Here is a 72,089-nt window from a genome sequence, read left to right on the forward strand (position 1 = left end):
AATGCGATGTTAAAGAGAGTTGGGGCTAAAACTGAGTCCTGCGGTACTCCACGATTAGAAATGAAGCGGCCTCTGTTTAATTTGGTTTGGATTATGGGGGTTTAACGTCCTAAAGCAACTCACGCTATGAGGGACACCGTAGTGAAGGGCTCCGTAATTTTAGACCACCTGGGGTTCATTAACGTGCACTGACATCGTACAGTACACGGGCCTCTAGAATTTCGCCTCCATCGAAATTCAACCGCCGCGGCCGGGATTGAACCCGCGTCTCTCGGGTCAGCCGCCGAGCGCCATGACCACTGAGCCACCGCGGCGGCTGAAGCGGCCTGTGGATTTGCCATTAACGCGAATAGGAAATGTCCGGTGTGAAAAAAAAGCTTGAATTGCTCGACATAGCTGCAAGGGCATGCCAAGAGATGACATATAGTGTTGAGAGTGGCTTCGTGGAGAATGTTTTCGTCGTAAGCCTTGATGATATTGGTTGCTAAGACTGCGCGAACGAGATGGCTGTGAAGTGGGTGACGTATCACGTCGTTGGAATAGCGCCCAAGACCATCCTCAGCTCCGTATCTTGGTCGGAAAGCAATATGGGCAGACGAATATTTTTGATGAAGGTCGAGACATCAGGACAGTCGAGTAGCAAGCAGTTTTTCATGCAGATTACAAATTGGTGAATAAGAGAAATCGGTCGTGGGGCCCCAAGAGTTGTGGGTGATTTTCCGGGCTTTGGTATCGGAACTACCACTGAATGTTTCCAATCGGGTGGCATTTCACTGGATGTCCCAGTTTTGTAGAAAATTATGAGAAGTGAAGGCAATGCTTTACCGTCCAGATTTCGGAATAGGGCACAATGTACACCGTCATGAGTAGGTGCAGTGTTAGGACGGATGTCTTCAATGGCAGCTATAAGCTCAGGATATGGTGAACGGGCATGTGATCTTATCCTCTGCCTCTTGTTTGGGACTGACTGGTACAGGGGTAGGTGAGCAGTCGCAATTCGAAAGGAACTGGAGGGCAGATTGCGAAGCGAATTCATCTGGAGAAAAACGAAGGGCAAGGCGAATACTCTCGCATAGTCTTTGACGGATGGCTTGCGTTCCATGGAATAAAATACACGCCACAAGTGGAGATTGCCGACAGGAGCGTTGAGTTGGGAACGCCACTCTGTCCAGCGCTTGTGCAGAAGGCGTTTAGAATACCGACGGGCTTTAGCGGCGACTCTATGAAGTTCCGTTCGTGCATTCTGATCTGGAGGATGCTGAGTGACGTATACGCCCAGCTGCTTGCGCCTCGCCCAGAGATTAAGCAGGTGAAAGTAGGGATTTGGTTGGTCTTCGTTGACAGTGGAAGAAATTGTGTTCTGAGTCAAGACAAGCATGAATGTAGAAAAAGCTGAGGCAGGAGTTATTGAAACAAGGCCACCATGCTTAAGTGACTCGCCGTAATCGACGCGGATCTTGAGGCGAATTTTACGTAATTTACTTAAAGCAAAGTCCATTAGAATGGGGGAGTGGTCACTGCCCCAGATGTCTGCTTCGCAAGACTAGTGAGGATTGCCTGGACCCAGCCACCACGTGAGGTCCGGAGTAGATGGAGGAGCACGCGGGCGGGTATAATTAAAGGGCTTCTTCTGAAATGTAAACGACTGGCCAAAAAACGTGTCGTAAATCTGATCTCCACATTCAGAGTTATGAGTCTATCCCCAGACTGTATGTGGCCCATTAAAATCTCCACGAACTAGTATCGGTACACCTGGATAAGTGGTGTGCAGATGTGTAAGCCATCCAAAGTTGACTAAAGAGGTTTGGGTCCGACCATAAAAAGAGACCAATAATACCGGAGTGCGCTGCGGCTTAATGATAGTGGCAATTACTTCTTGATGGGTAGCGCACCAACGCGATAGTTCCACGGGAGAACGTGGTGTAGAACAATGAAAATATAAAGCTGCTTTACCAGGAGCAAGACGACTATGGCGGTCGGGTATTGATAGTGATATGCACAAAAACCAGAGAGAGGAAGGATGGCATTATGCTCCAGCAGGAGGAAAGACAAGGCATTGAGTTCACCTTCTTCAATAAGCAGTTTCAATTAAGAGAGCTTATTAGAATGACCCCGACAGGTTCATTCTGTCATTGGAAGTAGCGTTAGTAGCAGTTCGTTTGCAAAACGGATGCAGTCATCTAAGGGAGTTGCTGCAGCAGGATTACCAGGAATCACGTTGAAGCTGTAGTTACAGATTCCTCGGATTGTTCAAATTTTCAGCCTGAGCGATTATGCACACTAAATAAAGGAGGCATTTGGTGAAAAGGTTGAACTGGTGGTATATGCGAACATTGTAGTAAGAGAGAGCGACGTCGGCAAAGCTGACCAAATTCTTGGCGAACGTTGGCGATCGCGTCATCGATGACAGAGATCTCATCAGGAAGAGAGAAGGTTATCGGAGGAAATTCATCTTTTTTTCGCTGGGCACGGGAACCTGGCTTCAAAACAGAGGCATAGGAAGGGCGGATACTAGAGGGTGAAGGCAAAGATGCTGGCGGTTTTTCAGAATAATCCGCATCTGTGTCTGTCGACCGAGCAACAAAACGGTTGGAGATCTTGACACCAGCCTGAGTAGGCGCAGCCACCGAATGACGTTTCTTTCGTGGGCACTTTGAATAAGTGATGTCATGGTCGTTCGCCTTAAAAAAGGACATGTTTTCTCCTTTCCGGGCGTTAACGATTGACGGAAGAGCTGTATACTCAAATTAAAGTAATCAAATATCACTCAGCAGTTCATGTGTATTGTAAATCAGGTAGCATTGAGTGCACCAAAGCTTGACTTGTACATTAGGAGAGGGAAGGAATTTTACGGACCTCGTGAACTTACTGAGTAAAGAACATTCTAATCCTTTTTTTTGTAAGGTACCAGGTGTTGACCGCACAAGGCTAGGCACTTCTACTGCAGCTAGAAATGCTATCGCATCCATTCCATGTGCATGTTCCAAAAGTGTAATAATGTATCATCAGCACGGTTCCGGCCAAGAGCAATAGCTTTTATAAAAAAGCGAGCTTTATACCTCAGCGACGTCTGCTTTTCATTTTTTTAGGGCTATAATTTCTCGTCTTGCTTTGTCTTGAGAGGTGGCTTTGTGGTATCCGTGCTGTATTTCCTGTGTAAATGTCGTGAGTGGGAGTCCCGGTGTTATATCCCCGTTTGTTTATTTCTCTTTCCTGCTGTGACGTTACTTAGTTAACCATCTTCAGCATTTTACAGATACCAATACCTTGTTTTACGGGCTATTATTAGTTTAGGATAAGACAAAGGTATTTCTCATATAACTGTCAGTAGGTCAACGATATTCAAGGAGCTGTTCTTGAAAATTTGAAAGAAATTGTACAATCTTACAATTTTGTAAACTTTTTTTCAGTAATTATCTTCGTCGCCTGACTCCAAAAAAGAACGTTAAAAACGTCCTCGTCATTCACCGTCTTCCTAAATTCTACAGGAGCCACGTACACTCCAGATTCAGAAAGGATGTTTTAAAAAGCGTTAACACAATGCTGATGTTTTCTGCAAGCAAAACGTTTGCTTTGAATCAGGTGTTCATAAGAAAAGGAGTTAGTCGCGCCGCGTGCAGTCAACTTTTTTCTGTGCAAAAGGATGAAATGATTCAATAAGTCTGCTTGACTTCTGGAAAGCAGTTTCATTCATTTGTGAGGAGGGGGAGGGGACGTTCTCCCAAGAAATATTAAAAATTGTCTGTTTGACACACATCGTCTTTTTGAACTGTTTTAGACTTCCCTAGCATATGAAGGAGCGGATAGCAGCGCTTCGCAATCATTCTCAATCACCTCAGTTAGAATACCCTAAAGAGGCAACCGGAAGATATTTTAAATAATCAAACCTGAGGATCTTGCACCTCACTGGTTTTCTTACATTGAATTTTTGAAGACAAAGCGTTTTATCTAGTCCACTTTCATCATAGTGCGACAGACAGTTTCATGACACATATTGTATGACATTGACAGTATTAAGAAAACAACTAAAGTGGCTCAGTGATGTCCACACTCGGTATCAAGTCGAAAGCACGTCAGTTCTAACCTTGGTGCATTTACATTTTGTCACCTCGCTTTCCAATCTTGTCATATATATCATTAAAGATGGCCGTACGTATTTCGCCCCAAATTACCCCTTAAATCAGGTTCCGATGTAATATTTCTAACGGCTTGTTCTGGCAAGGAGTTGTATTCCCTTCTGTGGAACTAAAAGTTAATTTCTGTGTATGTTGCCCTGAAAAGAACGAATGGCTGTGATCCCAAAATGACTAACCTCTCGCACGCCTTAAGTGCTTTTTTTAAGTACGTAGCAAATGTTGGTAAAAGCACTTAATGTTCCTACTTTATATAGGTAGTAGATGTTGCTTAACTTCGCACCTGTGACTGCACTAAGGAGGCGGTAAATGTGACGGCTTTTTTTTTATTCAGACAGCGTGCCCTTTCCGAAAGCTTACAAAACTTTGGCCGTCAGAAAGAATAAAAATGGTATCTGCAGGTTTAACGTCTCAAACCGACTCATGATATTAGGGACGCAGTAGTGATGGTATCCGGAAATTTCGACCACCTGGAGTTCTTTAACTTGCACTGATATCGCACCGTACACGTTCCTCTACATTTTCGCCTCCATCGAAATTCGACCGCCGCGGTTGGGATTGAAACCGCGCCTTTCGGGTCAGCAGCCGAGCGCCATAACCAGTGAGCCACCACGGCGGCCAGACAAAAAAATGGCTGTGATTGCATTTCGGAATATTACATTCACCTCGAAGCGGCCACCAGTTGGGATTACGATACGAAGCCGACTGGTAAATGCGTCATATACTATCCAGATTCAAAATTTTTTAATATGCGCGAACGAATAAATATAAGCACGAAGGTGAAGAAAAACTCAGCAAAGATAATGGACGGTAACCACTGCAATGTGTCGATTAATCCCTTACCAGTGGTTCAATTGTATTGATGGCGGTCATTTATTGTTTTTTCACAAGTAGTAGACATTTGTCTTTATAATCTGGAGGTGCCGCACAGGCTTATTACTAAATAAATATCGACATTCGTTACATTAAGTAAACCAGTACCGTCCGTGATTAAGGTGGGCAGTGATATAAATTCCTAGTGACGGTCAAGAGCCAGGTTTATTTGCTTTTATGCATCTGGCAGCCAACTAACAGAGCTGAGGTCGCCTTGAATGATGCAAGAGCGGCCAGAAGGGCTTGCCTCGGCAGTTCGAAAGCCGTGCAAAGAATAAAGAAGTTACATGTCAAGAACATGTCACGATGACAACAGCAACAAGATGGATGCCTCCAGAAGCGCCCATACGCCTGCTGACATTCCTGCAAGATCGTATTATCGATGATTAATGCAGGCAATTGCACTTGACACGAAATAAGCGCAAATTTATTCTTCTTCGGAGGTCGTAAGAGAGAGAGAAAAGGCGGAAATGAAAAAAAAAACTGCGCATAGATCGTCCGGAGGCGTATCAACTGCCGCGAACAACTTTCTTATATAGTTGCATACATGCGGTGTGAGCCAACTTGTGCCAAGTTATTTGAAAGGACAACGCACTCAACGAACAATGCAAAAAATTCATCATGTTAAACTCAGAACCAGCGTAGAAGACGAAGACAACGACACGTGTGCCTGTTTGTGACGTTCCATAAGCAGGTGTAAGTGACACGACATCATAAGCAACAGCTTCCTTGTCAGCTTCAGGTGCATCCCATGTTCTATATCCTCGTTTTCCATACTAGTGCAATTTTTAATGTGATCATTCTACGACGATTCGACTACTCGAGAATTGTAGGCAGTCATATAGACTACAACAAATTTTTAAATTGCATATTGGGCTAATTAAGGAAGCAAGATTAGCGTTTTTTCTATCACATAGTTTACCGCAAAAGTTTCATTTTAAATGCCATAGAGTTTTGTTGAGAACACCTCTCTAAGATGTTTTCCTGAAAATAACTTTGCCTTGTTCTGTTATCTAGCTTAGAACAAAGCCCACAAGATTTGCACCTAAACGCATCTCAAAAGCTTCCACGCTGGGATGCTAGCATCCTCTATGCTCCCCCAGCTAGAGCAATTAGGTTTCACAATGCTAAGTAATAAGCAGGCCAGCGGCGAAAGCGATGCTTCCGCGATGAGAGTGGCCGCTCCGTTTTGCTAGACTCACAATGCTTCAGTAGTACATGGGGCACCGTCACTGTTGTTTCACACCTAAGCGGAGAATTCCTATCATCCCAACGTGGTATTTCGTCAGCTGCAACCGTAGGGATCGCACGAGCAGGCATAGCAATAGCACGAGGGTAGAGTAGTCAGCTCTCATTTTGTGCGTCGAAGGTCTGACGGCAGTTCGAGCTTTAAGGGTTTCTATTTAAGCTAATGCAGGAAAGTTTTTCTGTTTTACTGAAGACAAATGCCCGGCTTTGAAAAGCCGCTTGTCCACATGAAGATGCACCATGTGTGCGCATAGTCGTAGATCCATTCGTGCGCTAAAAGTAACTGACAATTTCTAGTTTCACTGTTGCACCAAGGGCTAGCGCCACTAAACAAGATCTGCCTTCGTTCGAAGCAGCGCTATGTTTGTTGCCGAACAATGCAGGTGCTGATCGCACGTCTGTATCCTGTTCTGGAAGCGCATCTTGAAGAACAGTTTTGAAAACAATTTCCTCTCAGTTGTCCAGGTAACAAACTGTCCGATTGCGGCAAGCTTGCTTGCAAGTCTTGCGTACGCGGTAATGTCGCTGCTGGCGGCGCAGTTCCAACGCAGCTACAGAGCATGCGAAGCAATTCGTCGCAGTTATCGCGGTGAATCCGATGCCAAATGCTGTCGCTCCTGGGTGGAGGGTCCCGAGCCGCAAAGGTACTCCCGGTTGCTCATAATTGCCGCAGACCGTGTCTAGGACCCAGAAACACTGTCGATGTGCAAAATGGGCAGTTCCAGTTGCAGAGTGGCAAGCATTTGGGCAGGCATAAAGCCCTCCTTACGCTGGGTCGATTGCAAGCGGCTGCCGAGTGAAGATGCCACCGAGCTGGAGGAGCGGGTGTACCAAGTACGCCACGATCCATTGAGCACGGCTCCCTTTAGTAGTCGCACTTGCTGCTGGGCTTGTAGGTGCATAGTTATACGTACAAACCTTAGCGCAAAATAAGAGGAATTCACAAGAAAGGTGTGCAGGACAACGCGCTTTCCTGTCCACCTTTCTTGTAAATGCCTCTTGTTTTGCGCTAACGTTTGTACGTAGAAAGGCTCACTTTGCTCTCCTCGCTCGGGGTGACAGCAAGACTTGGATGACGGCCATCGAGAGTATCAAATCCACTGACGTCATCACAACACCTGCAACATTGTACATACGCCAGTTCAACCAAACGATGATTACGCGCCACCGCTGCTGTGTGCTGCTCCAGTGCCCATCCCAGTTGTCCAGCCATTCCGCACGTTCCATTGCATCAGTAAGCGAAACAGAACCAAATTGTTTTGGTTTTCCAGGTAACACAATGAACAAATGGGCCACGGAGGTAATTAATTAGAAAGCCTCTGCGGAGTTTTATAGAAAGAAAGGCGCTATCAAGACCCAGGAAATCTGTGTAGATAACAGTTGATAGCATTTTTCAGTAAATATGCTTGGATGTAATTTCACCGCTGTATGTCTGTTTATTGCACGTGCGCTTATCGTGCCACCTATCTGTTATCAGAGCCTCTCGTAGTGATGTTTCAAAATACTCACACTAAAATTCCAGGGCAACGCTTTGCAGATAGTGCTACCAAGTCTGTTTCATTGGGACCGGTTGAGAGAGAAGCGAGCAATGCGTGCATTGTGTGTAGAATAATGTGAAGTGTAATTAATTCAGGGCGTCACTGTGTCAGCCCTCCCAACCCCACATGTTGCAGCTTGATCCATCGAGTTTCTGTGGACGGTAACGATACTTTCACCACCAAAAGCCGGACCAAGTGAGTGTGCGAAGACAGTTGCCACTCTCGGTGACGTCTATCTTCCAAGCGGCGTCAAGAACATCTTGCAAGAAGGTCCCAAGTACTCCTTTGAGCCTCAGACGAACCGCCCAGCACTGGTAGCGATGGCACGAAATATCGGCTGCAAAGTCAATGACAAATATAGGGACCGGACCACTGGGGAAGGTCTCCCATGCCTCAACAAATTGCTCCATAGCAAGAAGCCTCCGCTCAGTAGCCTTGCCAAATACATGAAGTCGTCTGACCTCGCAGTTCTTGAGGCTGAAAAGGATGCAAGTTAGCAAACCTTAAATGTCTAGAACACTGCAAGGAGGTAGAAAGGCCCAGGCGCCTTTAGCGTCAATGCCCCACAGTGCATGCTTCTCAAGACGAGGAAATTAGGCCTCGGAGGCAAGAAAAAGTCCAAAGAACCACGAAGGTGTTTCAGAAGCAATTCGGAGCAGTACAATCCTTTTGGTGGCAGCTGCTCTGTGGTACCGCCGCGAACTCATGCCATTACTATTCGCTCCCCACTTCGCGCTGCATCAAGCGCCTACGACTGGCCATGTGACTATATTGAAGTGTTTCATCAGCTTACGCTGACTTTCGCATTGCGTTGCCGTAACTTTCGAGCGCTTTTTTTTTATTTTTTACACCATGCATCTTGCGTATACCTTCAGGTGGCGCTGTCTTTGTTTCTGATATTTAAATAACAGCCAGCCTCTAAACGAGTTTGATGAGACCATATCAGCAGCTGAGTTGGACACCGGGAGCACAGTGACCAGCTACAGGCTCAGACAGTCCAGTTATTCCAACCTGCTCTGAGATGTATATAGGGCAAGCGAATCATGAAACACCAACACGACGCCCATGACGTCACGTATGCGATTTTATAGTAGTCTCCGACAGAAATACGCCAGCACGCACCTGAAAGAATGGCCCAAATTTAAAGCAGCTGAGGAGAACCGACTTCGACACGTGGCGCAAATTTTGTGCCCTGTGCTCCACCTTAAACCTTTAGACATAATTTTTGTCTGCGATAACGGTGTACCACTCTGTTGTGACCGTAGTTCAGCAAGGGGTTCCGAGGCCGAGAAGCTGTACCCGCGAGACCCAGAGCTGAGGCTGGATCTCACCGTTATTCTCTTCACTAAAATGAATACATCGCAGAGCTTGCTCTGCTATGTCGACGCAAGACAGGCAGTTTCATATATGTACAAAGTAGTCAACAGACCATAAAGAATGCACAGGTAAATAATATGCAAGAATAAATAGCCAAATATTCCACTCCTCGTCAATGTTTAACGCCAGAACCTTATCCTGTGAGGCTAGTCTAGCGGTGCTGTTCGAAGAACAGCAGGGCATTAAATGGGATGTCATAGGGCTTAGGGAGGTGGGACAGATGAAGTGTATAAAGTTAACATGCGGGGGCCCGTACTTTGCTATCATGGATTTGCGGACAGACGATAACTAGGTGCCGGATTCCTCATCAATCAGGATACAGCTAGCAATATAGAGGAATGCTATAGAATTAACACGAGGGTCGCAGATATGGTAATTAAGTTTATTAAGAGTTACAAACTGAACGTGGTACAGCTCCACGAGCCTACATCTAGCTATGACGTAACAAGGGAGTAATTACTCAGTGGCATCCGCCCAAGCGCAGCCATACAGCTAAAACGTAATGCTACACAGGTTTCTCGGAAAATTCTTTGTTAAAGAAAAATTCGTCCTTGTCCGAGGTTCGAGCCCGGAACCACCGCTTCACCGGAGCATTCGCTCTACCAACTGAGCTAACCGGGAGAGCAAGCTTATGGTAGGGCGAGAGGGAATTGATCAATAACTCGGAGTGGTAACAGTGTTGTTCAAATATTTAGGGGAATCCCCCAAGGTGCAGTAGATTTCTAATAAGGGAGTAATTGCTCATAGCGCCGCCATACGGCTACAAATGAAAGCTATACAGCTTTCTCAGAAACTTCGTAGTTGACGAAAAATTCGTCCTGGTACGGGGTTCACGGGGTTCACGGGTTCAGGCAAAGCTATGACGACCAGATCGTATCAAGCTTCTACGAGGACGTGGAATCGGCAATCAGCAAAGTAAAAATACAGTTCATTATAATGACATGCGACTTCAATGCCAAGGTAGGGAAAAAGCAGGCTGGAGACCAGGCAGTAGACGACTACGGCGTAGGCTCTAAGAATAGCAGGGGGTAGTTAGTAGTAGAGTTGGCAGGAAGAAATAAATTACGGATCATCAATACCTTCTTCCGCAAGCGAGAAAACAGAAAATCGACGTGGAAGAGACGCGATGGAGAGACTAAAACTGACATAGACTTCATACCATGTGGTCACCCGCGCATCGTGCAGTTTGTGGAGGCCCACGAAAAGGTGCGTTGTAGCTACCACAGGATGGTAAGGTCTCGACTTAGCCTAGACTTGAAGAGGAACTGAAGAACTAGAGAACTATTGAAGCGGAAGCCCATTAACGAGTACGCGGTTAGAGGGAAAGTAGATGAGTTCTGGATATCATTGCTGAACTGGTATTAGGCTTTAACCGAGGACAACAACCTTTATGTTCAAGTGGTGAACGATGATCTCACAACTATCATTACGGAATGCGCAGTAGAAGTAGGCGGTAGGTTGGTTCGACAGCATATCGTCAAGCTATGTCAGGGGACGAAAGATGTGATTATGAAACGCATAACGGCATGAAGGCGTCTAACCATGCAGACAGATTAAAACAGAACAGACTGGCAGAGCTATCAGAGTTAATCAATAAGCGAATGAGCACAAGGTAGCCGACATAAGAAAGTTTAATATAAAGACAATCGAGCACACTCTTAAGAGCGGAGGTAGTCTAAAAACGGCGAACAGAAAAGTAGGCATAGGCAAAATCTAGATGTACTGGTTAAGAGACTAAGAGAACAATGTGCTAGCAATATGGATAAGCTATTTAAAGTGGTTGAAGAGTTATACGCAAATCTACATAGTGGCGAATGTAATCAGAACATTAATGAGAGAGGCAGTACTTCGCAGCAATGGCACATCCCGCCAGTAACGAAAAATAAAGTGAAGAATAACTTAGGAACAATTCAAAGAGGGAAAGCAGATGGTGAGGATCAGGTAACAGCAGATCTGTTGAAGGACGGAGGCGAGTCTGTGGTAGAAAAACTAGCCACCCTGTACACACATTGCCTTAAGGCCTCGACCATACAAGAAGCTTCGAAGAACACTAACATTAACTTAATCCATACGAAAGGCTACATCAAGGACGTGAAAAATTGCATACCGATCCGCTTACTGTCCGTTGCCCATAAGGTATTTACTAAGATAATCGCTAATAGACTCAGGATAACCTTATATTTCTATCAACCAAATGATCAGGCAGGCTTTCATAAAGAGTACTCGACAATAGATTTTATTCACACTGTCAATCAGGTCATAGAGAAATGCGCTCAGCATAACCAACTCCTATATATAGAGTGAAATAACAAGAAGAATAACAGCAGGGTGGATCGCATTTGGCAGGTTCTCTCAGATCATGAATGGCGGTTTACCGATATCCCTCAATCGAAACGTATATAACGGCTCTATCTTACCGGTAATCACCTATGGGGAGTAACAAAGTCTAACGAGAAGAGTTAAACTTAAGGACAGCGCATCCAACTATGGAATCAAAATGATACGTACATCGTTAAAAGACAGGAAGACGGCAGAGTGGGTCAGGGATCAAACACGGGTGAATGACATCCTACTAGAAATCAAGATGAAGAAATGGGGTTGGGCAGTGCATGTCTTGCGAAGGCAAGAAAACCGATGGTCCTTAAAGGGCAACTGCGTAGGCTTTAGAAATCAACGAGCTTAAAGATGTCATATCTGTGAAACATGCAGGTAAAGCATGTAAAGTTATTTAGGGCAAGCATTTAAAATGGTGAAACAATAGTCGATTAATATCTCGACGGCTTTCAAGCTTCTGCGCAGCGCACTGCACTAAGCAGGGTCCTCATGATGACGTCATCGTGAGTACCGGTACATCGTGGGTACTGGAAGAAACTCAGGTGGACGGATGAGATTAAGAAGCTTGCGGGGATAGGGAGGTCCCAGCGGGCGCAGGGCAGGGTTAACTGGATAGATATGGGAGAGGCCTTGGTCCTGAAGTGGGCGCAGTCAGGCTTGTGATGATGGTGATGATACGCTTCTGGTTAATTTTGCGCACAGTTGCTACGATACTCGAACCGTAGGCGACCGCATTCGGAACACGCAGTGCCGATGTAGGCATGTCTCGGTTTCGACTCGGGCAAGGCGCACAGAGTTCCGCCACCGATGAGCTTCGCTTCGGGCGAACGGCCAGCGCGTTTACAGCGCGCGCTACTCTTGCGCAATCTCTGACGAACGACGCATACCTTACCGATGATGTCATCCTCCTCCGCTCTTCTCCTCGCGCTCTCTTCGCAATCGCTGTCTCTCTTCCTTCGCTGCGCTCTAAGAGAAAATACACACAATATGTATAACGTCTTTGCAATCATAACCACGCAACGGGGTTTGCTTCCCATGCGTGCAGTGGAGCCCTTACGGCACCCCTCATCTTAAAGACAAAACATCTCGAAAGGTGTGCAGAAGGGTTAAACTTACCGCGCACAGACTTAGTGCTAAATGGGTGCCATAAACGCTCCACAAAACTGCTGCGAAAGAAACCAGGTTGACTGGTCGCTTTAAGCAAATACTGTGCATTATGTAGCAAAACCGCGCACTGCACACCGCCTGTGCATCAAATAAGTCAGTTCGCACGTAGCTGAAGATTGGCATTTAGTCTAACGTAGAGCTTGGGCTTCGCTGCATGCACAAAGTCAGTACCAGTCCCGCCGCCGAATTCAGTCTGATAGTTCACAAGAAAATATCTGCTTACAGTCCTGTGTGGACCACCTGTAAAACATCGAGCGACTTCAGAACTAATGACAAAGACTTGAGAATCCCCATCTGATCCTTCTCGAGCACGATGACTTTCTGCCGCTTGTCAAAATAGTAGTTTTTCAGAGCTACCTTGACAGGAGCGGCGGCCGCCTCTGGCTTCCTGAAGGTGCTTTCGGGCTGCAACACAGTAGGCGGAGTCTACCCTTAGTTATTTGATCTCACGGCAGTTATAGACGACGTCGGGTTGAAGCACATGGTCTCTACCATGTACCAATGAAAACCTTGTTGTCGAACGCATCATGATACCCCGTGTTTTAACAGAATATCACGTGGAGTAATACGTCAGCCCATTTTTCCCAGTAGTAGTACTTGCTATAATCTGCTTAATTGTTTTTGCGTTGAGCTTCCGCGAGGTGATAGGCAGCTGTAAGGGCGTGCTAGATCCAAAGATGCTCCATGTTGGGTGACGTTGAGCGAGCTACAAATTTGGCACCTCGGTCTGTCAACACAAAAACTTGGTGCCCATATCAGATAATGGGATAGCAGCTCCTTTCCCCGCTCTTCGCGAATCGTTTCCCCACTACCGCAGGCCATAAAATATGAAGCTTTTCCACCGAGAAAAAATTCCGCAGTCAGTGGCTTATCGGCAATGCTTAACAAAACGTCCTTTCCTCATCGAGTTGGCTCACACAATGCGTACCTGCCATTGTCTGCCATTGCCTCTTGTCTCTACCGTTGACTTCCTGATAAAAGACAAGAAACGATGTCGCTATGCTGTCTAGAAGTGCGAAGTTTCGGCCGAAAAAATGCTTTCTCTTTTTAGACGAAAGCGTCGTCAAGGTGGTTCCGTATTTTACGGCATCTATCCATGAATTGTAACTTATGATAGACAAATTCAATGGAGGTTTCCCCTGCTCGCTGGGCAGCGCTGAACAGCCTTTGTTTAGAAGCCTCCTTGGAGTCCAAGCCATACAGAAATACACTCTTGCCTTAAGCCCACGTAGTTATGTTCAGCAGCAAAATAATAATAATAACTTTATTCGCATCTCTCATACATGATGCAGGAGGCCTGTAGAAAAAGCTGTCATAATGGCTGTTCTCCTAGCCCACAGGCCCCCGCACTGGCAACAGCTACGCAGAGGTCAGCACAATATAAAACTAAAAAAGGAAATCGCACTCGTTAATTTCATCACGCGTTAATTCCACGTTCAAAAATCCGTGTTACAATCCACACCATACAAAAAAACGTTTGCATTCAAAATCAGCAAACAAAATTTATTGCATCAACGAATATAACCCCCACAAAGCCCAAAGAGCGAGCGTAAAATTCAGACAAGACTTTACTGCAGGAAACGAAAGTACAACAAAAAAGAACTAGCGATATTGTTGCGTTGTGCTTTTGGTCTGAAGTCCCATTCAGACAAATTCTTTTGGAGCAAAACATGCAGTCTCCAAGCTGCAACTTTCAAGGTGAAGAATTTCACTTTGAACTTGAGCCAAAGTTCACATGCTTGACACCATACCACGTGACTAGCCACAGCTGGAGCCAAGCTCCGCCTGCGCCGCGCTTCGCTCCTCGCCACTGCGCCGAGACTTTGTCTTACCACGTGACATGACCACGTGATTAGCCCTATTAGGACGCGTATTGCCGCGCTCGGTTCAGTCGCAGCCGTTGGCAGAAGCTTTCGCTCGTCTCATCAGGATGACTGAGTTAAGCCGCGGACATTTTTGTAGTGAAAGCTACAGTGGCCACGAATCAGTCTCGCCGTGCTCGAATTACCACCGTGGTCGCACCGCACCACGTGATCAACCGGGTGACAAACCACGTGACAACAACTAGCCAGACTATATTAACCTGGGCTTGCAATCTAGATTAACCAAGGATATGCCTTTGCTTTCGCTACGTATATCCTGGCATAGCCGAGCTAAGCCACTGCCAATTTTTGCATGGAGCCGGGACACAGTGAACGGGATAGCCGTCACTTTAGAAATTCTGAACACCTCTAATTGGAAGTCGACTTCATGACACCCCGCTGTAACAGCCTTTCCTAACAGCGGAACAGAACTCGCTGCGATTCTCGAAAGCTATTGAGTGGCCCTCGCAGAACAAATGGGAATGTCTGCAACGCTGCTCTTGAACGGTTGCTTCTTCTTGGGCTTGACAGGCACAGCCCAGGCAGCACAACAGCATTGGACGAACACTGGGCGATCATTGGCCAAAATTGGCATGAACAGTGGTCCTACATTGGCATTTAGGCAAAGCACTACCACTTTGACACATTGGCCCCACTTTCAGGCCAGTTTTGAGCCAACGTTCAGCCGATCGAGGGGCCAACGCAGGCCTGGCGCTTGTTCTGCGACATGGGCCTCCGATTGGCTTTCCAGCTTTCAAACACTGGCATCCAGCTTTCGAAAATTGGCACATGCAACAGAACCCACTGCCCAGTGACTGGAACTGTGGATGTACCATTCAACCTAGCAAATATTCATGAATGAGGATGCCTAAGAATTCAGAAAAAAGATCGGTTTATTGCATCGAATTACAAGGATCACGCTTCTAGCGCACGCAGAATGGCTTGCGCTGCTACCTGTCATCTTGGGAATTATAAGAAAGCAGGACCCAAGAGCATGGTGGTAGAAGCTGTGGGAAAATCATTTATGTTCGAGTTTGCTGCGTGCCGATGATTCAGGTTGGACAACACAGCTCGGCAAGCGGCTGTAGCATGGCTAAGACATCCATAAAGTGTTTAACGGAGCTGTCCGCCTGTGAACTCGTCAGTCATATCTGAAGTAATCGTTGCACTCTTGTTGCAAGAGGACTCTTCCACTGCACTGAAATTCCTCGTCCAGCTCTTGCACGATGGCCTCACAATATACGTTGCGTGTGCGGCACCCCCGAAGCATGGGGCCAGCGACGGTCAGAAGAGAAAAGGCTGGAGAAAAGGCTGTTAGCGCTCACCTTTACCTGTCTTGAGTGTTTTGTTTTATTTTGCCGTTCTTGTTTCTTGTTGGTTCCTTTCCTCTGAAGACAAATTATTGTTCCTTTACTCTACATGCCGCCTCGTTTATTTATTTTACCTTTTGACGCGTGGTAAATTTAGCCGCAGTCTTTCCCCTCACAAGACCACAGAAAGAAATTACGCGCGGCGATTGATGGTCGCTACGACTGGAATGCGGGAGCATGAGTGGTGGTGGTGAAAACTTTATTTAATAGACACAGGGGAGTGTAGGACAATAACAATAATAATTAGTTTTTGGGGAAAGAAAATGGCGCAGTATCTGTCTCATATATCATTGGACACCTTAACCACGCCGTAAAGGAAGAGGTAAAGGAGGAATTGAAAGAAGAAATGAAGAAAGAGGTACCGTAGTGGAGGGCTCCGGAATAATTTCGACTACCTGGAGGTCTTTAACGTGCACTGATGTCGCACAGCACACTAGCACCTTAGCGTTTTGCCTTCATAAAAACGCAGCCGCCGGGGTCGGGTTCGAGTGTAGGACACGCAGGATTCGTTTCCAGATTATGCGGAGGAATGCGTTCGCATGACCTTGCAGGTTCCTTGTTTTTCTATGTGACTGGATGTAGCTGCCACGTAGGTGCGTGCACGTGTCCGCGAGCTGAGAAATGAAACTAAGACGAACATAAAGCCTTATTGTGCGTCCATATCGCCCATGCATGTTTGGTCACGGTTTGACAGCCGATCGATGGCTGGCGCAAGTTCCGACTAGAAGTTCTGAGATAGGTCTCACGCCTACTCGAATACAACTGGTCCCGCCCTTTCGCGGCATTTTACACCTAGTGCAACGGAATCTTTTCGCAATGCACTTAGTTGCTTAAGCATCCCTTGTAGGTCGATGCAATCGAACGAAGCTTCCGCAGAGCTGCGTATCTCCCGAATCTGTTCTCTCTCCGCACTTCGGTTCTCCGACTTGCGCCTCTTATTGGCTGCTTCTGGAGAGCACCCAAGCCCTATCATTGGCCGCTTCCTCCTTTCCGCTTTTCGTCTTCGATCATTTTGTCCTTCTTGCGCTTTAATCCGTTCATGCATCCTGCCTGTACCGCGTATTCTAATCATGGACCCTCTAATGCTCTTCGCATTAAACGCCTCATCGCAATGCCCGGAGAATGTATATAAGCCACAGCAGCTGATTTTTTACGGCGAAAACTAGTTTACAGCCCCCCCCCCCTCCCTCAAGCCTGGCTTCAGTGTAATCCGACTACACAGCTTGCACGGCGTCGGAGCCATAGCTTAAGCTAAGGTAAGAGAGAAGTGAGGAAAAGCAGATGGCGGGAGCCATACATGGCCCGACGCCAATATTCGCGTCCGGCCCGATGCCACAGCCAACGCACAGCTGAAGACCAGAAAAACGAGATGACAGGCCTTAGATGGGCCCTAGGACCTCTGCAACACGGCGGCGAGGCAAATGTCGAGCCGCGACACGTGGTGGCTCTTCCAAGCCCTCATCAACACAACATAGACCCGCAAAAAACGCAGAAGAAACTACACAAAGCCATGCACTCATTCCAAAGAAATACAACGCAGTTGGCACAGGCGCTCTATGATTGCTACTTGTGCACAACTCAGGACGCTCGCAGATCGGCCTACTCCTACGCAGGCAGGGAAAACTCGGAGTTGGACAAGCCTTTCAGGCTTCACGATATGCGGGCCAGTCTGGCCAAAATGAAGAGGGGTACCGCGCCGGGCCGGGACAAGGTCACCGCGAAGCTTTTGGCGAACCTTCCTGATTCAGCGTACCATTGCCTTCTAGAATACATCAATGCGATCCGGACAGGGAAAGCTCCATCCCTATTGACTGGAAGACGGCCCTTGCCCCCTTCATCCTGAAGGCCGGGAAACCGATCGACACGGACAACCTCCGCCCCATCTCTCTCACCTCTTGTGTGGGCAAATTGATGGATACGATGGTGCGGGATCGGCGGTCCGAATACCTCGAACAATACACCACCTTCGCGGACACCATATTCGGATTTCGCCCAAACAGATCCGCACAGAATGTCCTGCTCTAACTCGACCGTGAAGTCTTGAACCCCATCACACACCCCCAAAACGACAAAATTGCCCTCGCGCTCAACCTGAAAGGAGCGTTTGACAACGTAACCCACGAGGTTATACTCTCACACTTGAGTCATATCCACCGCGGCACCAATACCTTCAATTACATGAAAACATTTCTCACGGACAAACTGTCCTACATCCATAGAGAATACCAAGAGCATGGACCTTTCCTGCTCGGCACGGGTGGGACTCCACAAGGCGCGGTGCTATCCCCTCCGCTATTCAATATAGCCATGATGAGCGTACCTGCACTGCCAGGTGAGGTCGAAGGGGTCCAGCACGCGCCGTACGCGCAAGGACGCGCAAGGACGCCTAGGGATATGAAGACGCCCGCAGCATAGTAGATCGCTATGCCCGAGACTGTGGTCTGTAGTGCTCCCGCAGAAATAAAAATTCGTGCATCTGCGCCCCTCGTGCACATGCTGGACACAAATGCATCTCTCCTTGGAAAGCGGTCTCATTCACGAATAAAAAAATCAGAGTCCTCGGCCTCTTCATACACAACCAGCGACGCTGCGACACAACACTCGTCAAGCTCTGGCAGGTGGGGGGTCAGGTGGGCTGCATGGTCCGGCGGGTTTCCAACAAGCGCGGTGTGTTACGATGCAAAGACGCCTTGCGGCTGGCGCACGAAATCGTGACCAGTCGAATCTTGTATTCGACTCCCTACCTCCACCTGCGGAAACAGGAAGGGACAGTCCTTGAGGTCATCCTCAAAATCGTGAAACGAGTGCGGGACCTCGCGGTCTCTACCTTTACCAGCCACATCATGCCAATGGGGATGGTGAACGCTTTCAGGAGCTTCTGGAGGCCCACCTCAACAACCAATACACTCGTCTCACAAAGACAGGGCCGGGTCGCCGCCTTCTAGCCCGTCTTCACATCCAGCACACCAATACACAGAGGAGAGATGCCGCCTTCCCGTACACTGAAGGCGAGCCCTCCAAGCAGGGCCTCTCCTCACCAACATGTCCAAAGAGGACCATAAAGCCAGGCGCCTGGCGCGGGCGGAAGCCTTGCACCGCCATTTTTGGAGCAAACCAGGAGTCTTCTACGTGGACGCCTCAGGCGCGGACCCCAGGGGATGGTACACGGCCGCGGTCGTCCACGAGGACAAAACAGTAGACGGCCTTACTTTCAAGGCCCAGTCAGCAATTCACGCAGAAGAGGTTGCCATCGCCCTGGCAGCATCCGACTCCTCCTCCAAATACGTAATCACCGACTCGCGAGGGGCTTGTCGAAACGTCGAGCAAGGATGGGTACTCCTCTGGCTTATCGCATCTACCAAAATTGTAGCCGAGACTCGGATCCTGCGCACCGATCTCTCGTTTGGGCTCCAGGTCACCAAGGTCTCCGCGGAAACGAAGCAGCCGACGCCGCCGCCCACGTCCTTTCTCTCCACGCATTTCCGACAGAGTCCGACGCTGACCATGACTCCGATTTCAATTCGCTTTAAGCTTTTGAAGAAATATGCCATGGTTATAAATCCAGGCACCAAACTCTTCCCATCCCGTGCAAAGGGCTGGGGAAGGCCAAAGAGCGGGTACTCCTGCGCCTGCTCAATAACACGATGCTGTGCCCGGCAACTCTGAAGCATTTCGATCCTGAATTCGACGGGCGGTGCTCACACTGTGGGGAGGTGGCTGACACCTTCCACATGGTGTGAGCTGTCAGCAGAACCCCATCCCTACTCTCTACCCCCTATCCCAAACCTCACCCGAGAGGACTGGGAGGCGACCTTGTCCGGCTGCTGCATCATTGAGGCCCAAAGGGCCTTAACGCAGAGCGCCCGGGCTGCGGCAACCTGCCTGACTAGGCATCCCACCTAGTGGTTGTAAGGGCGTGACCCTTCAGGTCACGACGCCCAACACCTCTCTCTATGAATAATAAATGTTTTCACCACCACCACTCCTGAGTTTGTAAGCTCAGTTTACACAGGTCTCCAAGGCAGAGCTTGAATGCGGCGCAGGAACAAGCTCCAGTGACATCAGTTGGGGTTGAGGAACTGAAACGCCAGAATGAAATGAGTGTACGCCAAAATTAAAAGGAAAATATCTGGCAATATATTTACGACGAAAGCCAGCAGTTACCGAACCCAAGGAGGACCAGAAATCTTTCCGTTTCTTTTTTAAATTGCGCCGGTGATGAACGGAACTAATAGTGTAGCGATATGATCGCTTAAAGATAATTGATTGGACAGCAGACGAAAAAACAACCACATGTCGCCTCTGGGATCCGAATTCGCGATCTCCGAACTTCGCGTCCCTTGCTGTGTCAACTCAGCTGTGGCGACGGCGGTCCAGTATTCTAGCTTCCGCCCTCCCCTTTTGATTGCGTCTTACGTGACACTTGCGGTAATTCAGGACACACTACGTTCGTCGCTATGGACGAGGTTGGGGCTAGTGAACACTCTAAAGCTTAGGTTACACGCAAACATTAATACCCCCGAAAGAAGATTGGACACCTGTCACAATAGTCTCAAACTTCAGAGCACCAAAAATTCAGAGGATGTTTCAGCATTTACTTACCTTCCATGAACAATAACATTTAAAAAAAATAGCGTAACATACCTTTGTTCTCCTTGGTTTCAGCGAAATTTTGCTTAGTTCTTATGTATGCCAAATCAATCCTCTCATTTCTCTCCCCTTGTCAGGTTACATATTTTTTTATTTAAAACAATTTAAAACGCAATTTTAAATATTGCTTTCAAAAAAGTTTAGCTGTGTACGTTTGACTGCAAAGCTCTAAACTTTTAATAAAAAATATCTATGTTCGCGTTCTCTCACAGCAGCGGGAGCGGCTTTTAGTACATTCACTTGACTATTCTGCGGCTTGCTTGCTGCTAGCATGAAATGAATGCTGCCTTGAGCTTTTGCTCTACTTAAATGTGACTGAGAACTAAGAATACCGACTGAAATGTGTTTTGTACACATTTAGTATTTTATTTAGTATTATGACGTAATACTGCTCTCTTATTATGATAGATAAGAGAAGGTACTGCTGTAGAAGCATGCGATGGTCTCTACGAATTTTCGCATGAGGAGTTGAAAAAATGAAGATCGGTTTTGGCGAAAGGAAATGGCGCAGTATTTGTCACATCTCGGCGGACATCTGAACCGCGCCGTAACGGAAGCGATAAAGGAGGGAATGGAAGAAGAAAGGAAGAAAGAGGTGCCGTAGTGGAGGGCTCCGGAATAATGTCGAGCTCCTGGGGATTTAACGAACACTGACAGCACAGCACACGGGCGCCTTTTGCGTTTTACCTCCATCGAAACGCGGCCGCCGCGGTTGGGTTCGAACCCGGGAACTCCGGATCAGTAGTCGAGCGCCCTAACCATTGTAGCGAGAGCTACACGGGGCTACCAGCCGAGCATTTCGAGGTGGCTGGGAGAGACCAGTTGTGCGCATGCGCCATTACCATGGCAACCGGATAGGAGCAGTGGTTGCGCCGTGCGCTTCGTTGCCGCCTCGCCGCACGGTGCTCTATCACCCGAACTGCGCGTCGCATGCGCAGCATTGCGTGTAAAAGGCGGAGATGTAATGGCCGGGGGGAAGGAAGACGAAGTGTCCTTGTTAAGGTGCCTTCACATCGCTCTTGTGAAAATCTCGCCTGCCGCGTAACCACGTTCCCAATAGCAAACGAACGGAATTCACGCAATCTGACTAGGCTTCTGACGCCCAATCGTCGCCTGGTTGCGTCTCACACAGCAAATGTCACGTAGTCTTTCCTGGACCTGGACTGCGCACCGAGGCTAGGCCTAGCGCCTCCGGTAACGTGCTGGCGGGCGTAGCGTACCTGCGGCGCTTGCCTCGGTGGCATTCCCGCCAGTACAAGAGCCCACTTAGCATGGGCCGGACCTCCAAAACCGTGCCTTTCTTTCATCACATACGGCGCCTGCCCTGCCTTCTCCAGGTGTACAACAGCTCGTGAGTGCTTTACCCTCTGGACGGAAAACAGATACGGCTGCTCAGCCTGTACTTCTGGATCGACCTCTACCAATACCACACGATACGTTGAGCACTCCAAGGGACCTGTCATCAGCCCCGCCATTCGGGCCGCCGGCCCTCCGTTCTCCTCAAAAGCGCCCTTTGGGAGACGCTACAACGGGTTGCTCTCGGCCAGCGGCGGCTCACAAGGCAAACGTTCCTGCCTAACCACAGACCGCCCAGTTGTGTCTACCCACGGCTCAGTGAGTTACAGAGCCACTATCAAATTTCTGGCAACGAAAAGCCTTACAGATATACCGACCAGAATTCTGCAGGCAAACCTGGATGCATGTCTTGAAACGAAAGGTTTTCGCTGCCTCACGGCCAAAAAGAAGCCCAATACCATTGCTTTGTGGCTCCCGACCTTACCTGCCGTGGAACGTGTGCAAATGCTACAGTGCAGTACCGTTAGCAGCGAGGTCTCGGTACCGGTACAGGTGTACCTGGTTGATTGATCCGACTTGCAACGTTGTGTTGTCTACAACGTCGATGTCAATTAGGACCAGGCCGCCCTTCACCGTGAGCTTTATTGTCGTACTCACCGAGTGATCCAAGCAGGTTACATTGGAAAAGGGCGCTCATGCATCGTCACCCTGCAAGGCCCACCAACACCGTCGGCCTACTTGTACTGTTATGACTGCATTTTATGGCCTCGGCCACACAAACCAATCGCCGTCTGCTGCTACAGTGGCCTCAGACCTGGCCATATGCGTAGATCCTGCGCTTTCACAACTCAAGTGGAACCTGCGTCAGAAAACGCAGCGGTGTACAGATGTGGCCTCTGCAAAACTGACGACCACGACATCACATCACCCACTTGCCCCACAAGCAGAAGGCAACAGAAAAGATTCGTAGTGGGTATTCTAAGCAAATGACTCAGAATGGGAATACGCCCCTTGTGCAGACTCCCAACCGGTTTGCACCTCTCCAGTCGGATTATGACGAGTGGCCCGAACTTCCCATTCTGCACACGAATGAAACTGCTATCAAGCAGACTTATAGCGATAAAGTGCGTAAGGGCTGCCGACATCAGCAGCCTACAAAACAGGGTAGCATCCCGGAATATCTCAACGATGACATGGTAGCAGCTGATGACCAAATTTGACGCCTTTTGGCAGAGGTCTCAAGGCTCCGACAACACCGTGAACTACTTGCCCGCCGTAGACATACAGCGCGATCTGGCACCGCCACAATAAATGATGAATCAGCACCGAGCATCTCCCGCCCACCAGCTTCTATCACCGCTCCTCCCAGAGTACCTGCTACAATGCCAGATGACTCTTCAGCGTCCCTGCTCCGCTTCATAGTTACCCAGTTATCCAACCTGACATATGTTTTCTTGCAACGCTTGGACTACTAATCGAAGATGGCGTGTCCCGGCTTTTCTGGTGTGCTCTAGTGGAACAGCAGAGGCCTTTCCACTAAAATGGGAGAGCTCAAAACCTGTCCTCACTTGCACAAGCTCCAGGTGTGGGCCATATTACTGCGGGAGACCAATGCCTTGCCAGCAATTCCGGGCTTCAGTGGTTACGCGTCGCCTTCGATGAACGACCATCGTGTACACACTGCTTCCCTCTGGGAGAGGCGGCGGTGTACTTTAACACGCGTTTCCCTCACGTATGCCTCTCCCTGGAAACTTGGTGCACTTCGTATCAGGAGGTAGTTGCAGTTGCTGTAAAACTGTCGAAGGCAACTGTTGTGGTGGTATCCTTCTACTTAAGAGCAGCGGGTGGCGCTCCCTCCCGTATTAATCTAGACTGGTTATTGACTGTGCGTAGGAGATACCCCGGTATTCGATTTTAACCGGAGGTGACAACAACGCCTCACACCCAGACTAGGGGTACCCTACTTCGAGCCCTCGCGACAGGCGTGTGCGGGATACCTTCGCGGATGCGTTGTTTATTCTTCTAAATCACCCCAGTTCAGCAACGCAGGCTATGCGTCACAGTCACAGTGCCACCTATGCTCCTGATATGACGTGATGGTCTGGCCCAGGCACTCCCTCGTGGCACCTTGAGCCTGACTGTTGGGGCAGTGACCACCGCCCTATAATCATCGGTGTCCATCCATCACGTGCTCGCCGGTTACGCCACAAGTGCACGGTGGTCAACTGGGATTGCTTCCGTGCTATTCTCCAGGATCTCTCTGCAGAGTCGTTACCATCGCTTGTTAACCGCATACAATGCGCGTTAAACAGGGCTACCACCTGCCCCTGGGTAGACATCGATCGACCGGTTCCGGATATCGGTCTGCTAAACTTGTGGGCTGCTCGCCGATAGGCCGAGCTGGCAGCGTCACGTGATCCCAAATCTGCACATGCACGTATAAGACTGAACTATATTGCTGCCAAGGCTCGCAAATACGAACGCGATCTAACACGAATGCTGTGGCATGCGTGGAGCGAGCAGTTTTCTGCGAAGTCGTTGAGTCCATCTCTCTGGCGAACTTTCCATGCAATGGAACATGGTCACCGTCGTCCCGACGCAGCTAGCAGCGCATGCTTCGCAGCTAACTTGTCTCCGGATGATTTTTCCAGAGAAGCGGCACAGAAACTCTTTCCAAAATATGATGTGTTGCCCCCCTCAGCTAACCAGTCTAACTTGCAGGGATTCCAGCTCACGTAGATACACTGCCATCAGCACCAGATGCCGAGGGTATTGTGTCTCCTTTTATCATGCCTGAGTTGCTTGCAGCAATAGATGAGGCTAAACGAAAGACATCGCCCGGTCCGGATGCCATTCCATATGAGGTGTACAAGAACATGAGGTGTGCTGTCCTCCCACAACTTCTCGGCACCATTAACACAATATGGCTAAACGGCTATGTGCCTGAGATCTTTAAATTGGCCACTGTGATCCCAATTCCAAAAGCCGGGAAGCCACCGACGGATCTTGGCAACTTCAGTCCTATTTCTCTAACATCAACGCTGTGCAAGCAGACAGAGAAAATGTTAGCCACACGACTGTCGTGGTCGCTGGAGCACCTGGGTTTCTACCACCCCGCCCAAATTGGCTTCCGTCCATTCTTTGGCACTGAAGATGGTTTGGCTGGCTTGGCGTCGCAAGTTCTCTCGTCAAATCGCAGCCACAGTGTACGTACCGTCCTCGCCATGGATATCGAAAAGGCTTACGATAATATAAGTCATGCTGCCATTTTGCATTCTATAGACATGCTGCATTTCCCTCTTCGAGTATGCAATTTTATAAAATCCTTCCTTGAAGGCAGACGATTTATCATACGCCTCAGTGGTGACTCCATAGGATCATTTCAATCTGTTCGCAGTGTACCCCAAGGCTCGGTGCTGTCCACAACACTGTTCAATATTTGCTTCCTTCCTCTTGCATGGCGCTTACATAATGTCCCTGACGTTAAGTTCTTACTGTACGCTAATGATATCGCGGTATGGAGCACTCATCATGACATGGTAACTAAAGCGGCCGCCCTACAGTCAGCCTTAGATATTACCGCCAATTACTCTATGTCTGTCAGCCTACAGCTTTCAGTCAGCAAAACTAGGTTCATGTCAGTGGCCAACTGCTGGGGACGCCGTACACTCGCTGCCACACCAATCCGTCTCCAACTCTCTGGAACGCCAGTTCAAGAATCTTCGACATTGAAAATTCTGGGTTTGTCGATACATCAGTCCGGAACGGGTACTGCCTGGCTTTCTCAGGCTAAAAAGCAGGCGTTGCAGATTTTGGGCATAATCAGACGTATTGCTCCCAAAACTGCCAGCGCTCGCTCCCATGTCGCAAGACATTTGGTGAAAGCGGTTTTGCAACTGCGCCTATTTTACCAAGCACAGTTCCAACACTTAACCAGAGCTCAGTGGGATCGTCTGGAAGCCGTCAATCGAGAGGCAATGAGAGTTGTCACTTGCCTTCCACGCATCACACCGATCGTGGCACTTCAAGAAAATGCTCAGTTGAATACCCCTGACGAGCTTGTGCAGAAGCGCCATGATGCTCGTAGCCTTAAGACCACCCTTTCGCATTCACCGCGAGCACTCCGGACCTTTGCTTCATCACACATACTGTCGCCGCCACCGTCTGTTCTTTCTTCATGGGACTTTGTGCAGTTGAGCGACAACAAACCTACCGATCTACGTTGCCCAACCTCACCTTATGCGGCATCGTCCCTTCGCGAGCTAATCGCGGAACAATATAGTCTCCTACCCCCCCGGCTCAATTATTATATATGTTGATGCCAGTATCCAGGACTGTGTAACGACGACTGCACTTTACTGTCCCTGCCAGCCTGCACTTAACAAGACGGTCTGGTTTCGATTCTCGGAACCCCCTACTTCCTTCTGTGCTGAGCTGCTTGCTATACAAGATGTGCTTCGCTCTGTAGCCGCAGTTACTTTGCTCCCTACAGCTCACATTATCATCCGTACTGAAGCCCTTAAAGCAACTCGTCTACTCCGACGTGTCATCCGCAGCCCAGAAATTGCCAGAATATGCATCGCCTGGCAGCTCGCATCCTGCAAGCCATTCGAATTGAGTGGGTCCCACGTGACCTACTCAATTCACAAAGTTCTGCAGATTCTGCAACCCGCTTGCAACTCTACCAACATCAATGCCTCAATTCTTGTGTATGGATGATACTACCATCCTACTCACAAGAAAGGAACACCTCCGGCGCCGCACACGTGCTCTCGTCCCTCCGTGTGCGATAACCTTCCCCCGCGGTCTTACCCATGCTGAGGAGGTTGTGCTCCGGAGGATCCTTTTCGGAGTTGCCCTCACGCCTGCCGGAACTCGGACGTGGCCTCAATTTCGCCACTTATATCCCCACCTAGGATGTCTAGTCTGCAACTCACAAGACACTGAGGCTGTCATTCATCACCTGTTGTGGGATTGCCCGGCACTGAAGCCAACTTGAATTCGTCACCTGGCAGCAGCGGGTGTCCACCCAGACAACCCGTCCTCATATATTTATTGGACGCAGGGGCCGCATCACCGCTCCCTCCTCACCTTGATTAGATCGACCCATCTTTCCTGCTTTATTTAACACCCACCCTCTCTTTTCTTTACTTTCTTTTCCCTTTTATTCCTAACCCCCCTTATGCCCAGAGACAATAAACAACGGTACAAAAAATCGGTGGTGGTGTAGCAACGTTCGACATAGATACAGAGAAGGAGAGTCCAGCCGCTGGTAAACGGCGGTATAGAGAAAAAAAATTCTGTCTTCCGATCCTGACGTTGTCTCCTGGCACTTGCCTACTCATGAAATAGAGAATGAGCGTCAGAAGGCGAAGAGAGCAGCGGAGACGCCCGAGCAGTGCGAGAAACGGCTTGCAAGACGGAGACGCCAGGCTGCCGAGCGTAATAGACGGAGCATAGCCGCCGAGATGGAGCCCAATGTTTCTCATTGCTCAACATACAGTGACAACAAGCTCAGCCAGGGAAACATACCTCTCGCTACGTATATCCTGGCATAGCCGAGCTAAGCCACCGCCATTTTTTTCAATTTCTTTGTTTTCACGGAGCATCTGTAATGAACTCTTTTATTGAAATCCTCCTAGGTAATCTCCTGGATCAAGCGCTTTGCTATGAATACAAGCTCACTCTTTGTATTCATTATCCCGCGCTGGTTTCTCATTTCGTGAGCGCTTGATTTTCTGTTTCGTTTGGTCTGCCTAGATTCTCATTGTATTGACAAAAATTTCTTTCCCATTTGTCTAAAATGGCAGCCCCAATTTCTCTGGGGTTGTGCAGAGGGATCTAGAGCACTCTTCCACCATTTATGCACAGCCGACAATCACCTTGTTCTCAGCGCATGTAAAGTTTAAAATTCTCTCCTGGATTACTTCGGTAACTTCTTGTTTTATCACTTTTCTGACTTATGTTCGTTGTGGTTTTCAACTAATAAATTATGAGTTTTTTGAAAATTTGCGAATTCTCTTTTTTTCTGAGCTCTCGATCGACTCAACTCTGTCACAACGGTTTGCTAGCACACTCCGGAGCGCAAGAGCACCTTCCAAACATGGAACTGTAACTACAGCTATAACTGAGCGGCATTGTGAAAAATAATTTGGGCTACTGGCACGATAACATTTTTGAAATTCAGCGCCGCACACAAGGGGAAGATGAAGGAATAAGATACAACAAGCGCTGACTGTCTAAAAATAGCGTCGGTAATCAGTAGTCGTCATGTGTTTTTTTTCTTCGTCCTGATCTAGTGCGTTACACCGAATCTCAAGGCGTTCGAAGATTTATTTTCCTGTCAGAAATAACGTGGTTATGACGTTACGCTTTAAATTTATGATTATGACGTCACTGTTCAGATGTCCACTCATTTCGAAGAGGGCGATGGCTCTGCACCACAAGTCGCAATGTTTTTAACGTGGGGCGCCTATGCTACCACTCTTTATCTGCCTTGAGGTTGGCGCGACTCCAGAACCTTCAAACGGTCCAGCTAAAAGGCACACGTGGTAGCACCGCGCGCGCGCCCCAGCTGTTGTTCTTCCAGTGCTATGACCGAAGGAGCTGTCACCCGCTGGCGCTCTCAACTTCGTTACAATGTAATTTAACAAGGTGATGGTTCGGGCTAGTGGGCATACGTTATGATCCATAGCGCAGCAACAAAACAGGGGACAATCTTACAATCGTTACAATCTTTGTCACCGCAGTGAAATTTCTCTCATGCGCAAAGAGAGTAAAGACAAGAAGTCGCAAAATCTCTCAAGTCTTGACTGCACGTACTTAGAACAGCAATATGGCGCATATGTTTACTCGGGTTGGTCTGCGCTTTGCAAAAAAAATGAAAGGAGCACAGCACAACGCTCATTAAGCCGGCTTTCTCTAGGAATTTATCGGGTGAGCAGCGAAGCTTAGCACTTTTTGTTTTTCTTTGCTATTATCTTTCTTCCACGCTGCTGCACGTCATAATTTTTTTTTCAGTAAATACGTGTCTTTTGATGATTGATGTCTGTGGATTATTTTAAATGCATTGTGGCAGGTGCCATTCATCAGAGGCGCCCATACTGACCTTTCGAAATCTTGACTGCGGCCTTCTGTGGCAACGTTTCTTTAATTCCCTGCCAAATTCATTGCACTGCGCAGCATAACATGCACTATATATAGTGCAGCCTAGCGTTGCACAAAAAACGCTAACGCCTTGCTCTTCATATTTACACGTGTGCAGTCTCAGTTGCAGCTGTAAGATGTTCTGGTCGATGCCGCAGTTACATGCTCTGGTTGCCATCCTGGTTCATATATTTTGTGAACTAAACAAAGCTGCAGCTCATAACAAGTGTTCAGGATCCTCTACCGACATTGTAAAGGTAATATCACTACCTTTGCCGTAGTTTTCGATGCTAGATCATGCTCAGTAGTCACATGCATGTCTTATTCTCCTGCTGCATTTTCGGCAAATACCACTGTGCCTGCTGAGCGCGGTGTTCGAAACGCGATTATTCAAAGTATGTTGATTAACCGAAAGATATTTTTCTTATGCTTGAAGCAGGTGAGCTGCCGTCCAACGGTGACTTCTGTAAAACTGCTATCCAAGACAGTAGGCCTAATGGCTGCTACGTCTCTGCTGAGGAAACCGCGACTGACTGCATTCCGCAGGTTGTTCCGCGTCACATCACAGGCTTCTGGCTAATGCGATTTTTGAACGCAGCTGCTGCGGTGCTCCAACTGCAGGCAACCGCATACTGGATAGGCAATGACGAACGGAAGCATGCCTGGGTTTCGACTTTGGCATGGTGCATAGCGTTCCCCCGCCGATGAGCCTCGCCTCGGGCGAACGGCCAGCGCGTTTACAGCGCGCGCTACTCTTGCTCCATCTGTGACGAACGACGCATACCTTACCGATGACGTCACCCTCCTCCGCTTTTCCCCTCGCGCGCTCTTCGCAATCACCGTCTTTCATCCTCCGGTGCACTGTAAGATAAAATACACACAATATGTATAACGTCGTTGTCAAATATAACCAAGCAATGGGGTTTCCTTCCCAGGCGTACAGTGGAGCCCTTACGGCACGCCTTAAGGAAAAAAAAGCATCTTGAAAGGTGTACCTTACCGTAGACAGATTTAGTGCTAAAGGGGTGCCATAAACACTCCACAACGCTGCTGAGAAAGAAACCACGTTGCGTGGTCATTTTAAGCCAATAGTGTACATTATGTACCAAAACAGCGCACTGCACAACGCCTGTGCATCCAAAAAGTCAGTTCGCACGTTGCTGAAACTCGGCAGTTGGTTTAAGGTACAGCTTCAGCTTCGCTAAATGTACAAAGTTCGTACCAGTCCCGCCGCCGAATTGAGTCTGATAGCTCACAGGAAAATAAATGCTTGCAGTCCTGTGCAGGCCTGTAAAACATCGTGTCCACTTCAGAACTAATGACAAAGACTAGGAAAGCCCCATCTGATCCTTCTCGAGCACGATGCCTTTGTGCCGCTTGTCAGAAGAGCGCAATTTTTCAGAGCTACCTTGGTACAAGCGGCGGCCACCTTTGGCTTTCTGAAGGTGGTTTTGGGGACTGCAACACAGTAGGCGGTGTCTACCCTTAGTTCTTGGATCTGACGGCAGTTATAGACGACATGGAGTTGAAGCACATGGTCTCTACCAAGTACCAATGAAAACGGTGTGTTCGAACGCATCATGATACCCCGTGTTTTAACAGAATATCACGTGGAGTAATACGTCAGCCCATTTTTCCCAACAGTAGTAACTGCTATGATCTGCTTGATTGTTTTTGCGGTGAGCTGCCGCTAGGTGATAGGCCGTTCTAATGGCGTGATAGGTCTAAAGATTCTCCAAGTTGGCTGACGTTCCGCGAGCTACAAATTTTGCGCCTCGGTCTGTCATCACAAGAAGAGGGTGCCCATATCAGACATTGGGACAGCAGCACTTTTCTCCGGTTTTCACGAATCGTTTCCCTACTACCGCAGGCCAGAAAATATTGTTACGGTACGCAGTCGCCAAGCGATGACGACGTTGTTGTGTCGCTGGGTAGTCGACGAAGATGAAGACGCTGCCGCTAGCGCTTGTGTGACACGTTTCGTGGTGTGTCTTCTGTGTACGGCGTACTGTGCCTGCTGCTGAAATAACCTCGTAATATTTGGTGGAGGTGCTGGGCGAGGCGACCACTATCTTGTCATTGCTTACGCCAGCCGCCTGCTATCTCCCTCTGAACGTAACTATTCCATCACTGAGCGGAAGTGCCTTGCACTTGTTTGGGCGTTAACAAACTTCGGCCCTTATTTGTTTGGGCGGCCCTTCTGCGTCGTTACGGACCACGATGCCTTGTGTTGGCTCTCCTCTCTTAAAGACCCCACAGGCCGACTGGGTCAGTGGGCCTTGCGCTTGCAGGAATACACATGTCCTGTTGTTTACAGGTCCGGCCAGTTGCACCAAGACGCTGACTGTTTGTCCCGCCATCCTGTCGATCCTCCTGATTCCCATAACCATGATATCGACTATTGTGTTTCGTCCATCTCGGACTTTGTACACATAGACGACGAGCAGCGCCGTGATCCGTCTCTGCGCCCTATAATCGATCGCCTCCGAAGCGGCACTTCCGATCCTGACCTGAGCCTGTTCGTGCTGCATCACGATATTCTCTACCGACGCAATATGCACCCTCATGGCGCCGACCTCTTGCTCGTCGCCCCGACGCATCTCTGCCCCACAGTCCTCGCCCAGCTTCATGACGCACCTACTGCAGGACACCTCGGCGTGTCCCGCACGTACGACACCGTGCGCCGGCGGTTCTTCTGGCCTGGCCTTTACCGCTGTGTCCGCGGTTACGTTGCTGCCTGCGATCAATGTCAGTGCCGGAAAACGCCCCCGTTCCCGCCTAGTGGCCCGCTTCAGCCCATCGACATTCCGACCGAGCCATTTTTCCGTGTTGGTCTCGATCTGCTCGGGCCTTTTCCCACATCAACTTCCGCGAATAAATGGATTGCATTTGCCACCGATTACACCACCCGGTACGCTATCACGCGCGCTATCCCGACCAGCTGTGCCTTCGATGTCGCCGACTTTCTCCTCCATGACGTTGTCTTGCTTCATGGCGCTCCTCGTCATCTGCTTACACATCGAGGCCCCGGCTTTGTTTCTAAAGTGGTCCACGACATTCTTCACTCCTTCTCCACATGTCACAAGTTCACCACGGCCTACCATCCCCAAACTTACGACCTTACTAGCGACTTAACCGCACCCTGACGGACATGCTGTCCATGTATGTCTCCGACCACCATTGTGACTGGGACGTTATTTTAACCTTCGTTACCTTCGCCTACAATTCCTCACACCATGATACCACCGGTTACTCCCCTTCTACCTGCTTTTTGGCCGCGACCCGTTGCTACCCTTTGAGAGCTTACTGCCTTCTCACCCTTCAACTAGCAGTTATGCTTGTGATGCCATTTCCCGTGCTGACGCCGCCCGCCAAATCGCTAGAGATTGTCTCCACGCTTCTCAGACCGCTCACAAACGTCGTTATGACCTCCATCATCGTGACGTCGATTACCCTCCCGACTCCCTGGTACTCCTCTGGCTCCCTGCACGCCTTGTGGGACTGTGTGAGAAGCTCCTGCCTCGTTACGTCGGTCCTTACCGCGTCTTGAAGCAACTGAGCGATGTGACCTATGAACTCACTCAGCTGCACCCCCACTCCCCTTCTGTGGCCCCCTCCACACAGCTTCTGCACGTCGCCCGTCTTAAACCCTACCACTCTCATCCACCCCCTAGGCCTCCCCAGGTCTGTGCCTTCTCCCGCGGGGCGGAGGGGGGGAGAGGTAGTGGTGTTACGGTACGCAGTAGCCAAGCGAAAACGAAGACGCTGCCGCTAGCGCTTGTGTGACCTGTTTCGTGGTGTGTCTTCTGTGTAAGGCGTACCGTTCCTGATGCTGAACTAACCTCGTAATAATATGAAGCCTTCCCACCGAAAAAATTCCGCAGTGACTGGCTTATCGACCATGCTTAACGAAACGTCCTTTCCTCATGCAGCTGACTACAACCTTCCATTGTCTACCATTGCCTGTTGTCTCTACCGTTTACTTCCTCGTAAATGGAAAAAAATGATGTCACCATGTTGTCTGGAAGTGCGAAGTTTCGGTCAAAAAAATGCTTTCTGCTTTTAGACGAAAGCGTCGCCATGATGGCACCATATTTTTCAGCTTGTGTCGTTGGGAAATTACACTCGTCCCTGAATTAGAGCTTACGATAAACAAAGGCAGTGCAGGTTTCCCCTGCTGGCTGGGCACCGCTGAACATCCTTTAATTAGAAGATACCTTGGAGTCCAACCAATACAGAAAGGCAATCTTGAGTGAAGCCCACGTTGTTACGTTGAGCAGCTTAATAATAATAATAACTTTATTCGCATCACGCGTACATGATGCCGGAGGCCTGTAAAAAAAGCTGTCATAATGGCAGCTTGACAAGGCCACAGACTCCCGCACTGCCAACACCACGCAGTGGTCAGCAATATATAAAAGTAAAAATGAAATCCACACTCATCATTTTCAGCAAAGAGCAAAAAATAATAGAAGGACGACTTTCCACGTTTGAAAAACCGCGTTACAGTCCAGTAATACATATTACATGCATTGAAATTCCATGCCATACAAAACTAAAGTTGGCATTCACAATGACGGGTACGTTGACTCTACAGCTCAAAATTGCTCGTCAAAAACGTCTCGCTTCCAAGCGATCGATGCATTCGACAAGAGGGGTATGTGCACTATATATGGAACTCTGCGTGATATGTAGCTGAGCGTTAACGCTTGGCAGAGCAACGTCAAGCTCTTTTTGATCGCTCAGAGCGAAAATAGGTTCTTTCAGACCGACCAGCTCGCGTTGGAAACTGTCGAGTTCGCTTCTCAAAGCATACGCTACGTACAAAGCTGACTGGAAGGCTTCGAGACGGGTGTCGTCGTCCAGAGCCTCAACGTTGAGTGAGCGGCACCCCCGGAACATGAGGCCAGCGACGGTCCGAAGAGAAAAGGCAGGTGCAAAAGCAGGCGGAAGGGTCATTGTCCCTGAATAGGAGCTATATGAGCAGCATTTTACAATACATGGAGCATGTTTGAGGCCAAGTGTGAAAACTGACTATTAAACAGCGCTTTTAGGGTATCACACGATAGCGTCAAGGGCCGCTTTCAGCGGTCCGGGGTCACCTTTGCGTATCGCTTCACGGACACGAACACTATTGCTGATTTTATTTTTAGTTTTTTATTTATATCTACCACGAGACGCACAAAGCATCTCTTTGACCAAGTGGAAGGAACGTGTTTCAGTGGTCTAGGGGTAGCGCTCCCGACTCACGACCCAAGGTGCAGATGTTCCAGTACCGGCTCGAGCATTTTACTTTTCAGCTCATTTGCGTTTCTTCCTTCAGAGGCACTACATATTGAAGATAGAATGACGTCATGACCTTATAGACCAATGAGGAGTTACGCACCGGCGTCATCACCGTTGTGATGTGTGATCATTGTGGCGTTTTCATTACCCTCGCGAGCCAGGTCGTCACGATGGCACGACCCTCTCGAATAATGGAGAGCTATTGTCCCACAGACACGGGGCCTCGCGCCTAACGGCAAGTCTCACGCTATCGCGTTAAAACACAATCCTGGCCGTCGATATTGTACAATCCTGAGGCCGAGAAGCTGTACCCGCATGACCCAGAGATCAGGCAGGATGTGACCTTTATTCTATTGAATCAAGCGCACGCATCGCGGAACATCTTTCTTCTAGGCATGTGAAGGACGCTCCCGGAACTCGATCTCATAGCTAGCGCGGTAGTTAATGTCATTCATCACATTTATGCGATTATTAATGCGGTTCATCGGCAACGAAACCAGGCGGCATTAACAAGCAGGAGGGGTCCAAAACCCCTCCAGTGACGTCACCATCACCTCGCATGACGTCAACAGTAGAACACAAGATAGTGACGTCTACAGAAAAGAAAAGTAAAATCTCTTCCGATGGTGTGAGGAAATGAACCAAGGACCTTCAATTCCTTGGCGAGCATGCAACCCCCAAGACACAATACCGCGCTGCTCCTCCGCCATTAAAGGGGAACCTGGTGGATGAGTTTCCATGCGAGTGTATGCTAATGAGTACGTGTGCCATTAGAAAGGAATTAATATTTAATCAACCTCGGAACAGAGCTCACGATGAGTCTATGCTTTAGCATTCAAAGCGCGTAAGTAGTCCCAAGTGCTCTCCGTAATATTTTTTTACTTGTTTATAAAGGCAGCTGTTACGCAAGGAGAGTACGTCTCACATGCAATGCGGTATCTGGCAAAGGAAATAATTTCAACATTTTGGATTTCAGGCATGCAATGCGGCCAAGGAGAGCTGGCTATATGGTGTCAACTATGATTGGACCCATTGGGAAGACCGATGCCAATTCTTTAGGATCAGTAACTTGACTAGCCAGCGAGTGAATTACACAAAGTTTGTAATCAAAGCCGAAACAACGTAAGTGATCTTTCGCGGGGACATAAGCATATGTGCTTCGTCTGAACGTTGTTGTTCCTTCAAGCTGTAGCCATAACGTGTGTCCTCGGACTCTGCAGAAGAGCACGCTTGCCACTGAGAAACATTGAAGCCTCGAAGAGGATGAGAAGGAACGCCGTGGTTCTAAAATTTCACGGGCTTGCATTTTCGTCGATAAAAAGATGCTACCCTAATGCTACCTCGTCGGAAGAACTTGGAGGGGATGATATTCATGGTTTTCGGCAACACCCTTATTCACGCCTGAATGTAAAGTCACATTTAAAGAGTCTATAAACAAATCTCAATTGATTATTAAAAGAGCCTGAAGAAAAAATAATAACGAGTAATTTGCGTAGCTCATGAAAATACTCACTCGGTTTCAGTTGCGAAAATTGTATTATTTTTATTAATCTTGATCCGTTTCAGCTGAGTCAACCATTGTAGAAGTATCATGCGAATGTGTGGAGTGGGAATTCGGTGACGGAAGAATACTAATTTAAACTGAGGGCAGCTCAGCGAGCAAAGTGGATCGGGGAACAAACGCGAGTTAATGATATCCTATTTAAAATAAAGAAGAAATGGGCTGGCTACGTAATACGAAAGTAAGATTACCAATGATCCCTTATGGTAACGGAATGGATTGCAAGTGAGGGAATGTTAAAAAGAGCGGCGAAAGCCTGGTTGGCGGAGATTGACAACTGTGCGGGAATAACGTGGCTGCAGCTTGCACAAGAGAGGAATAATTAGCGGGATATGGGAAAGAGCCGAGTCTATAAGTGCGTATTAAACAGCGTGTGCTAACAGGACGTACGCAAGAAACTTGGAGACAGAGAGAGAAGCGCAAATAAACAGCGTGCGCTAACAGGACGTACACAGGAAACTTGGAGACAGAGGAAAGAAGCGCTATAGGTGTAGATAGAGATGTACCAACTAGCCCGTCAGAAAGTTCTACTATAAGTGCGAAGCGCTGTTTCCTAGCAATATCAGTGCCGCGTTAAGGGAAACTGAGCATGAAACACATAGTGACCCCAATTTGACCGTGCCTAGCACGATGGCTACCTCCAAATATGGCCCGCGCAATTGCAAAAATTTGGCCCGGGCCACACCCGAAATTTTACCTTGGCCAATTTGTGCAAAAATCAATGTCCAATCAAAACTGACCGTTTTCGACACGATGGCGGCCACAAAATGTGGCCCGGGTTATTTCCAAAATTTGGCCGGGGTCACCCCCGGAGTTTGACCTTGGCCGATTTGGTCAAAAGGCAATCAAGTAAAGCCAATACCCAGAGCTTTCGCATTATAATATGTTTTAATAGGTTAAAATCGTGACAGTTTTATTTTTAGGTGTCTGCATCTAGTTATTTCTCTCTCGTCACCCCGATCCGCGGCCATTGCCTGCCCTAAGTGGACGTATTTCCTTACCACTTCCAGCATATCGCTAACAATTGTAAACTGATATTTCCTTGCGAGACTCTTAAACACTACTTTGGTATTCTGCATATTAAATTTTAGACCCGCCTATATGCTCTGCCTGTCAAAGTCCTTCATCATGCTTTGCACTTCATCTCCTGTGTGGTTCGGCAAGGAAATGGCATCAGCGAATCGCAGAATATTTATTCGCAGAATAGCTATTCTCTATTAACTCTAATTTCCAACTGTTCGCAATCCAAGCGTCTGAAAACATCTTGATAACAGGCGGTGAATAGCATTGGCGAGACCGTGTCTCCTTGCCTGACACTCTTCTTTATTGGAATTTTATTGCTGACGGTCGCAAGTTGCATTTTTCTCTGGAGGCAATGCGGCCTGCCACTAACGCTTGCCACTCCTGATATGCTAGAGGCGCTATTCCCCGTTTAGACGACACTAGCCAACTGTCCTGTAGTCTTGTCCTTGCATCGTATACAATACAGCAAAGCTACTACGACCGCCGCTACTAGGCGGCACCTACTCACCTGGGTCTCTTTATGCTCTGGTCGCATTTGCGCAATGTGGGACTGTCCAAGCTGCTGTTATGCTATTGTGTCCCACACCTTGTGTTCCGCCACGTGATTGCAGTGACCTACGAGATCGATACGGATTCTACAATGGCTCTTAAAATGTTCTTTAGCCCGAACCTCGGATCATCGAATTTAAAGCGAAGCCAGCTGAGCGTCAGAGGGCCCCCAACTTCGTACTTTCCCGGACGAACTCGGCCTTCGGTTACTAATCTGAGCAAAGTAACTTCAGCGCAAAGAAATTACTACGATGCGGCTTTCATAGGCTGTCGTCTGATGCCGATGTTGCTGCTCTGTGTTGATGGCGATGTGTCGCGCCAAACATCAGTGGTATTTGCAAAAGACATTCGCAAAAGCGGTCCGCGGTTCTCCTCTTCGATTCGGCCGCCTCCTCACCTCGTTTGTGACACATGGCTTCTGTTGCTAAAAAAGGTCAACACGGTGAAACGTCGCCCGAGCCTTTCCTTTTCTGCATTTCAGTTTTACTGCTGAGGGTGGAATTTTCGTGTTTTTAGCGCACTAGCCGTGCTAGGCGATTTTTTCGATTTCAGGAATGCGTACGCCCTTTGCCAAAAGTAACCGAGCAGCAGGTTTTAGTTGTCAACCGTATAACGTAGCCTTTACAGCATCCCTAAATGCCGAAAGGTGTCAAATGTCAAAACTTGAGGGTAAGGCTTCACCTTACTTTACAGAAATTCAGAGCTTAAGGGCTGCCACAAGTGCTTCGCTACGCGGCTAAGAAACGCACCATTGTTTCCCGGTTACTTTTGGCAGGCGGCCCACCTGTCAAGCGGCTTTTGGACAACCTGCCAAGTCTCTACATCTGGCAGGTCTTTACCTGGGTTTCTACCCAGACGCATTTAGGGTAATTGTCTTATGCTTTAAAGACCTTTAGGGTGAATGCCTTCCGAGTAAAGACCTCTAGGCAGAAAGCCTCTAGGGCCAAGGCCTTTGTGGTAAAGGCCTTTAGTTGAAATGCCTTTAGCTGATGAAGACCTTAAGTGCTCACCGGTACTAGTGCCATTGCTTATTTCTTTTCTTTTGAGCGTGTACTAACTGAAAAGAGCGTTATCGCGACGCTTTGCAGGACACTGGCCGTCTGTGGCAGTGGCTGTGGCAGACATGCTCTCAGCGAGAGTAAGCGAAGACACGGCAATTAAACCCAAAATGAATACCCTAAAACATTTTAGTTGAGGGTGACTGAAAAGTATTCTAATTTATGTTCAGTTCGAAGGCGCGAGGCACGTTATTAAGAAGTGTCAATAGAACCCGTGTGCCTTTGCTCTCCTGTATCTAATAGTTCAACGTTTCTGTGCAGGCTTTCAAGTTATCTTGATCGCGTTTCAGTTCGCGTGAGGGTAAATTGCTTGTTCGACTATGAAAGAGACGTGGAACTTTTGCCGGTATAACAATCCAAAGGTTAATATTTCTGTAACTAACATCACCGCTTTCAACACTATCGAAACGGGAGCCATTACGTAAGTTCAAGATATATTTTAATATTTATCTAGGTTTCCAGCCCAAGCGCCTATAGTGTGTGTCTTGCATGAAAATGTATACATGTATACATGTGAGCCGTGGACAGGTCATTCTCATGCGGTAGTAGTAGGCACAATGCAGCTAACGCTATCTCGATCCCTTAAGGACTGGGATTCGTTACGCTAGGGTACTAATCGCAATATCTACCGCTCCCCAACAACACAGGTTCTTCTAGTTAGCCTTTAGGAGCTTGTTTTTTCCCCTATTCGTAACAAATTTATCCAGAAAGTTTGGTTACAATAAACGACGACATCAATGCTTAAATTTTCCTGCAGGTTGAATACCTCACCATATGGGAGATTTTACAGGTGCGATGGACTGAGGAACAGTCATGACGACCGCGCGGAAGTTTATAATGCCGTCACTGTTAGTACGGAACCAGGTGAGTATAGAAAAAAAATAACTTTCCAACATTCTCACGCGTTATTCTTGTTACTACTAATACTTTTTTAATATGGTGTTGCTGAATATTTTCTGCACATTCTTGTCAGGCAACCCGCGGATCAAGAGCTTTCAAATGTACATCAGTGCACCATTGCTAAATACTCTCGCGGACGAATATCGAGGTGGTTAGAGGGAAGTGAATTTTAAATGCATATTTGTGAACCAGTTCCAATATGTCGTGTTGTGTGGTAACTTCTGCAGCTAATTAGGTAGATGCTGCTTTCTGTAAGCATCCGATGAAGATTACAGAACGCGGCTAGAAAATGAGGATTATGATCAGTGAGGGCATCCTCCTTAGGCCGTAGCAATAGCTGGAAACCCGCTGACAAGGTGGGGGTACCAGAATTTAATTTCCGTGACGCGCATCCACTGTTTTTGCTGCCAATTAGAACTGCGACTTTAAAGGTTACTCCTGACTGATTTTAGTTTTTTTCCGAAATGATTGCTTCTGACACGTTAATGTCAATCACATTTACAATGCTCGTATCAATAAGAACTCTTCATTGATTTCCCAGAGTCTCGGTTCTCCCGGAAGCTCTAATTATTGACAATCCACTCAAGCTGCATGTGGTGACAGCGGTCTAAGTATGGTGGTAGTGCTGCAGTAGTACCGTTTAAGAAATCCTGCCTGATCATTTGGTTGACCGTTATTCTATTAGCGATAACCTTAGTCAATACGTTGTAGGCAACGCACAGTAAGCTGATCGGTGTGTAATTTTTCGAGTCCTAGACGTGTCCTTTCGAGAAGTCAATGTAATGTTAGCGTTCTTCCAATATTCTGTTACGCTAGAAGTCTTAGGGCATTGCGTATACAGAATGGCTAGTTTTTAAAGCACGATCTCCCTTCCGACCTTGAACAGATCAGCTGTTACCTGATCCTGACCAGCTGATTTCCCCTTTTTCATTGCTCCTAAGACTTTCTTTACTTCCTCTTTCGTTACTGGCGGGATGACGCATTGCTGTGCGTTGCTGCCTCTCTCATTAACCTTCTCATTGCATTGGCCACTCTATAGATATGCGTAGAACTCTTCGGTTACTTTTACTATCTTATTCATATTGCTAGTGACATCGTCATCTTTGTCTCTTAACGCATACATCTGGTTTTTTCTTATGCCTAGTTTCCTACTTACTGCTTTTAGGCTACCTCCTTTCTTTAGACAGTGTTCGATCCTCTTCATTTAAAACTTCCTTATATGGGCTGACTTGTGCTTATTTATTAAATTTGATAGCTGTGCCAGTTCTATTCTGTCTAGGGTCAGACGATTTCATGCTTTGGCGTTTCTTAATCAGCTCTTTCGTCTCCCAAGATAGCTTGCCGGTATATCTTGTGGAACCATCCTACCGCCTACTTCTACTGAGCATTCCGTAATGATAGCTGTGAGAATACGGTGCATTGTTTGAGCATCAAGATCGCCTTCCTCAGTTAAAGCCGAATATCTGTTCTGCAGCGAAATCCTGATTTCCTCTACTTTCCCTCTTACCTCTAACTCCTTAATGTGCTTCCGCTTGACTAGTTTCTTCCATTCGCTCTTCAAGTCTAAGCTAATTCGAAACCTTAGAATTTTGTGTTCGCTATGACGCACCTTTCCGAGGACCTCCACATCCTGCACGATAACAGGGTGAGCGCAAGTCGATTTCATTTTTAGACACCATTGTGGCTCTTCCACGTCCACTTCCTATTCTTTCGTTTCCGGAAGAAGATATTCATGATCCATAAATTATTTATCTCTGCGAACTCTGCTAATAACTTCCCTTTGCTATTCCTGCAGCATATGGCCTATTTGTCAACAGGCTGGTCTCCGGCCAGCTTCTTGCCTATCTTCGCATTGAAGTGGCCCACCGTTACAGTGAATTGTGATGTTACGCTGTTCATTGCACATTCCACGTCTTCATAGAAGCTTTCAACGATCTGGTGATCATGGCTGGATGTAGGCGCGTAGGCCTGCGCCACCTTCAGCTTTTTCCTATTATTAAGCCTTTATTCGATAGTTGCTGACCCCTCTTTAACACTAAAGAACTACTCTATGTTCGCAACTGTATCGTGATTGATGAAAAGTGCCACACCTAGTTCTTGTCTATCCCCTAATCCATGATAGCACAGTATGTGCCCGCCCCTTAGTAGTGTATAAGCTTGATCTGTCCTCATAACCGCACCAAGCTTTATCACATCTCATTTAAAACACGCTAGTGCCTCGAACAGCACTGCTAGGCTAGCCATACTGGATAAGGTTCTAGCGTCATATTTTTCCAGGTTCAGTTTCCAATTCCGGCTTGTCCGTAGCCAGAGATTCTTAGCACCCTCCGCTGCGTCACAGGTCTGACCGCCGCCATGGTGATTTGTTCCACAGCTCCTGGAGACTGAGAGCCGAGGATTAGCTGGTTTGTTCATACAAGGGAGTGGCCAAGTACTACACCAGGTTGGCCAAATCCCGCTCTAGTGCTGGAGCTGCTATCGGTTCTGGTCACCGTTATCAGGCCGCGCCCCCGGACTGGTCATGCAATTCCATTGACACGCAGTGTTTTTTTTTTTTCAAACGAGGTTTAGAATTGCGCGTACACAGGATTTGAGCCCCTGTCCTCATGCAAAATGGGGCGTATGCTCTACCTCTACGCCATCGCTGCAACCCTTTGAGTATGAAAACAAGTTTAAGCTTGCACACATCGGAACTCCTATGGACATCCGTAGGCACTAGGGGTGACTCTCCTCTGCTCTCGCATATAGAACGGATGCTCAAATCACTAATTCTTTATTTTAGATACAAGGATTGACATTTACTGCTCCCATAGGGATGCCATGCTATCCTGACTTCACCTCTTAACGCAACGACCAACGCGTGTTATCCTAGATGGTGTTTTAAATAGAAGCGGAAATGTTTGCTTCATGTACGATGAGTTTCCTCTATAAGGCTGCTAGGAGGGTATCATACAGTTCTAATATAAGCTCTGCTAAATGCGCTTGGGATTTATGGCGCAAGCTGTACGGGCAACGTTCAGTGAAATCATGGCTCTTCCGCGCAAACCCGCACTTATACACCTCAACCACACTGCTTACTGCGCCCGCCTACTCCGCTCACGCGCCGCACTCCTACACCCCGAAACTCCACCCACACACCCTTTCTCGCTGCGCCGGTCACTTAAGATGCCTACGGTATATGAATTAGTGAGTGACCTTGCGTGACGTCACCAAACTTAAGCTTCCTACGGCTCTACACCACTTGACAAATCCTCCCCTCATAAAATGCAAGGAAGCTTGAAAAATGGCACTTCCTTTATTACGACTGCAGAGTCCCTGAGTCTGCGGAAATCGGGAGTATATTTTATTGTAGGACGGGTTGGCAGTAAAGGGGTGATGAGAGCATTATTTTTATTATTGCGCTGGCCAGTCCCGAAGAGCCCTCAGCTGCGGCATCGACGAGAGACCAGCTATGCTTATCGACGACCGCGGCAGCCAGGAAGCAGTACTATCTGTTGCCCGGCGCACACGCAGGCGGCGTAGCTGCCGAAAGCTAGGCTCTTACGCAGGCATGCTGTCTTTGCTCGAATATAGCAGTCAGCCTTTCTGATAGCATGGTTGTTTTGTCATTTCTGTTGCGAACGTGAAGTACACCAAGCCAGCAGGCCGGCCGGCAAGCCTGTTCCCCGGCGTCTTAACAATGAACTGAAGATTGTTGTTGACGTCAATAATAAAATGAGCTGAAGATTGTTGTTGACGACAATAAGAAACCGTGGGATAGATAAATCTAAAAATATATCAATTTTAGGAACACTGGTCAGTACTGAGTAGCTCGTATTAGGGAAAACGGTGATACGAGCAAATTTCTTGGTACAATCGCCTCGCAGCCGCCGCTGGCCCGCCGATGCGATCCGGCTCGCCCGGAGTTTGTCAGCTTTGGTGCCGAAGGCGTCTCGCAAATCAACCGTATTTTAGTTTGTAAGATGGTGCTGTTGACAGCAAAGTGATATCAAGACTGGGCCTTTATTTAGCAGGCGACTTCCGAAGCGCCACCCGCTGCGACTTCGATGGATGAAGGCTATAGGCGTAGCGACGACTAGAGCAGACAGGCGCACATCGTCACGCGGCGCGCCCGCAGGCGCTGCCGTAGCCGAACGCTCGCTACTTGCGCAGGCTTGCCTCGTCGCTGCTCGAGTATAGCGGGTTGCCTTCCTGATAACATGGCTGTTTTGTCTTTTCTGGTGCGAACTTCAAGTACAAAAAACCGTGACACCGGCTGTTGACGGACTTTGAGTCGAGCGCCAACGGTGTACGTACAGTACGTGCCCTTGCTTGCAGTGGGGCGACAGTTTTCAAACGGCTACCGGCGCTGCACGCGGGCAAAGTTTTCGCACATGACTCTCCTGCTTTAGTTGGTGCATGCCTTCGGCTTGGGGAACTTCACCAGTTCTGGAAACAATGTTGCGGCGATGACGACGGATACAGTCGATAACACTGTCAAGGATATACACTGACAAGGTAGCGCGTGACAACTTGGAAGGTTCCCGCACCGTAAAAATTGGTGGTGGTTTAGCTGTGGTTAAACCAGGAGTGACGCGCTAGCTACAGCTGGCCGAGTGCAACTTGCTCAGTTGAGTTGCAAAGTCAGTCTTTCGCCGCTCCGTTTCTTTGGGCGTTCCTTTTTCATCTTCGTCCCACCTGACAAGGCGCATGCATACAGCTGTTGCAGCTCGGTTTCAGCAGCAGGTGCTCCGCATAACGCAACGAACCACGTGTCCTTCCACGGCGCTTCGCCGCCGGCAGCTGTTCCGCACCACGTGAACTACCACGTGACAGCGTGGCAGCGCAGCCACCGCCACGGCGCGCCACACTGAATGCTCCAATTGCTACCGTAATGTAGCTATCGCTATAAGAGCAAAGGGCAGTTAGCAGTCGCAGCAGCCGCGGCACGGAGAAACTAATTCTGAATTTTAGTTCGCTAAGTTTTGAATTCTTGGCCAAAAACAAAGCATCAATTTAAAGTGTCGTCTGCGCCGCTAGCTGAACGGGACCGGGGCTCTCTACGAGATTTTGCATCAAATATACTAGCACTACTACAAAACACTCTGCTTATATATACAAGCCGTTACGCACAAGACTACAAAACCTAGCGCCTGAGCAAGTGTTCCCCATGTTAATGTTTGCGCACTAAGTCAAAAGTCAACGGTCGGCCATCAAAATGCTTCGATATAATGAGCTAGCTCGTCATTTAACCCCTTCTCTCTATGATGCTACTGACTGATAAAGGGGGACAAGCGTGTGTTGTTGACCGGGCACGCAAAGCTTAGCGAGTTACCTTTTAATTTATGAAGACACTCCCAGGTGTAAACACTGCTATTCGCTTGTCTGTCGCGTCTGGTACCTTTTCTGCTGACGTGCGCACTTCCTGATCTTGAATTGGTTCTCTCATCTCGAGATCGCGAGAGTGCACGTCAGGATCCTGTAGTCGTTGAAGCTTTCACTCCGTTTCATGGTCTTGCGGCTCCATACCTTCACGATGTAGTCGCTTGCTATTGTTTTTGCTAAGTTTTTTTTTAGAGTAGTCCTTTGGGCGACCATTCTTATCTGCCTCGGTTTCGAAGAGCTGAGCGAGGGTGCACTAACGCGCCACTGCCACGTGATTTTGACATCATAAATGCACACCTATTCGCACGATGCGACACCACCCCACGTCCCATTAACAGCTAGCGCTGTGCAACCCAATGGTCATGTTCTTGTCTTCCGTCACGTTGATTTCCGACTCCAAAAGGGGTGCGCGCTCCTTTTCCACGACGCGTCAGCAGCTTCTGGCGCATACATTGCGGACACAGCAAACGCCAGGCCCCGTAATATTATTTGGATGTTTGCGGGGTGGTCTCGGAAATCTAATGAAGCGATTGTGTCACATGGTATGTTATGTAGTTAGCGCGATGTTCTCAAGGTCGGTAAAATGAAGTAATGTGTACATTGCTACTAACAATCCAGCCGGTTATATTGCGGGGTGGTTAGTACAGCATTGTAAGAGCAGTAACTAACAGCAGAAATAGGACGAGACAAGAGAGAAGAAGCGCATGGGTCGAGCGCAGACTAACAACTGGTTTATTGCACTATCGCCTCCTTCCCTCAACAACAAAGCGCATGCGCGCCAACCACAGAACAAAAAAAAACATAATCATCTCGTCAAACCGAGGTACTCCACCTCCTTGCGGTACAAGTGGATGGATGCCTCACTAACACATTTGCCAGGCCCTAATCTCCGGACTTCCAAGGCTTCGATAATTTGTCGTTCTTTCTTTTGCCTAGCGCGTCGATAACCTTAGTCCGGCCGGCACACTCAGCACGAATAGAAGTTTGCCTGTATCTATAGGGTAGCGTGCTCTAATCACAAAGAGACCACTATTACCAAAATAAGGATTTTGCAAGTTAGAAAAATAAACAAAATGCAGGTGTCGCTATCACCGGGCAGTTTCGCAACTAAAATACGTTCGCCGACGCCGACTTTGGTTGCGGGTTCCTGAGGCCACGCTGCATCGCCACTGTCTTGTAAGTAGTGGCAATCCGTTCTTTTCGGTAAGGACGTCACGAAATTGAATTGATTTGTGGGAATATTTTTAAATCTAATTCTCTCGGCGATAAATGCGACATTAGCTCCTTTACAAACGTGGAAAATTCCAAAAAGGGCCAGATAATTTTTATTTTTTTTTTTGCCGAAGACCAGACTTTGAATGGAATGGACTTCAGCGTTATTTTAAAGTCTGGGCTTCGTTCCTGAAGCCAAGATTTCAAAAATTCAAACAGCGCTAAATAATTAACCCTGCCGAGACTATGAATAATCTAGCGGCGTGATTGCGTCTATTTTTGGCATATATGTTGCCACTTTGTACGAAACCACATTCCTGAAATTTCGTAAAAGTAACTTAATCCCTTAAAACATTACTTGGTTGTATTTTTTAGTATACGCTCAGCTCTCCCCAAAGCACAAGTGGCTATTTCGACCCCGCCTACTTTGTGGCGTCAAACGTTTTGAAACATCAGTGTTTTATGCAGAGGATCAGATTGCAGTTATCAAAGGCCCAAACGAGCTTTATGTGGCACTATTGGCACTTTATTTGTTTCTTTAATGGGTGCGGGAAGCCTCCTGGATTGTCAAAGGCAGCATCAGGCACGATTGAGGCTGGGAGCTTGCGAACGGCTGGCTAATGCCGGCCAAAGCGCAGGTATCTACTAGTAACGTTTCTTATGAAAGCGAAACGATCAACCCGCTCGTTTCCAGCGATTTAGTAGATTTCCCAGAAGATCACCATTGCAGTGTTGAGAATCATTGTGAAAAATGACCACCACCTTTTTTTGCTCCTGGTACCGATAATATAGTGATCTACACCTTGATCCTAGATGTCGACAACTCTGATGCACTGTTGTAAGAGGAAAGTTTTGGCTTGGAAGCTTAAATTTTCCTTCGCTGCTGGCGACAAAGCGGTTCACAAAACTGATGGCTTAACTCTGTCATAGTTGCGGGGCATAGTGACTACACTTTTCACCTTCCATTTCACTTCCAATGTTGCGGAAGGCAGACAGGTAAATACCTCAGTTTTAGTCGGAACCGTTTTTACTGTGAGTATGGTGCATAAATTCGCAGCATTTTGTTACCCGGCTTCATATACAACGATTGCGCCAGCGCAAACCACCGTCCCATTCTACTTCGTCTGCCTCTGCTGACGGATCTGGATAAATAGTAACCACATCCCTTCTTGTTCAAGATCGCTATAGCGACGAGTGTGGCGACCTCAAGGCCTTGCTGAGCCGACAAGGTTGCTTCTTTCCGAAAAAAAGTGCAAGCATCTATAAAATCCGCGGCCTGGAATCGATAGCGCCATTGTGCATACGAAGGACACAGCCTACTATGGAAAGTGCAGCAGCGTTTACTTGATCATAGTGCAAAAAAGTAAAAGATGCGTAAAATTTGAAGGACCACGCACTTTTTCTTCTTGTTTCGTTTGGCTGTAGACTTGGAACAAGCATAATGCATCCATCAATGCGGCTGCGTTTATTATTATTATTAACAGAAAATTATAAACAAACATTTCCCAGTGAAGTTGGCGGAAAACAACCGCCCAGAACTTTCACCACGGATAGATTACGTACTTAGAACAGAAAAAGAGCATTCCTGCTGTAGGGGCATTGGCAGGCCCCTTGGTGACAAAAACAGAAACAGCTAAAAAGAAATATCAATCAGTGTAAGCAGCGTACTTTTGAAAGTACGTGGTCCCAAATGAATTAATAAACCAGGCAGGCTAAAAACATAATGCAAACTACCCGAAGCGACTACCAACAGTATTCAGTTTGCTTCGAGCAAATAACACGCCACATTTTTTAAAACATTGGTTACGTTTGGCTGCGACATCTTGTACGTCAGTTATACATCCAACTTTATTGAGATTCACTTGCCCATAACTGCGCGTCTTGTTGCGTGTGGCTGTTTTCCAGAAATAAAGAACGGAGCAAACTACACATTACTGTATTCCAATTACAAGGACTGCTCGATTCTGGGCACGCCTCACACAGCTTTTAACGGTATGTCTGACACAAAAAGCTACTTCTGTTTACTTTGTGCAAAATTAATGTGTCATATCTTACGAGACAGTGTAGAATGATACAGAAAATCGAATAAGAAAAAACAATCCTCTACCACAACACTAATGTATGAGAGTATAATATCGGGATAGACGAAAAAGAAAACGCTAGCTGAAAAGTGCCACCAATCTATTTAATGTTTGTTCGTTCACTCTTCACGAGGCCGGCACGCAGCCTTATCATTTTGTTTGTGTGGCGAGATGCAAGCAGGCTTATCTCGAGTGCTGGAAGCAGTTGCGGCAGGGGTCTGCTGGCATCTCGCCACACGAACATGATAAAGCCGCGTGCCGGCGGCTTTGAGCATGAGCGAACAGTGCCGGCAAAAGCTTCTGATAGCCTTGTACGAAAAAAAGGAAAGCGTCTATGTACATGTCCTCGGAAAAGAACGGCCTTGCTACCCGCGTTGCTTTTAGCCTTCACTGAAGTTTTGAAAATTGTTTTTGTTTTCAAGGAATGGCCGAACGTAGCAGCAGAAAACAAATCAACCTTTGATTTGCAAGAAATCACACACAAGCGCTGGAAATAATTACGTATAAGTAGAGAAAGATTTTTTTTTCGAATATAAAATTTTCAACTTCGATTACTAGAGAAGCCATAATGCGGTTTTCTCGCTTAATCTTATCCTACCTAAATTATATTAGCCTTTTCTGTTGCGGCGCATAAGCTTAACACTGAGACGTATAAATAAAAATCAAATATTTTATGAGTCAAGGAGCCTCTCCAAACAACACAGAGACAGGTGTTTTCCACTGCAGGGAAGCGCGGAGAAAAGGTTGCGTTAAGCCCACGGAGTAGTACAGACTGGAGCACCGATTCGGCTGATAAACGTGGCTCAGTTTTGCTACATCTGAGAGACCTTGGTGGGGCGTCTGACAGATGGCGCTCGGATTTGGCATTAGCTAGTGTTCCTGTATATGCTCCCGCAGGTAGCAAAGTTGCGCGAAGGTCCGCCATTTTGTTCCAAGCTGTGCGGGAAAGCAGCTCCTCGAGCGCACAGGCGCTGGGATCATGACGGGGCTGGCGTTGTAGAGCAGTTCGCTTTTTTTTTTAAAAAAAAAAGGTTACAAACGGCGCTCGATTGCGGGCATCATTTTTTCCTTTTACTGTCCGAGTGCTCAGGGATCGATGCTAAGCCCATCATACTTCGTTGAAAAAACGTCAAGAAATAATCTGATTTGCCAAAAATGTCATACAGCATGACAGAAAGATCGCGGAATGACAGCGATAGCTCGCAGTGCGGACAATAATGGCGCAGAAATGCTTGGATACGAAAAACCTGCGTCAGTTGTGCGATGAAGAAAAGTGCGATAATGCATCTCCCTGCAGAACCACGTTCTATAGGGTTGGGACCGCTGATGTTGCACGAAGCTTGTGAAACCACGCTGCATACGATGTGAATGTGGGCAGTCTAAAGCTATGCATTTTGCACGCAAGTAAATCTAACCAACCAAATGCACAGATATCGCAAACTCGCGCGCTTATCTTTCACAAAATAAACGTATCCTTTGTTGCTCTGACTTCTAGCCATCCATTGCATTTTTCTATACCTTGGTCATCTTTTCAAGCCAAACACATCACGTGCCGTACTTCTTTAATATTCAAAAGTTAGAGGAGCCTGCCTTAAGTCACTGCAGCTGAATTGTGGTATACGTGTTTCCAAGGATCTCGAAAAGTGATGTGCATATCTTTCTGGTGCTGTTATTTGCTCGTTTTTCCCTAAGCACTATTGCGTTTTTTCTTGACCTACTTGAATTATATGTACCTTCCCTGCATTATAAGATATCTTCGTTTTGAACTCATCCATGCTTTTACTAAAGAAAAAATAATTATCTGAATATCCAATTTTGCTTCCAAGTATTTCATGCTATTTTTGTTCCCCTCTCCTCCAGTGTTAACATCCTTGTCAGTGGAACCTTAAAACTATTCCTAACAAATAAAATAATTAAATAACCTAGGCAAAGCTTGTTCTCATGCAGAGAGACTGGCCTCCCACTTCTGTGTAGTAGACCGAGACTAGAACAAAATTTCACGTACAGTTTGCTTGTCAAACATTCTTTATTTAACGCAACAAACCATTTCTGCAAAATACTGTAGGTGGCAGCAAAATAAGCAGACAGGCTGGCAGCGGCTGCACATGAGAAATGCTCTGTCACGTACAGCAAGTTTAGGAACAATACCTTTGTTCACATTTTCATTTGAAACTTGTAGCGTTGCAGGAAAAATGAAGTTAATTTGTTGATGGCAAACTTGAGTCGCCGCATGGAGTTTGAGCATGCCTGCTGAACCATTTATAGTTTATATTGAACCGTAATTTTTATCAGACTGGGCATATAGCCAAAAGATGGTTGCAACGCCAGAGGGAGGCAGGAGAAAATGGAGGTTATGTGGCTAAGTGAGCCATGCAAATACGGTAAAGTTGTGCTGTTTATTCTCTAGCAGTCATTGTAACCAGCCAGCACTAAGAGCTGGAATGGATTTAAATATGAAGGAACAATTGTATTGCACTTTTTGTACAACTCTTGTGATATCAAACGTGCCACGCCGCAACTAACCTTCGGCCACAGAAACTGAAAATACATAGGGAGAGAAATCAATTATTAAATTACGGGCGAAACAAACTGCACGAGGTAATACGCTGTCAGTAGTGTCCTATGCATCATGCCAAACAAAACACATGGAATGAAAATTTTCTGGTCTCCACCGATTAGAGAAATATAGATGACATAGAGGCGCACCACACTGGTCACCATTATCTCCCAAATCTTGGAGCATAGCACCCCCTCACCCCGTGGTGCCCCACATGCGAAATGGCATATCTTCTGCTGGGACTGTTCGCATCCCACGAGCCTATACTACTTATTCGTTTCGCTGGCAGCTGTTGAGAGCGGCTTTATATTCTTCACAATTCAAGAAATACAGCAAATAGGGACATCAGCGCGGCACCTTGGCAGTGGAAAATTTGAAAGCACGAAAAAAGGGCCATGAGCAAGGCTTTAAAATTTTTACACTACCTTTCACTGGTTTCCTGCTCTCAAGATACAGGAAAGAAAACATGTTGTTCGGGCAGCCGAGATTTCGTTCTTATCCCTGTCCATAATAAAGAGACAGAAATACATGGGCCCCATGGGCTATGTGCATGTTCACCCAGTACAATGTATGGACAGCGAGTTTCCATATGAACGAGGCATAAATTTTTTAAAAAGTTTGGCCCCCAGAAAAAGTGTCTAACTCGAGTCGTCCATATTAACGGGGGTCGTATCAACAGGGCATGACTGTATACAGATCAGGTGGCAGTTAAAAGGCGCAGTACCGCATGAAATCGAAATCAAAGAAAGTGCTATCCTTCTATAGTCGGATATACGTCCCATACGCAAAATCCAGCGCAGTCGTTGACGTACGACTGAACGTCTGGGCGGCACTGCTTAAAAAGCTTTGCCGCTTTCGCTTGCATTTTGGCGCACTGCACCCCGTCATAGTTGGAGGCTGCCGTCACTGCACACTATCAAAATATATACAGCTGGAGCGCACGGAAAGGCAGGAACACGCCACCGCTGCCGACCGCACCGGACGCGTCCGATCACGATGCAATATCAACCGAGAGGGTACTGGGGCTGGCGACAAACCGGCGTTGCGCCTGGAAAGCCGGCTCCTCCACTTCAAATGGAACAAACGTCGTCAGCGGAATCACGTGACGGTCGCTCAGCGAATGGCGTCATGAGCAGCGCGAGGAAAACAGTCGCGCAACTCTGCTCCCTGCGGGAGCATATACAGGAACACTAGCATTAACTAGAGTTACTATATAGGCTTTCCCAGAGTTGCGCGAAGCTGCCGCCATAGGCAACCAGGTTGTGCAGTGAAGCCATACGCCGTTTCTGCATTAGTCAAGCAGCGAGAGTGGGTTTGACTCTCCCTCCCCATTGTTTTGCGAACACGCGCACGCTCGTGGCTTATATCGCGATTGTTGTCTACTTCGTGGCACCGCACTGGCGCCGTCACCTGCGTCGCCGCTTTTGTTGTCGACATCATGGAATCGCAGCGCTGGCAGACAAGGACTTAGAACACACACACACGCAATTGCGCTAAACTGTCAACTTTGTTTCGAACATTTCTGATCCGTATTAAATATAAGGCACGGATCAGACATGTTCAAACTAAAGTTGACAGTTCAGCGCAGCTGTGTGTGTGTGTCCTCTCTGCGTCCTTGTCTGCCAGCGCTGCGATTCCATGGTGATTCTAAGCTTTGGAATCTCATACTGGCTTTCCAGCCCGATAGGCAGTCCTTGTTCGTAAGTTCTCTTCACCACTCCCACCTCGTCCAGTCAGTTGAGGAACGCCTCAGTTTGACATTGTTTGAGATTGTGATACGCTTTGGTGACGTCTGGCACAAAATACTTTCTCGTATTTGGAGCGCGAGTCTATGATGTCGTGTTTAAGTCAGAGCATCACGTCCTGCATGCACAAGTGTCGCAGGAAACCGCCCATTTCGTGCGGCCACGGGTTGTTTTGCTCCATGAAGCCCGTCAGCCCTGTTTGGATGCCATGATCCATCAATTTTCCTACACATGACGTCAGCGAAATTGGCCTGCGGTTATCTAGCTTCATGGCATTGCCCGGCTTCGGCATGAGTAAAATGTTGGCTGTCTTCGATTGCTCGGGTAGCTTGTCTTTGTTCCAAACTTCTCCGATATATTCGGTTTATAGTCGAATTGATTCATCGTCTAAATTTCTTGTAATCTTAATCGTGACTCCGTCAGGGCCCGAGCCGATTTCGTCTTTAGTCTTACGCTTTCTGTTCGTATCTCCACCTCTGTGATGGGGGCGTCTAGAGCCTCATTTGACGCCCCACCATAGTCCGGGAGCGGGGAACTTTGGGTGTCCCGAACGTACGTTTTTACCAATTTGTCCGAAAACTCTGTGTCGTCTCCCTCGAACGCGTGTCGGATCTTTGCTAATCCAATTCCGGACTGTGTTTCTGAGCTCGTTGGGTCCAGCAGCTGCCGGAGAATGGTCCACGTCTTGGAGAATTCATGCCTCCCTCTATTTCGTCGAATCTGTTCAGTGATTCTGTTCGCATAATTTAGTGCGCAATTTTCAACTTGCTTGTTGTGTCTCGCGATCATCCTTATGAGGTTGCGATTACATCTTTGCTTTTTTAACGGCCTTTCCATACTATGCTTGGCCTCCCAAATGTGGAGCAAACGAATGTCCGCTATAACCGGGGCATTATACCTTTCTAGCGTCTTGGTCGCCTTTCCAACGTGCCTTTTGAGGGCCTCCGTCCATTCTCCAAGGTTCTCGATTCGCCCCAATCCCGCGGCACCTCTCAGTGAACTGAAGTGATCTCATTCCTTCTCGGCCGTTTGTGGCGCTCTGCACGTTTTGACACCTTCTTTGAGGGCCGAAACGATAGTTAAATGATCGCTTCCAAAATTTTGTTCCTGGTCGTACCACAATAAACCTCTTAGGTTCTTTGACAATATCAGGTCTGGGGAGGTGTTTGCGCAGACGCTATTCCGGGAACCACCCTCGCGGGCTGTCCAGGGTCCGTATGAAGGGTGAGCCCTAGCTCGTGCAAGTTGTCCCACAGTTGTCTGCCATTGGAGTTTGTTTCACGTAGCCCCATTCCACGTGCTGTGGGTTAAAATCCCCTACAATTATCAGGGGGCTATTCCCCACTACTTTGATGGCTTTGCGTATCAAGGTCCTAAGTATAATTTTCTGCTGCCTAGGCGAGCTGTACAAATTTAGTAGAAATACGCTAGGGGCCTTCCTTTTGCCGATCAATATTTCTATGAATACATTTTCGATACCTCGCGAGCTTAGGTCGTGTTCTATGGTTGCAGTGTTGCGTTTAACGAAGGTGGTTACGGTTTATTTCACTCCTCTGTCGCTATGGAACGCCTGATAACCCGCCAATTTTGCGCACTTTTTACTTTCCTGGGGCGTCTCATCTATTATTGGGAGATACTGTTGCAGGAGCACCCTCTAGCGCTACAACCCGCGACAGTTCCGCTGCCAAATTTGGTTTTCATTTGTGTGCCTGGCCATTTTGAAGCTGCAAAAATGTCTGTTCAGTATTTAGCTGCTACGCGTTGACGGCTACCATTTCGTTCCTTAGTATTAGATACTCTTCGCCTTGTTTTTTCACGGCACCTAGCATTGCCTAGATTTGTATATTTACATAAATCATGAAATCAATCATTTTTAAGTCCAACTTCCATCAGATTATCTATTTTATTCTCGAATTCCTGAATTGGATCTTGTTTATTCTTTCGCGCCCTATGTGACTTGTGCTTCTTGTTGCCCACTCTTTCGCTCCCATCGCCGCTTCTTCACTTCGTATGGAGTCCGGTGCATTTCTCTACATTTTCGGTCGCCCTGTATGCGGCCTTTGCCACATAGCTGGCATTTCGCCTCGCATTAGTGGTTTGGCAGTGGGTTCTCCATTCCGAAGCCATAGCATTCGTGGTCGTGCGGGTCCGGGCAGACTTCTTCCCTGTGGCCGACTCTAACGCAGGCGTTGCAATCCTTGTACTTTATAAGGTTTAGATGGCATCTTAGGACATCCCGTTCAGAAGGATGCATCTTGGAACTTCTCTTTCTTCGAAAAGGGTAAGCTCGGTCCTCGATTCTTTGCCGAGTCTGCGAACGCCCAAAATCTTCGGGTTGTAGCGCCGGTCCAGTCTATACATAATTTCCTTGATGGAATCCTATAGCGGCACGTCATGGATCACGCCTGGATGGATCACGTCATGGATGGAGCATAAAGTACTTAGATTTATTTTTAACTCATATGGCCGTGCATCTGTAAGTGAGCTCGTGAGGCGAAGTGGGTTACCGTCAGTTGTTGAGCGCAATCGTGTTTGTCGATTAAAGTTTTTTCCAGCTAATAAAAGGTCATTATAAAGTTAATACTTCTAATTATTTTGCTTACTCCTCAGGTTATTCCTCGAGACAAAGGCATGTACTAACAATGACCCCTTTGAACGCACGAAATAACTGCTTTAAATATTCTTTTTTTTTCCGAGCACATTTATTGAATGGAATAAACTTATTAGCGAGACTGTTAATCATAATTCGTTATTGATGTTTGAAAAGTGCCTGCAAATGTTATGAATTTGAGTGTTTATATGCTTGTATTCTGTTTGTTTTTTCCACCCTGCTATGATTTGTACTAGATCTCAGTATCTATAAATGAATAAATAAATAAATAAATAAATAAATTATTAAATAAATAAATTAATTAATTAATAAGCAAATAAATAAATAAACGCCCTTACCTCCGTCTTCCAGTGTCGCCACGTAGGCTGTCGTTGCTATTTTCTCACGGTCGAACATGATGTGCGTGAGGCTCGCGTAGCGCACCTTTCTCTCCGCGCTCGCAGTGACTACGAGGATCGAGCGTTGCTTCATGTTTAAGGAGACCACTTCATCCTTCTCCTCACGTGGGTTGACCCCGGCTGCCGTAGTGACCGAGTCAGTCAATTAGGCGGTGCCATATCTGACTAAAGCGGAACAAGTCACCGCGTGACCGCAAAATTATCTTTTCGGCGTCATTCGGTATCCGCGTTATCTGCTTCTCTACGGAATTCGCCGCCATTTTTCTCCCGCTTGCTTTTCTGCAGCGCGTTGCCGCGCTATATGCTGCGCGCTCTTCTCGAGCCGCACATATTTGCCCTTCTTGCTGGCGTACCACTGGCGGGGCACTTCAAATTCCTCCTGTCCGACCGGCACTCCCTTTACCACTATCATATTCCGAGCTTTGGTCCACTTCACGGTGCTGGATGTGGCCCCCAACGGGGTCGCCGCGAGCCCGATCCGCCACGGAAAGCTAGACCAAGTGAGGCCTAGCTTCGCCACGTCGTTCGGCGAACACAAAAAGTCCAAAGAAATCAGAAAAAAGAGTCCCACGTCTGAAATTTTGGTATCCATGTGGTCATCTCGACGAGAGCCGTCGATTTGACGCAGAATTTAAGATCACAAATTCGATAACCGCCGCTAGTGCAAAACATTTCAATTTGCCCGCCTGTCACAATACTTACGGGCAAAGATTATTAGAATTCAGTGGAGTTTTAATCTGGAATGGCATTCCTAATGAGGTTAAAACAGAAACAAATTTTGTACAATCCCTCAAAATGTTCCTGATGAATATGTGAAGTATATGGTATGAATTTTTACTTTTTGTTTCGAAGAGAAATATGTTTTTTGTGAGCGTTTTGTTTGTATTCATGTATTTTTTCTCCGCAAATCTTATAACGTTCTAATTTTCATTTTAGGAATAGAAATTTTCGTTTCCGCGTGCTGCAAATATGTTGTATTGTATTGTGTTGGACCCGAAACTAGCCCCTGGCTATGGGTCCAGTTATTATTGTACATATTGAATTGTGCTCAGTTTCATTTTCGAAAAAAAACGGCCGAAATTGGCGGAGCCCATAAAAGGCACCGCCTCCGACGGCTGGCTGCGAGGACACTTAAGTCTCCTTACGTGGAGGAATGCAAAAGCTTCCTTCGCTTTTTGATCGCACTTTCCCCTATGCTCGAGCCAAGAAAAACTCCGCTGCAAAATCGGCAAAGTGAAGCAAGACTTGAAAAACAATGGATATCCTCAGCAGCTAATGAAAAGCCAAGAGCACTCCGCTCACGCCTCCCGCCGTGGCCAAGAGCAGAAAAACGCAGAAGCCAAGCGAGCGAGCATTCCTTATGCTTCCGGGGTAAGCGAAGCACTTTCAAGCATTTTCAAAGGCTATGACGTGCACATTTCTCATGTGCCTACCAGCAAGTTAAAGCAACAGCTGGTCCGGGTAAACGGTCGTCTAGAGCTCTCAAGGTACCCGGGCGTGGTATACTAGATACCGTGTCAAGCCTGTAACGCCGCTTACATTGGCGAAACCGGAAACTTCAGGCGCCGGCTCAGAGAGCATCAGAATGACGTCACGAACGGCCGCTCCACATCTAATGCTTTGGCGGAACACTGCGTATCAACGGGACTCACCATGAATTGGGACGAAGCATCAGTCATTGCCACTGAGAGAAACTTATCGTCGCGCCTTCTTTTAGAATCTTTTCATATACATAAAACGAAGCATGCTCTTAACAGGACACGTGGCAATCTTCCAGAGATCGTCAATCGGACATTACGCAATTTTAACCGTACTTAAGCAACCGTCTTTTCCTGCGGCGCTCTATGTGATAAAGGGACCCGTACGGGCCCCGAAACGTCGTGTTTCCTTTCTTTCGTCGAAACTTTTGGCGAGTGTATGTTTATTTCTACAACATTCGGTCATGACGGCTGATGCCACCAGCAGATGACGGTACATCAGGCGACACATTCTGTGGACACATTTTGCGTCCACATTTTTCGGACACTCCCGGTGCCGACATAGCCTAGTAATGTTTCCGAATTAATAAGAAGTTTCGGGGATATGGTGGCCGAAGCTGGCACAAGAAAGGGTTAATTGGAGATACATAGGAGAGGGCTTTGTCCTGCAGTGGGCATAATCACGCTGATGATGATGATGATGATTGTGATGCCATGTTTAACTTCCGGCGTCTGCAGATGAGCTAACACAGAGCGTATTGGAGTGCTTTGGTTTAATATCAGTCACCTGGAGTTCATGAATGTGCACTCACCTCGTACAATACCTGCATTCTCTGCGTGTTTAGAAAATTTCGGCAACTCAGTATCCGCAGTAATGTTCAGCGGTACACGGAGACGACACTTCGAAACAACGCGGGCGCTGTGCAGATCACCCGGCATCCAGGGATATTTGCGGGCTGTTTTCTCTTCTGAACATATATTTTTCGGCGCTGGCTGGAAAGTAATGTCAGTAACAAATGAAAGGCGAACAAGAGAACCGAAATGCGAACATAAAAACAAAAATTTATTATTCCCCGGAGGAGGAATAAAAGCGGCGCCTAATGTAATTCTAAAGGACAGTCGTCGAACCTTCAAAGAGATATTTATTTGTGGTGGTAGTATGCATTCACCGCTAAGATCGTCTAGTTTTGTTGTTTGGAATTGAACTGTCTCGTCCACGTTTCATTTGTAGCTGATGATGCATGGGCCGATTCATCAAATGAAATGTGTTATTCTAACACAGAGAGAGGCTATCGTACATTTAGCGATAAATGCGATTCTCTTTATGCGCTTCCTGGGTAGCAGACGACGCGCAAACGCTGCATCCAGTCTGCTTTTCTCCGCTGGTCGTCAGACTCGCAACAGCATCCCGTTTCGTGGCAGTGTCGATAGGTGTCGCGTCGAGAAGCCTACTTCTCGAATGTCTCGAGGAATGGCGAATATATAGGCCTATTTATTACACTGTTCAAGAAATATAAAGAAAAATATAATAGAAAAAAAAGCCGAACATGGTAGCAACAGGCACCACCTCGTTACAAAGCGGACGCTCTTCTGTCCACCCATCCATTCTACAAGTAGGATGGTCAAATGTTTAGGGGAATCCCCCAGTGTGGAGCAGATTTGTAATAAGGGAGTAATTACTCATTGGCATCCACCCAAGCACAAAGTTAAAGAAAATTCGTCCTGGTCCGGGGTCCCGAGACCGGACCAGGACAAATTTTTCTTTAACTACGAAGTTTCTGAGAAAGCTGTATAGCTTTCCTTTGTAGCCGTATGGCTGCGCTAGGTTGGATGCCAGTGAGTAATTACTTCCTTATTGCAAGGAGGATACGGTGAGGAGAAAGCGTGCCCAAAGCTTCGTCGGCGAGCAAAGGGCGGCGGAGGGAGAGTCTACGGCGCAGCGCTGAACGCCGGTCGCGCGCTGTGTGTTCCTCTAGCAAGATCGCGCTTGCTGAATGCATTGCGGCGCGTCAGAGTTGGCGCTCCTGTCTATCTTACTCCGTGGTTATGGCCCTGCAACGCCATAATGGCACTGCCAAGAATTATTGCACAAAAAAAGATATAAATATCAACTCCATAGCGCTTCATACAGTCTTTAAATCTGTGTGAAAATAATATGCTGTGCCTCTGATCCTCCTGATTAGTAAATGATCGCGAGAATGCTGCTTACTGCGACGATCATAATACCGGTTAGAATCACCTAATGTGAAAAGAACGTTGTGCCATGTCCGAACCTACTGTATTTGCTCAGAGAAAAACGGTTGGTCATAATGAGGCGTTACCATAACGGTTGCCACCGTGGTTGCAAGCACACGGAAAGGGTTTTCTTACAAGTATGGCCGCCGCTTACACTGCTTAGTTATATGTTCACTCTATGTTGCTTTTTACAGCGAAAGCAGTTATAGCTTTGGTTTAGCCGCATATCCCTGCATTCAATCAACGAACGAAATTATTAAAATATTTTAATTTAACCTTAATATTAAAATTGGGGGTAATGGAATTCAATTTTAATCTATGGCCGCCAACTGACAACCGTGGTAGGTTGCGGTCAGCTTCCAGGGCAGGCAGGATTGAAGTGGAGAGAAAAATGGGAGGAGGGAGAGCGAAGACAGAAAGAGAGGCTAGAGAAGACGGGCGGCAGATGGAGAAATTCAATGCGTAAGAGGGAGCTGATTGGCTGCTGCAATGAAATGCTGCAAAAAAGAAAGGCCGCCACCGTTCAGAAGACGTTGAAGTAACGAGCGTTAGGTTTATTGGGCATGCGTGAAAGTCTATCCGCATGCAGAGGTTTATTGGGCATGCGTGAAAGTCTATCCGCATGCAGCGGGGCCAGTGAAGAAAACTCTGAGCGGTTCGGAAAAGTAACATAACTTTGCCACCTAGAGGAGCGATCGACGCCTAGCGCTATATATCAGAGAAATTACGATGCACGTCTACCCGTTGTCGAGTTGCACCCCCTCAAGATACGTCCCTAACGGAATTTGAATCGTTTGGGGGGTTAAAGTGGGCCTAGAATTCGTCTTGCGGTGCCATATGGTAACGCTTCAAGTAGTAATGGCGTGTATACAATGTTTACCTACTATATATTTCTGGTTTCATTTGTATACCACAATCCATAGGGTTTTATTTGCCTACCAAATTCGGTACACAACTGTCCCCGGATGGGTGCCCCTTGTTGTAACGGGAAAGTTTTCCTACCCATTAGAGGATATTTTTTGGGGGGGAGGATAGTGAAGAGGAAATGAATGAGAGGGCACAACCAATTTAATGGCCGCCATATTGGATTCGAGAAACCGAAGCTATGGCGCCATTTAGTCCCCTGACGTCATACTCGCATAGTTCCACCTCTATCCACCATATTGGACCGTGATGTTATCGCTGGCACGCGGCAGGTACTTGTTTCTACAATGCTTTTGTAGATGGCGCCACAAGTCTCAGTGCGAGATGTGCTGTTTTCTAGTTGTTGGCACAGATCGCGCTGTGATATCAGGGTGGTGGCAGACCCCAAGAAATCTCGAAACGTGATGAGTAATAGCTAACGCTCTTAAAAGACAACAATTCAGCTGCTACACGCCTCTCTAGTTGAAGGTCCGGCCCAATATTCCGGACTCAAGATAACAAATGAAACTTGATGAAAAAATGTATTCAAGCAAAGTGCAATATCTTTGCGGCTCACAAAACACGCATGAGGAGAGAGCAAGCAATGCAAACGCCGGAGCGAACAACACACCAGCGCTTGTGCTGCATGCTCCCTCGTCGTCCGCGTTTTTGTGCGCCGCAAAGATATTTCATAATGCAATTCAGAACCAACTAGGCCAGGTGTCTACACCCCGTCTGATTCCAAAGCGTTGTCCAACTTACGTCTAGCGCATTGCGTTTTTTCATTACATGTGAACTCCTAACCGCTACTTTTAACCTTTCACTTGCTCCCTCTAGGTCTACAGTCATGCAGGGTCGTGCTATCCCCATCAGCTGTGCGCACTGGTATGCCGCCAGATTGCAGAGAGAGCTACAAGAACTCTTGCGGCGACGAGAAGACGCTAACGCTGGTGTTTCAAGATTCCTGTCTCCATCTCGGCTCTTACATTACTCTATTAGGTGCCAGTACAATGAACTAAGTCTGCGTTAAAGGAACTCACAAAAAGCACCCATATTCCTCGATAACTGTACAGGATGTCCCAGGTAAAATAGATCAACTGCAAAAATCACTGCAAGGGAACACTTAAGGTCCGTGTTTAAGGTATGAAGGATAGGGTTAATAGGCGAATGAGGAATTAGTCGACCTCTGCATTCATAGATCGCTGGGAATCCTCATCAATTCCAGTCGCGGTCGTGCAGTGGTTAAGCTATACGACATTGCTCAGCGATTACAAGCGGCTGCTTAAGACCGAGCCACCGGTGGGGTTTGTGCAAGTTACTTTTCCCGAGCAACCTATCCCGAGCCCGACCAACCATTGATTTAACTGCCACCTGCCACGATTGGCAGTTTGCTCATAATCCGGTGGGCAGGTTGTGTTGACGTCAGGCGGTAACTTCGGGGGATTTCTCTCAGGTCTTTTTACTCACACCACTGCTGCTGCCGACGACGATGCCAGGTTTTCTACTGAACAAAACCGTTAGATCTGCGTTAAAAAAGCTCTCTTTAGAATTGTAATTAAGTAGGTGTCCTTAGATATTACGTAAACTAGCGGCCAGTATCCTTTCGTTCCACGTGCTTTATTAATTACTCGACAATACATATTAACTCCTTAAATATGGCTTTACATTCTGGTCTGAATTGTAAAGATGTCGAGCGCCATAAAATTGGTCCGCCTCAAGTGCTTTCAGTGAGGTTGCCTTAGCTTAGCTCTGTTTATTCGGCAGAATTCGAGCCTGTTCCGTGGGCCCGAAAGCGTCGCTATTACAGCCATCTCATCCAGGGAACGGTAAGTTGCAACGCGTAGCAGCTTCCGATGGCGCGCCGAAAAAGCGCGGCGTCAGTCAGCCGCCAGTGGCGCTAAACTCGGAACCAACAGCAAAGCGAAGTCATCGACGTGGGAATTGAGAAGGTGCGAAGCTGTCAGCGCTCTACGGCCCCACCAAGTCGGGGATGAGTGCGCTGTAATCGCGGCGCGATCAGGCGCAAGGAGCACGCTGTCACGTGGTGTTCTTTAAACTTAGCAAGCTTTTATATTTGCTGAGTAAAAAGGGTAACGCTAAGGCTAGTTCGCCGGAAGCACACGAGTCAGACCATTATCATGGCGCTCGAAAACTTTTCATTTCACACCAAATCGCTCAGATTTACAATAAAAAGTTAATCAGGTAATGCGGACTAATGTTAAACAAGGCGGAACTACAGCATACTTGGCGATAAATTACATTACTCCTAACAGTATTAACTTGCTTTCAGTACGGAAGAACAGTTCGTTTGTTTTTCAACTATTGATCAACTTCAGCTGCGACATCCTAGAGTGAATGCTTCAGGACCATTGTGCACTTTGAAACGATGCCGCTTGATTTCAGCAGATATGTCAGAAATCTGGAGGCTGATTGCTACATCCGGTCGTCGAGAACGAGTCTGCATTTATGCACTTACGGTTGTAGAAATGTTCTAGAAAGCCCACAGTGCACAGAAAATCGGTGCCTACGTTTAAAAGAACACACGGGCAGCACCTAAAAAACGCTAAGCCACACAAATGTTAGGCAACCCACAGAGATAACCAGCTATGTACTCGACCGCAGGACATTTGCCAAGTGTCGGTAGAGAATACACTAATGCCACATTTGCGCAAATTTCATTATAACATGAAGCCGCCGCGGTAGCTGAATGGATATGGCGCTCGGCTGCCGGCCCGAAAGACGCGGGTTCGATCCCGGCAGCGGCGGCCGAATTTCGATGGAGGCGAAATTCTAGAGGCCCGTGTGCTGTGCGAAGTCAGTGCACGTAAAAGAACCCCAGGTGGTCGAAATTTCCGGAGCCCTTCACTACGGCGTCCCTCATAGCCTGAGTCGCTCTGGGACGTTAAGCCCCCATAAATCAAAATCAAATCATTATAACATGACGTCGGTAGATGTCGCAAAAATAGTATTTACAGTCGAAGATTACCCGCCGTGGATTTAAACAAGTGGCAAAAGATGCTTTGTTCGTTCGCTTATAATTGGAGAAGCATTTTGTATGGAGCACACGTGTATCGCATTACTTCCACGAGCCACCGGTTAGCACGCGAATGCCGCGAAGTGATGTGCCTAGTCATTCAGGCGCGAGGAAAGGGAGAGCGCGCACAGCCTATTACCACCGGTTTAACGACGTCACTGCGATTGCAAGGTGCAGGGCTGCGTGCCCGCGTTTCCGAAAACAAAGGCAAAGTCCAACATTCACACGCAACTGAGCGCTTCTCCCCTTAGTTCCGCTTCTCTATGCATTGGAACAATAAAGGTGTTTCTGTCGTGCTGTGTGTTCGCTTGTCTCGCGACAAACCGCTCGTTTGGGAACTCGGTCGCTTATAAGCAAAGCTTCTCTGTGGGTTGCCGCGCGCTGAGCGTGCAAGTAGTTAGGAGACGAGGGACAAAAAGTATGGTGGAGCTGCCATAAAAAAACGTAAACCAATAAGCTCCTGCCTGTACCACTAAGTATAACAGGCTTGGAGACTAGGGACAGGTTGAGTGCAGGTTTTCTGGGTTTCAGAAGGCGGCACATGCCCACTATTCTTTAAGGTATGAAAAAAAACTGGCCTGCTCAAGATGGCGCTCTGTAAGCTTATCCCGTAGCTGCTGGCCAACTGACCAGGTGAAAGCCAGCTGGCCTGGGAAATGTTTTCTGCCGTATTAGTGAAAGACGAAGACAGGAACTTGAACAAAATGGTATGCATGCTGAGAATGGCTTTAAAACCGTTATTATATCAGCTTGAAAACCGTTATATATATAATAACGGTTTTCAAGCCATTCTCAGTACGTTCAGTTCCACTGAGCGGTTTTAGCTGAGGTTCTTTCCGTTGCGTAGGTGCATCATAAAGATGTGGTGACCAAGAACTTTGCGAGCGTAGGTTTTCATATGGTCCCTTTAAAAAACCCGTGCAATGACAGAACTTTTCTTTAATGTCTATGAAACACTGGAAACTAGGCTCCGACACCTCAGGGAGCGTATGTCGCGTTTTCTCGACTTGCTGGTAGCTGCAGGTTTCGCAGGCCGAAGAACCCAGCTTCGGCATTCCAGAGATGCGTCTTCACCTCTGTGCGTATCTATGCATTATAGCGGAGATGTTTAAACGCCATACTGAACTTCTTGCCCTATGGTATCGCGCTTTATCACACAATATTCATATCGGTTACTGCATAAAGAGAATTCCCAAACAAGCGATATTATACAAGCAAAAATTTAAAAATGACCTCTTCCAGTAACCAGAAGTCATTCAGTCACATGCAATGATCACTGCAAAAGAAGCAAAACTATAAAGACGTTCGGATAAATTGAGGCTGTAAAGCATCAGTTTTAACGTTCACCTAACAATCAAGTTTAAATCCAGTTGTGTAGAATCGTGATGTGTCTGATTGCCAGGGGTATGCGAATATTCTTAATTTTCGAAATGGGATTGAAGTATCTTCCCATTCGACTCTGTAATCTAATCGAAGAGCAAGTGTTCAAAGTTATTCGATACGAATAAGATATAGTTTCAGGTTTTTGAAGACATTTTCAATAACTGGCAAGAAGATCGAGTTTTCTTCAACCACTCTTTCAGGAGCTGAGTCCACACACTGACGCCCAGGCTACCGAAAGGCAATTCAGGCGGAGCTTGTATTGAACTTCGATATTTTATCGAGCACAGAGAAAACATAAAACTAACGAAGGCAGTGAAGTCGCAAATTTCAACGTAGACTTCATTTTCTTTGTGTTTATCAATGTGCAGCCTATTGAACTGAGCGGCGGCCGCTCAATTGGGCCCGGTCAGCGCTCACGTTTTGTAGGTTCGAAACACGATTGGGATGGAAAATGGCAGCCTACAAGCGCAGTTGCGTTTTTTTTTTTTAATATGTCGCGGCATTCCTTTAAATGCTGAAAGGAAGACCACGCAGCAGTAAAGTTGCCACTAAAAATTCGATCTTTTGTTTCTTATCTCCCAATACCACCTAATAAAATGCACTTCCTCGTAAGCGAATATTTAGAAAACGCATAAATAATCTTAGCTAAAAAGTAATTAGGCGCAGTTTAAAAATATATCTGAAGTGCCCCACTCGACGGGAAATACTGTTTCGTCTGCTTCATGCAGTTCCAGTGCGCTGCTTTTTTCTGAAATCGGTAGTTCAAGTTACCTGAAACGCACTGTATACCATACAGCGCAGTACCAAGTCGCCGCCGGTATTGTGATACAGCGCGGAGTAGTTTCGAACGATTATCGGTTTGTACGCATGTTGGCCCAAATTGCTAGTTTTCAGATATTCAATATGTATTCAGTTGCTTTTATAACTACGCGCTACTGAGTCGATTCGGCTCTGAGCTGCACTATTCGAGTTTGATTCGATAGCAAAGCTGCGCTATTCACATCGGATTCGTTTTCGAAAACGTACTATTCTCACTCCGACTAGTAATTTCTTCCCGGTATGGAGGACGGCAGCGGAAAATGGTGTTCTGTTGTTTTTTATTGCGTATAAGCATCTAAGGCCATCATGTGTCAGACACATGGTTCAGTTTATTTTTCGTGAAGATATGTTCGGCATAAAATCACGAAAAACGCTTCTTCCATAGGTTTTAGAGATAATGGGATGAATTTAAATTGTAGTTTGTAGTATAGCACTGCGCAAGCCTCAATCTCAAGCCCGAGCCTGAGACTCAAGCCCTGCCCAGGCCCACTGCTTCAAGCCTGGGCCCTGGCCAGGCTCGCTACATTATCACTTTACTGAGTCCGGCCGTGCCCGCCAAGCTGGACGTGAGGCCCGGCCCTGTTCAGGACCGTTCCCGCTGCAGCTCCAAAGGTAAATTGTTTGCTGAGTGCAAGTAGACTCCAGTTAAACAAGTGCCTGTGTGCTTCTCCCTCTCGTGCTCTTTTCGACCACTTCATGCGCGGGTACAGTTCCGGACGCGAAGAGATCAACTCGTCTGGTTCCAGACCTTAAACCTGGAAAATCGTCTCCTGACCTCGCATTGTACAGTCCAATTGCACTGTCTAGTTGCGTGGGCAAACTCATGGAAAGGATGGTACTTACACTAATTGAGGGGTATCTGGAGCGCTACCAAATATACCAAGATTCGGGTTTCGACGCGGACGCTCGTCTTTTGATAGCGTCATTGAGCTGGCGTCATTAGTTTAACATCAAAAGCATGTGAAGCGCTTGACCGTGGCGTTGTTTCTAGATGATCTGCTGGATACGCAGTAATTTTTCCAACACATCACCCTTCAAGCAAACTGAGGACGGACCAACCTTTTCACATTTCACTTCCAATTGGGACCCACAGGGTGGAGTAATTAGCCCAACGCTTTTAGAACTTGCGCTTCTCGACCCTATCGCAGTACTATATATCGTAGTCGGCGCGCGCGACTCTCAGTCTGTGCGGACGATATTTTTATCTGGGCGTCAGGAGTAACGCTGCTACAAGTTTGAGCAATTCTTCAAAAGGCGGCAAGCATTATTACTTACCTCCACCTACAAGGCCTGGAGATTGCTACAGAAAAACGTTCCCTTGTTGCCGCTACACGCAGAGCATGTCTCATTACCCCGTATGTATAAATGGCTCAAGAGTACCGTACGAAAGAAGTCATCGCTTTCTTAGAGTAATCATCGATCGCAATCTAACATGGCGCCCAAATGTCTCGTACATGAAAAGGCGACTGACATCGATCGTTCACGTTCTGAAATCGTGGGGAACATCAGTGCAGTCGATGCTCCAGCTGTACACTGCATTATTCATGGTGGTGGTGAAATACATTTATTGGCTCGAAAAGAGTATTTACAGCGAGGTATGATTGGACCGACCCTTAAGGGGCCGGCCCTCACAAACACTAGGCGGGGTCCCTAGAACGGGATGCCAGTGGCGTCAGCCGCTGCCCGGGCACGCTCAACCAAGGCCTTTTGAGCCTGTAGGTCAGAGCAGCCGAGCAGGGTCGCCTCCCAGTCCTCCCGGGTGGGTTGGGATAAGGGGGGATAGCAGGGTTGGAGGGACAGGCCCACACCATGTGGTAGATGTCCGAAGACTTCTCCGCACAGTGCGGACAGCTGACCGAGAAAGAAGGGTCAAAATGCTTGAGAGCTGCCGGGCACAGCAAAGTATTAGTATAAAGGTGGAGCAGAAGCCGCTCCTCCGCCTTTGAGAGGCCTTTACACAGGCCCGGATAGAGGCTGTGGCCAGATTGATAGAGGAATGCAATGTCTTGGAAAGAGTAAGCCGGCGTGAATTCGAGCTCTTAATCGTCGGTGTGGGAGGGGAATGCCCGGTGAGAAAGCACGCGGGCGGCGGCGTCAGCTGCCTCATTTCCCTCAAGACCGATGTGAGCAGGAGCCCACACAATAGTCCAGTGAGCGAACTCCCCGGTGTAGACGCTGTTTTTGAGAAGGCGGTAGGCTAGGTACGGTACCCAGCCCTGCTCAACGTTCCGACAGGCCCCTCGCGAGTCGGAAATAATTGTTTTGGAAGTGGGATGAGATGCAGTCAATGCTATGGCGACCTACTCCGCGTGTGTTATGTCACGGGCTCGAAAAGTAAGGCCGTCACTGTTTTTGATTGGTGGATGACTGCGGCCGTGTACCACCCCCATGGTGGGGGCCGGAGGCGTCCACGTAGAATACGCCGGAATTCCTTCGGTACAGTCTCCATGCACTTGGAAACTGGGGAAAACAAACCCACGGTGTCTACAAAGTGTTCAAGCTCAAGCTCTGCAGACGTGGCTTGGACTCCCAAAATGTGCGTCTACAGCCGCAACAGAACTCATCGCCCAGGAGAATCCAGTGACTACCTATATAACAATAACAATCGACGCCTTGACAGCGCATATTCGTCATCTCTCTCGCATTCCCGCACACCATCTTGCCAGTCTTCCTGCTAACCGGCCGCGTACATTCTTTGCGAAAATTATTGATGCCCATCGCGAATTTCTACCATCCCAATATACACCAGTCTATAGACCGTACTCTCCATTAGGGAGCCTGCACCAACCTCGTGTGCTGACCGTAATACACCAATGTAATCGTTCTGCCTCAGCGCATGCGTTTTCCTATCTACTGTTTCATTTTTCCTTTATGTGCTGTGCAGTGAAGCGTTTTCTGTTGAAGTCGTACTGTGTTTGCGATGTAGGAATTAAAGGCCAAGTGTAGTCATCACCATCAACATCATCAGCCTGACGCCCACTGCAGGGCAAAGGCATCTCCCAAGTCTCTCCCATTAACCCAGCCCTTTGCCAGCAGCGCCCACCCAATGCCTGAAAACTTCCTGATTTCATCCGCCCACCTCACCTTCTGCCACCCTCTGCGACGCTAGCTTTGTCTTGAAATCTACTTCGTAACCCTTAAGGGCCAGCGGTTCTCTTGCCTTCTCATTACATGGCTTTCCCAAGCCCATTTCTTTCGCTTGATTTCGACTAGGACGTCGCTACACGCGTTTATTGCCTCACCACTCTTCCCGCTTCCGATCTCATACGTTACACCTATCGTTTTTCTTTCCATGGCTCGCTTAAGCTGAACCCCTTTTGTTAGCCACCACATTTCTGCCCCATAGGTGAGTACCGGTTAGATACAGCTGTTGTACACTTTTCTGTTGAGGGATATTGGTAACGTGCTATTCGATATACGAGAGCCTGTCATATGCGCTCCACCCCATTCTTATCCTTCCTTATTTCCCTCTCATGATCCGGATCAGCTGTCACTACCTGCCCTAAGGACTGTAGTCCTTTACCACGTCCAGCATCTCGCTGCCAATTGTGTACGGCTGTTCCCTTGCTAGACTGTTGAACATTACTTTGGTTTTCTGCATGCTAATTGTAGACCCGCTGTTCTGCTCTGTCTGACTAACTTATTGATCATGATTTGCAGTTCATATCCTGAGTGACTCAGCAAGGCAGTGTCATCAGCGAATTGCAGATTATTTTCGCATCCTCTATTAAATCTTATCCAAAGAAACTGTACAATCTTACCATTTTGTAGCTTTTTTTTTCAGTATTTATCTTCGTCGAATGACTCCAAAAAACTTTAAAATGTCTTGTGATTCACCCTATTCCTACATTTTACGGGGGACAGATACACTACAGATCCTGGGACGATGTTTTAAAAAGCGTTAACAATATTTTGATGTCTCCTGCAGGCAAAACGTTTGCCTTGAAAAAGGTGTCCATAATAAAAGGAGTTAGTCGCGCCACGTGGAGTCAATGATTTTCTGTGCAAAGGGATGAAATGATTGAGTAAATCTGCTTCGACTTCTAGAACACAGTGTAATTTGTGGGAGGGGGGGGGGGGGGGCGACGTCCTCCCTAAAAGTTTTCTGTTTGACACACAAGCCTCTTTAAATAATTTTAGACATCCCTAGCATATGGAAGAGCCGATAGCAGTGCTCCACGATTATTCTCAATCACGCCTGTTAGAATATGCTTAAAAGGCAATCGCAAGATATTTCAAGTTATGAAACCTGACAATCTTGCACCTCGCTGGTTTTCTTGCATTCAATTCTTGAACACAAAGCGTTTTATCTTCTCAATATCCGTCATGGTGCGACAGACCGTTTCATAGTACATATTGTATGATATTGATAGCAATAAGAAAACAACTAAGGTGCCTTAGTGATATCCACACTCGGTTTCAAATCCAATGCATGTCAGTTCTAACCTTGCTATATTTACTTTTGGTCACATCGCTCTCCAATTTTGAAATATATTTCATAAAAGATGGCCGTACGTATATCGACCCAAATAACCCCTGAAATCGTGTTCTGACGTAATATTTTTAACGGCTGGTTCTGGCGACGAGTTGTTATATTCTCTTCTGTGGAACTAAAGGTTAAATTCCCTGAATGTTTTCCTGAAAGAGACGAACGGCTATGTCCCCAAAATGACCAACCTCTCGCAGCCTTTAAGTGCTTTTCTTCAAGTGCGTAGCAAATGTGGCTAAAAGCGCTTCCTGTTCCTAGTTTATATATCTGCAATTTTTCCAAAGAACGAAAGCCGCTTAATGCGCTACCTCGCGAAGGCGGTCGCCTTATCGCCAGCACAAACATTTTTACCTGCAGTCAATCCTAGCAGTGGAATTTAGTGTATTTCGTCCGATTCTGGAGTGATGCCTTTGTCGCGTTTTGTTTTCGATTTTAATGTAAAGTGTTTGTTACTCGTGTATTATTTGACTCTTTCGCAGAAATTTGGCTGCCTGCCTGCAGGTCCTCATTTTCCCCTTTTTTCGTTATTTGCTACTGACAAAGCACTGTGCAATTGCATCCCCACTCCTGCCTTGGCCACCAAAAGGCGGCTGGCAGTATTGAATGATTGAATAAATAAATAAATAAAAATATAGGTAGTATATGTTGCTTAACATTGCTCCCGGGACTGCACTCTGGAGGCTGTAAATGTGACGTGTTCTTTTTTTTTTGAGACAGCGTGCCCTTTTCCGAAAGCTTACAAAGTTCGGCCGTCAGAAAAAAATTGTTTATGGAGCTTTAATATCCATAACGAAGTCAGACTTTTAGGGATGCATTAGTGAATGTCTCCGGAAGTTTCGACCACCTGGGGTTCTTCAGAGTACACGTTCCTCTAGATTTTCGTCTTCATCGATATTCGACCACCATGGCTGGGATCGAAACAGCGCCTTTCGGGTCAGTAGCCGAGCTCCGTAACGAGTGAGCCACCGTGGCGGCCAAAAAAAAATGGCTGTGAATGCATTTTGGCATATTGTATTCATCTCTAAGAAACAACCAGTTGTGCTTGCAATACGAAGTCGACTGGTGAAAGCGTTATATACTATTCCGATTCAAAATTTTTGAATATGCGTAAACGAATAAATATAACCATAAAGAAGAAGAAAAAGCTGGGCACAAAGAATGGACGGTAACTGTTCCAAAGTGTCAATTAAGCCCATGCCAATAGTTCAAATGTATTGATGGCAGTCATTTATTGTGTCTTCTTAAGAAGTAGACATTTCTCTTTTTAAATCTGGAGGAACCGCAGACGCTTAATACTGAAAAAGTCCCGACATTCAATACACGACGTAAGCCAGTACCATCCGTGATAACGGTGGGCAGTGATATAAAATTCTTTTTACGGTCAAGAGCCAGGTTTATTACGTTTTCTGCATCTGGCAGCCAACTAACGGCGCTGACGTTGCCTTGAATGACGCAACAGAAGCCAGAAGGGCTAATCTGGGCAGTTCGAAAGCGGTGCAAAGAATAAAGAAGTTACATGTCAAGAACATGTCACGAAGGCAACAGCAACAACAAGATGGACGCCTCCAGAAGCGCCCATGCGCCTGCCGACGTCGATACAAGATTGAATTTTTGATTTTATTGCAGGCCATTGCACGTAACACGCAATAGGTGAAAATTTATTCTTGTTCAAAGGTCGTAGGTGAGATAGAGAAGACGCGAATGCAAAAAAATCAGCCCATAGGACTTCTTAAGGAGAATGACCTGTCACGAATAATTCGCTTATATAGTTGTATACATGCTGTGTGAGCTACCTTGTGTCAATTTATTTGAAAAGACAACGCACTAAAGTAGCTATTCAAAGAATTCATCATAATAATCCCGTAACAAGCGTAGAAGACGAAGACAACGACATGTGTGCCTGTTTGTCACGTTAAACAAGCAGGCGTCAGTGACACGTCATCCTAAGCAACAGCTTCCTTGTCACCTTCATGCGCATCACATGTTATATGTCCTGCTTTTTTAAACTCATGTCATGTTTAATATGATTCTCCTACGATTATTCGACCATACGAGAATTGTAGACAGTCGTCTGGAAGAGAAGAAATTTTTGAAATGCAGATGATTTTTAAAAAGGAAGCTAGATTATCGAATTTACTATCATTACGTTTTCCGCAGAATTTTTATTTTAAATGCTATGCAGTTTGTTGAGAACACCCCTTACAGTTGTTTGTTAAAGAATTTTGCCTTGTTTTGTATTTAGCTTAGAATGAAGCCCACGAGATTTGTAAATAGTCACAGCTCAATAAGCTTCCACATCGTGATTCCAGCATCGTCTAACCGCCCCAAGTGAAGTAATTAGTCTAATAACGAGGCCCGCGGCGAAAGCGGTGGTTCCGCAATGAAAGTGGCTGCTCCGTTTTGCAGGAG

General features: G+C 47.2%; 1 long non-coding RNA gene across 1 annotated transcript; it reads left to right on the forward strand.

Annotated features, from left to right (window-relative positions):
* Positions 1-29,077: 29,077 nt before the first annotated feature.
* Positions 29,078-39,319, forward strand: LOC144119272 (uncharacterized). Its single transcript, XR_013312314.1, has 3 exons — positions 29,078-29,251; positions 35,257-35,402; positions 39,229-39,319. It is a non-coding gene; the product is annotated as an uncharacterized LOC144119272 (long non-coding RNA).
* Positions 39,320-72,089: the final 32,770 nt, after the last annotated feature.

Source organism: Amblyomma americanum, chromosome 2 (assembly GCF_052857255.1).
Source record: "Amblyomma americanum isolate KBUSLIRL-KWMA chromosome 2, ASM5285725v1, whole genome shotgun sequence".
NCBI lineage: Eukaryota > Metazoa > Arthropoda > Arachnida > Ixodida > Ixodidae > Amblyomma > Amblyomma americanum.